At 47.6% G+C, this 72,089-nt stretch overlaps 3 protein-coding genes and 1 pseudogene across 3 annotated transcripts; 3 read left to right on the forward strand and 1 right to left on the reverse strand.

Annotated features, from left to right (window-relative positions):
• Positions 1-3,394: 3,394 nt before the first annotated feature.
• LOC136506901 (protein BZR1 homolog 1-like) lies at positions 3,395-6,351 on the reverse strand (annotated as a pseudogene).
• An 18,966-nt stretch (positions 6,352-25,317) lies between these two features.
• Positions 25,318-28,333, forward strand: LOC136508952 (uncharacterized). The gene is made up of 2 exons (XM_066503732.1): positions 25,318-25,525; positions 27,245-28,333. The coding sequence occupies exons 1-2, from the start codon at positions 25,429-25,431 to the stop codon at positions 28,087-28,089; spliced, it is 942 nt and encodes a 313-aa protein (XP_066359829.1). The 5' UTR covers positions 25,318-25,428; the 3' UTR covers positions 28,090-28,333.
• Positions 28,334-31,726: 3,393 nt separating this feature from the next.
• LOC136506902 (uncharacterized mitochondrial protein AtMg00860-like) lies at positions 31,727-32,098 on the forward strand. The gene has a single exon (XM_066501789.1). The coding sequence runs from the start codon at positions 31,727-31,729 to the stop codon at positions 32,096-32,098; it is 372 nt and encodes a 123-aa protein (XP_066357886.1).
• Positions 32,099-36,958: 4,860 nt separating this feature from the next.
• Positions 36,959-45,909, forward strand: LOC136508953 (uncharacterized). The gene is made up of 3 exons (XM_066503733.1): positions 36,959-37,120; positions 37,233-37,617; positions 44,969-45,909. Exons 2-3 carry the CDS (start codon positions 37,527-37,529, stop codon positions 45,679-45,681), a joined length of 804 nt encoding a protein of 267 aa, XP_066359830.1. The 5' UTR covers positions 36,959-37,120; positions 37,233-37,526; the 3' UTR covers positions 45,682-45,909.
• Positions 45,910-72,089: the final 26,180 nt, after the last annotated feature.

Genomic DNA, 72,089 nt, shown 5'->3' on the forward strand with positions numbered 1-72,089 from the left:
AGTTGTTAAATAAGATAAAAACAACAACCAAGGCATTGTGAGGAGAAAACTAAAGCAACATAATCCATGCAAATAAACACAAGTATGAAGGTGTGGCCGTCATTCGCAAATACGAGGCCAAAAAAAATTACCAGTGCAGAGGTATGTTTCACTGTGAAAACAAACAATTTTAAATGTGTTGATTTTATTATCACATATTAGCCAGGAATTTATCCCTTCCATGTTGACTCTAAATGGCATCTACTCAATCGTACAAGGGGTGTATCAGTTGGGTATGCAGTGGTAAAATCTAGAGCTAACAATTGGTCAATAATTTAAGAGATTGTTTTTTTTTGGAGAACAAGTCCGTTGACGTGTAATTTAAGAGACTCTGACATGGTACATAATGCATCAGAGGCACTAAGCCCTTGTTTAGTTCCACCCCAACTTCCAAAAAGTTGCTACAGTACCTGTCACATCGAATGTTTGCGGCCCGTGCATGGAGCATTAAATGTAGACGAAAAGAAAAACTAATTGCACAGTTTGGTGGGAAATTACGAGACGAACGTTTTGAGCCTAATTGGTCCATGTTTGAACACTATTTGTCAAATAAAAACGAGCGTGCTACAGTAGCCCCAAAATCCAAAATCCTCGAACTAAACAAGGGCTAAATTCCAACCGAGGCAAGTTGAGTACCAGAGATACATCATGCCGGTGGGGGAATAATCTAAATCATAGATGAACTAAAAAATTGCGAGAACCTGTTATATGAACATAGGAATGTACACAACCAATCTGTACTGCCCACGAAAACAACACATGCCGTTGCTTTATCAAATCACAAACCAAAATCATGTATCGGCAAGAATATAGAAAAAGTATAGAGAAAAAGTATCAAATCAGATAAAAAGACTGGTTAGGATGCTCACCGATTGGAAAATTACAAGAAAGCCACGACCTCCTTGTAGAATGTGGGTTCGGTAAGGGAAGACGAACCACAAGGCCTGGGAGCGCACAGAGGCAGACCTCTTCGCCGAGCAGCAGCGGATCAAGAAGTACGCCGCCATCTGCTCGGACCTATTGAAACTAAAGAGCAGATGATCCTAAATAACCTCATTAGCCTAGTACCTAGCTGAAAACAACAAGATAAAAGTCCGTCTTTCCTCCCTAAAAAATATATGTTGAAACTTATAAATTTAACAATTGGAAAATGGAGAATATGTCCAAAAAATAATTAAAAATACCCAAACTATTGCAATCGACATCTAAATGTGGTGTAAAAAACTTTTCACAGCAAAAGTAAGAGATGCAATCAACATGTATGCAACATATATTAATAGTGAAAGCATTCATGCTAGTTGCATCTTATGTTTTTGTTGTGGAAAGTTTTCAAAGCACTTTTATACATCAATAGAATGTTTTGGGCATTTTCCTAGAATTCTCTGAATGTTTTCCCATCTTACTAGGGTTTGGAGATATTTTTTATGAACTCTAGATATTTATTAGTTGGATTCTTCACATCCAAATCTTTATCTAGGATTTTTCTCCGAATTTTTAGAAGCTTAGAGACATTTTATATGGTTTAAAAGTCTTATTATGTATTTACTGGATTTTCTAACAAAAGGATAAAACGACTTTCAAAGGAGATAATTTTAACAGTTTTGCAAGTCTAGATGATATAAGATTTCTGGTCGTAGAGTTCGAGGAGAAACGTTAGACCACAACAATAGCTAAAGGGAGATCAAATAGATTTTTTTTCTCTTTTTTTTTCAAAACAACAAACCACCAAACCGATGCGAAAGCCAGCGAAGGCCCGAGAGGACTAGAGTCAGTCCCGATGGCCCACCCGTTTTGCCGTTTCCAGCGATGCTACTAGGGCCTTGTTTAGATTGGGGTTAGGAATCAGTATTTGGTACTATAGCACTTTCGTTTGTATTTGACAATTATTGTCCAATCATGGTCTAACTAGGCTCAAAAGATTCGTCTCGTAATTTACAATCAAACTGTGTAATTAGTTATTTTTTTATCTACATTTAATACTCCATGCATATGTCTAAAGATTTGATGTGATGGAGATAGAGTGAAAAAACTTGCAATCTAAACAAGGCCTAGGCCTGGTTTTTTAGGCCCAACCAAACGCGACGACCCGTGAGTGCACCTGAAGCGGCGCACGTTTCAGTTTCACTTCTAGGCTCGCGTGCTGTCTCGTCTCGTCTTCCTCATGCCACGCGCACTCGCCGTGCCCGCAGCACTCCCATCTTGCCTTTTCTGCTCTCGGCTGCATCGATATAGGGGCTTTTACATGTATGCTATTAAAATAGTTTGTAATTACACATAAGCTATTAAAAAAATTGACCACACACGAGTGCCATCGTTCTGAACTTCTTTGCTCTCCAAACTATTTCGTCGGTGTTCCGTTCGTTTTTCACCATTACATGTGGGCCTGGTCAGTATAAAGGTCCAAAATACCCCTCTCATCCCTATCCTCTCTCTCTCTCAAACTCTCTCTCTTCTCGCGCGCACGGCGTCAGGCGAAGGAAGCGGCCGCGCTGGCAGGGCGGCATGGCGCGCTCGCGCGCGCGGTTGACGAGGATGCGGTCGTGTGGCCATGGCGGCCAGAACTCGCGGGGCAGGGCGCGCAGGGTCAGGGTGGCACTGGAGGTCTCGCGGCCGACGGCCATGGCGGGCAGGGGCGCACGCGGCCATGGCGGCTGGAGCTCGTGGGGCGGGGCGCGTGGGGACAGGGCGGCGCTGGAGGTGTCGCACGGGAGCAGCAGGTCGTCGTCGTCCCCCTTGCGTACGATGCGGAGGAGCTGCTCCACGACGATCATGGCCGCCGCTGCCACATTAACGGTGTTCCGGGAGCCGTTCACACTGACAGAATACCTGCTATGCTCCTTAATGGTTCCGGAGGCGAGGTCCTGGCACTTCTGGCTATGGCGCGCTAGCGACGCGATGGCGTCCGCAACCGTGGCCTGCACACGCATCGACTGCTCCTTGAGCGCAGCAGCGAAGATGGAGCACACCCCGGAGTGGAGAAGCTTCTCCACGCTATCCTCGTCATGGCAGAGAAGCCCGAGCGCTGTGGCTGCGGCCTCCTAACCTTCGTCAGTGCCTTCCTTGAGCAGCTTGACGAGGGGCGCGACGCCGTCCTCCTCGACGATGTACTTGGCAAAGTGGGAGTTGTCGTTGGTGAGGGAGGCGAGGGTGGCGGCTGCGTCGGCCCGCACGGCGAGGCCGCCGGTGTGGAGGCACGTGATGTTGTCCTAGATCATGCCGAGCACGGGCTCGTTCTGCGCGATGTTGGGGAGCCCCCGCAGGTCGCCGTCGTCGTCATCCTACGGGGACAAGATGCGGATGAGCCAGGCGATGTCCTCGAGCGCGGAGTCGAGCAGGGCGAGGGTGCACGGGAGCCCTAACACCGGGTTGAGCGTGAAGAAGCAGCGGAGGCGGGAGTGGCCCTGGAAGCAGCGCGCGGCCATGCCCACGGCCTTGTGGAGTGCGCCCGCTCCGTGTCGGCCATGACGCGCACGGCGGGGCGCTCGTACAGCTCGGCCCGCGCCGCCTGCCGCAGGAGCTCGACGAGCTTCTTAGCGCGGGACCGTAGCTCTGTGTAGTCCGTCCGGAGGCACTGATACCCCACCTGCTGCGCCACCTGGTCCGTGAGCTGGATGGGCTTCGCCAGCATCACCTTCGCCCCCTCCCCCATCCTCGTCGCATAGCGTCAGGCGAAGGAAGCGGCCGTGCCCAATCATCCAATCGTCCGGGTTGACGAGGTTGTACGTGGGCGACGCGGGCGCCGTGGTCGCTGCGCCCACCTGGAAGCTGATCCAGCGGCCGGAGTTGACGGTGGAGCAGATGTCGGACTCGTCGCACTCAGGGATGGTGTCCGGGTGCTCGTGCGCGGCACGCGCGGGTAGGGCTGGCGAGGGCAGAGACCACGAAGAAGGGGTGGCGAAACGGGTCGGCGACGTCGGCGACGGTGGTGTCCTAGTCGGTCTTGCGGACCTTGGTGGGCAGCCACGACATCGCCGTGGGCGAGGAGAGCGACGGCGTGATGGGCGCGCTACTAGAGACGCGGAGCGACGGGAGGTTCGACAGGCCCCGGAGGAATGGGAGCAGGGAAGAGGCCGCGGCGGTGGCGGCGCTAGGTCTCGGGTTGTGGGGGTGGTAGCTGTCGCTGCTGTGGTCGAGGCGTGTCAGACACGGGAAGCTAGACAACGCCGGGCTGGCGTGGTAGGACGGCACCGGGCTTGGGAAGCTCGAGGACGACACGCTCAGCAGCTACGAGGATGAGCATGGGCTCATCATCCTTGGCAACGGCTTGCATCCCTGCCACCAAGGCGACATGAAATGCACGGTGAGCTTAGTTCAGCTCATCCAAAGCTCTGTCGACTACTGGATCTGCGCGCGGGCGTGGGCGTAGACAAAGCATCCGGCAAGATCTAGGAGAGAGATCAGGGACTAGGAATGAAGTAAAAAAGCATTGCCGAAATAAAGCTCCCTCCCTCACCTTTCGGTAGGTGGTGCCGTTGTCCTCGACGACCCAGCCCGCCTCGCGGCAGAGCGCCTTGAGCACCTCGTTGTTGTCGCAGTGCTTGGGCAGCTTGTAGTTGCCGAGCACGCGGGCCTGAGAGGGGTATTTTGGACCTTTATGCTGATTGGGCCCACATGTAACGGTGAAAAATGAATGGAACACCGACAGAATGGCTTGGAGAGCAAAGAAGTTCAGAACGATGGCACTTGTGTGCGTTCAATTTTTTTAATGGCTTGTGTGTAATTACAAACTTTTTTAATAGCATACATGTAAAAGCCTCATCAATATACCCCCGCACCCCCCCCCACACACCCCCACCCCTCGCACGCAGCCCTGGAGGTCCCCAATCTCGCGTCGCGATTATACTTGGCCATGCAGCCCGAGGCACGACGGCACGGCACGAAGCCCGTTTTTTAGCCCAACACGAGCACGGCACGGCCCGATGACATGTGGGCTGTAACACCCTGGTGTTATTCTTGCCTAATTGCACTTGCATTTCATATTCATGAGCATCATTCATCAATTCATGAGCATATGTCACTTGAAACATGGGAAACATGACTTTGAAACAAATGTATCATTTCAAGTGTTTTCATCATTTCAGTACCTTTAGTGCTTGATTATTGTATGACCAATGTGTGATATAGCTAAATCTATTGTTAAACATCTTAGCTATGCTTAGAAAGTCATTAGGAACAATGTTCAAGTTGATCATTTTGCCCAATTAAGATTTCAAATCATGGTTTGACTTGTTTTGACCCTAGGACTTTTTGGTTTGACTGTTTAAAAAGTACCACTTGGAATGTTTGCATGTCAGAGCAACCTAAAACAAAGTTGTAGCAAATTACATAAGGAACAAAAGTTATTTTGTGACCAAGTCATGAAAATGTGCACAACATGCTCAAAATGGTCCCACAAGTCAGAATTTGGGTTGATTTCAACACTTAGAAATTTCTAAGTGTAAGTTTCAGTTTTCAGTTTCTTGAACCCGACTTTGACATGATTTTACTCTCTATCCTTGGCGAATTAGGTCTTGATCATTTAAGATGAATTACAGATGGTACTTAGAGCTACAACTCTTGTGTAGATGGTATGAGCTAATACTTCACGGTTTAGTAGAAAGAACGTTGTCAAATGGCGTCGTCAGGCTCTGATCGCGGGTCTGATGATCGTCTTCGTCAGGCCGAGTGGCCGACCGCCGTCAGGCCCAGTGCGCCAAGTGGAGTCCGTACGCCGTCGCAGCCCCCGCAGGTCAGACCATCGCTGCCACGACATCGCCACGCGCCCCGCAGCTGGCCTATTTGGTTCGCCCGCGCTCCTTCGCATCGTCAGTCCCCTCTGAGCCGAGCTCGCGCTTCCGCCATTGCCGCAGGGAGAGTCGCCGCTGCTCAGCTCGCTCGCCTCCGTGTCGTTGCCGCCTCCAGTTAGCGCTCAGCTCCGTCTTCACCTCCCCTAGCTACTCCATCTCACCGTCGAGCCGGATAACCCAAGGTAGTGGCCTAATTGAGTTCCCGCCGCCACCGCAACTCGCCGGAGTTGGAGCTCACCGTGGCTAGCACGGCACAGCTTCTCTCTGCCTTCCCTACCTCTTGTTTTGTCTTCTCCGTCGCGCGCTATTGCTCGAGTGATGGTGTCACCGTCCTCGCCGGCTCCGTCTGGCCGGAACGCGGCCGCGCACCGCCGTGCGCCATGGCCGAGCCGCCGCGCTCCGTGGCTGGAGTGCTTAGGGGTCAGTAGGGAGCAAGGTTAGGGTACCAATCGACGCGGTTCTTCACGTAGGTCACGTTGGTGCCGTCGGTTTCGCCGGGGAGATCACCGTCGGCGAGCTCGATCATCGCCGCGCCGACGTGTGCCGTCTCCCCTGTTTTGTGTCATTGACACGGGGGTCCCGCGTGTCAGCCGCCGAGCCGAAGAGAGCCAGGCTTGGGCTGCGTCGTGTCGTGGGCCGTCGGGTCCCTTCGGGCCGGCCCAGCAACACTTAAGCGAATTGTTTTCCATTTATTATTTGTTATTTGAAATCAAGAATGGTTTGAAAAATGTTTGGATGATCAAACTTGTTCCAAATTTGTTGAAACAAAATTTGCTAGGTTCCTTATCACCAGATCTACTTGGGAAAAATTATGCATGTCATTTTTGAGATACTTTTCTGTAGAACTTTATTTAATCATGAATATTGCTGATAACTTGAAAAATATGTAGAAAAATATATAGGCTTCAGAAAAATATGATTTCAAGTTTGTTAATCTTCTTGTGTCATGTACTCCTTAGGAAAAATATATTTCATGCATGTGCTGTGGAAAAATTTTGAGGTGTAGTTCAAGCTTCTTTTATAACTGATTTTTGTTATTTTTGCTAGAGAGCAAACTTTGTATAAAACATGCATGTGGTAATTTTTGTACAGTCACTATATGCTATTAAGAACTTAGGAAAAATACTAATTCTGTTGTTTGACACTTTTCATAGTACAAAGTAATTTCATGCTCATTTTTATGCTATAGCTTGTCATTTTTGTGTAGGATGGTTTACTTATCCAAATGCCATGAAATTTTTATGGTAGTCTGTTTAGGGTAGTAGTATGCTACTGCAATTTTCTCAGATTTTTAGGAGCATCAGAAACATAGGTTGCTATTCAAACCTATTATTAACTAGGGTTTAAGCCAGTGTCGCTTTAAGTGTGATTAAGAAAGTCGTAAAGCTTTGGTGTATCTTTGAAGCATTTCATAAGATAGGTTAACTTAACATATTAGTAGTAGAAGAGAATGCAGTAGATGACATGTGCTTGTAGTATAGTTCTTCGATGATGTTGACTACCTTGCATTTCAACATATCCATTGCATTCATCTCCTTCGATGCACCGTTTGCATAATCACTTACACGCATTGCATCATACAGGATCGCAAACCGAGAACCCAGTCGTCATACCCGAGGAGCCCGAGGAGCAGCTCGAGGTGCAGCAGCAGGAAGTGCCAGAAGCCGACGAGGAGGACGTTGAGGAACTTCCGGAGTGCCCCGATCACCGTCCGAGCTCCTTCGAGAGAGGCAAGCCCCGGAGCATTTTTCTCCCGGTTTGCAATTAATTAATTAAATGCTTTACTTTAATTGATGCATTACGTTCAGGAGTTGTTTGCAACCGTTGCTGCATTATACCTTGTTTACCTTTGTTATACTATATCCTTGTTACCCTGGTATCCGCAGTCGAGTCAATGCTTAGCTGGCTTAGACCGGTAGAAGTCGGGTGATTTCCTGTCACCTGCGAGCTATAGGTGGTTACCTGGATCTGCTTGGATGACTATGAAGTCATAATATAACTAAGTGTTAAATGAAGTTGAGACCGGACGGAGACTTGCAGAGTTTTGAACTGTAGTGTTTCCGTCTGTGTCGATTAAGGACCGACCGTTGTTGGGCCTCAAGTCATGTTGAACGCATGCCTTACATTTAGCTGGCCGGATAAAGTACCTTCCGACCGCGAAGCTGGGAGATTTTTCGGGCCGAGTAGATTGCCCGCAACGCACTGTACCGGAGCAGGTGTGGTAGGACACGGGGGCGGGATGATAAGACCAAAGTGCAGTCGGTCGGCCCCCGGGTACATGTGGTTCCTGGCAAACTCGAGATTCCTGGAAAGTTGACTCGGTGATCAATATCTCACTTTAGCGGGTGAGTGAGGTTTGTGTAAGGAATAAATCACCAGCTGGTTAGGAATCGATTCGAATCGCCATCGCTCCTGGATAGTGAGCACTTGACTTGAGTTACTTCATCGTAGTAAATGCTATGGAACACTTGGACAGTTATAGTGAATATGACAGTATGGAAGTTGTTTAATGATCATTGGTTATCATTCTCTGCTTAATCACATGTTTACTCTAGCATAGGTGCAAACCTAGTTGACAGGTTAATAATAATTAACTTGGCAATAATGCTTTTAGACAGGTTCTTGAATTGCTAAAAATGCTTCTTTTTGCAAATGAGTCAGCTACCCTACTATAAAGCCCTTCATAATCCTTGGTGTCATTATTTTCGGTTATGTCGGGTAAGTCTGGCTGAGTACATTCTCGTACTCAGGGTTTTATTCCCACTTGTTGCAGATGGGCAGATGTACTATGGCTACTGTATCAACTGCCTGTATCCTGCGATGGGTGATGCTTAGGACCATGGGCATGGTCATTCCTTACGTCTCATCTGATGCTTTTGTTGGAGATGATCATTCGCTGGCACTATATTTGAACTCCGTGTGAGTGTGTGTGGTTTTAAGCAAATGACTTCCGCTACTTTTTATTCGAACTTGTTTTGTAATAACTATGTTTAAACTCTGATGTATCTGTTATGCAAACTTTTATGTAATATGTGATTGGTGACCGCTAAACTTAGTACGATCATGGTTGGGACATGAGTTGTTTTGAAATCCTTCGTGATTTCACGGACTACCGGGTTATACGGGCTTAAGTTTGCTAAAGCGTCTGCGCTGGCGGATGATTTTCTTACTTAATTTCGTATAATTGGTCGGTTCTGTCATAGCTGGTATCAGAGCATGGTTTAGCGTGTTACTGTTCACAAGTGTATTTAAAACAAAAAGGCATTGGAAAACGTGATTTTAAAACTATAAAGTGTGCCAGTGATCATATCCGTTATGCCCAGTTAAGGACTTTAGGTGGCTTAATTAAGTACTGACTGGGGTTCTTGCATCATATTTCTCTTTCGTCGCTCATACGGCGTGCTATTGTATGAGTGCCACTTGTTTGAGTGGTAATGAATGGATCAATTGCCTCTACGCCTCGGTAAGTGTGAGTTGTGAGAGCATGATCGGATACACCGCCGATCTAGGGTGAATGCTTATATGATACTGGAGTAATTACATGTTCTACGCATGTTTTACCAAGGTATCTCATGTGAGGGTCTTCCGTCTGTGGAGGCGATGCCATCATTAGGATGATGATTCGGGTAGTTACTACCGTTGTACACGTATCTGGGGATTCGTGTAGAGCGTGTAGATAAAATTTTACTGCTTTTATGCATTCATTGGGAATTGGGCTGAAATGAATCTTCTGCAGGTACATAACAACGCTATCGTGTAGAACGTATTAGCTACGTAAATGAGAGATCGTTGTTATGCCACCGAATTCGTCGTTAGAAATTATTTATTTCCTAAGTTTGTGAGAACGTACGACCCGTACATACATCATGTACTTGTGCATCTCATTCATCTCATGCATACCTCCCCTTATAAATTGATTATCTCATTTTGATAAAAGTTGTATCACCTAAAATATGTTTCCCCGAGGTAATAAGAGAACTTTTGCTACAGATGGCCCGCACGAAGCAGACCGCCCATAAGTCCACCGGAGGAAGAGCACCTCGACGTCCGTTGGCCCTGAGGGAGCACCGCACCACGGACACCTTCTTGAGCGAGTTTGGCATGCCGACTTTGCTTTGGAGAGTGCTCCATGATGTGGGGTACCCAGAGGGTCAGGAGCCGGTGTACTCTTGGAATGAGAGCCAGTTAGCAGATGATGGACTTGCAGTGGTGGAGATCACGGTTCCTGCTCTCGGTAATGCTCCAGATTGGGATGGTTGGCATTTGGAGTTTGAGGGTCGCACTCCAGCTGAGGGTGCAGAGGGAGCAGCCTTCCGTGTCATCAGGGACATTATGAGCAGATTTCCCAGTGAGCTTGCAGCAGCTTTAGCTGGTACTTTTCCTAGGGATGATCCCCGCGATGCCATTTGGGTTCAGCCTGAAGGAAGCGCATTGGTCAGAGGTCCAGCTGAGGGACAGGCTAGCGACAACCAGGCAATGAGTGCTATGTTCGCCGCCATCAGAGCGTATGAGGGTCTTGAGAGTACCTACTGGACTTTGACTGGCTTGCGTAGTGAGGATAAGCTCAAAGGGAAGAAGCAGAAGAAGAGACAGGCTCGAGCTATAGCTAGCTTGCAGGAGCAGTTGGCTGATATGAATCTACAGCGAGATCAGGCGGTTGAAAGAGGTGATAGAGCTATGCAGCGAGTGCATACGTTGACTCAAGCCAACAACAATGCAGATCGCATGATTGGACAGTTGGTTCAGGAAAGGAATGAAGCCTGGAACGCAAGAAACCTTCTGTTGCAGAGAGTCGATGAGCTAGAGGAATACAACGGCTACTTGCACGAGGAGTTTCACGCGCTCTACAATGGGGTTGGCCCATATGCTCCACCGAACGCCGCTGGCATGGACATCGACGACGACAACCAGGATGAGCCTGTAGTTTCACCTGGAGGCGATGGTGACGTCTCCGATCCCGACGATGGCCCCGAGGAGTAGGCTAGTAGCTTTGCGCTAGTATCTAGGTCTTGTCGCGATGACCTTTCTTTTGTTGGCATGTAATCTATCGTATGTTGCTTCGAACGTATGAGAATTGGCATGTGTTTGGAACTTGATTTTCGAATGCGATATCTGAACGCATAAAAAGTCCAGTGTATGTATACTGGCAATGTGATTGTATGGACGCGATGTTTGCCGTTTAAGTAACTCGATTAAGTGCTGTTGTTTTAATTGGAATTGCGATTGTTGTGCCTCTGTTTTTATTGTATGAATTTATTCTCTCCAGTAAATTCAGTATGGCATAATTTTTCCCTCACTCGCAATTATTACAGCTTCACTCAATCATACTTGTTGCTGAAATATGCAGATGACCAACACTCGCCGAACCACGTATGAGGCCGCTGAGCCCGGTGCCAACGGTGCAGGGACCGGTGGTGGTGGTGGTGGTGGTGGAAACCACAGCAACAACAATGAACCTCCCCATGAACCGCATTTGCCACCTCCGCCCCCGTTTACCCCCGAAATGTTCCTCGCACAGCTACTCGGGAGTCAGCGCAACACAGAACAATCTCAGAAGAACATGGAGGATCTTCTCAGAACCATCGCCAACAACGTTCAACGTGGTAACAATCAAGGTGGTGGCATGGGAGTGAACCAATATAGCAGCTTCAAAGATTTCATGGACACCAGGCCACCAGTCTTCAAGGAAGCAACAGAGCCACTTGATGCTGAGGAATGGATCAACACGATGGAAGATAAATTCCGTGTGTTGAGAATGACTGAGGTGCTAAAAACGGAGTATGCTGCACTTCAATTGCAAGGACCGGCGGGAATGTGGTGGAAGCACCATCGCACCACCTTCCCTCCAAATGCTCAGATTTCTTGGAGAGAGTTTGCTGAGGCCTTCCGCGGAGTCTATATTCCACCCGGGCTGACAGAAATGAAGTTGGGAGAGTTTCTGGCATTGAACCAGGGTACCAAGACCGTGACGCAATACCTGCATGCTTTCAACAACTTATGTCGCTATGCTCCCAACATGGTTGACACAGATGCTAAGAGAATAGCCAGTTTTAAGAGGGGTCTCAATCCAAAAATGATGAAGCATGTTGGTACCAACAACCGCGTCAGATTCAACGATTTCATCAGTGACTGTCTGAAGCAGGAGAAGAATAACAACGCCAGCACCGCAGCCAAGACACGCAAGAGAGCCTTCGAAGGTGGGCCGTCTCAAGCTAGAGCACCTATGGGAGGTCGTCCTCCTTATCGCCCATCGGCACCTGGCGCTAGATTCAGGCCACCTCAGCCAAGAAGCCAAAATTTCCGTGGACCTCAAAAGCCGTACAAGATGGCAGTACAGCCCAACAAAGCAGCCGCAACTGCGGTACAAGGCAGTTCCAAGGGAGCTGTGGGATCTGCCGGGACAGTGAGAGGACCCTGCTATAACTGCGATCAACCCGGTCATTTCTCGAGGTTTTGTCCATACCCGCCCAAGAAGAAGCAGCAGACTTATAATGCTAGAGTGCACAGTACAACAGTGGATGAAATTCCAGAGGGAGAGCCCGTCACTGCTGGTAAGTTTACTGTCAATGAAAACCCTGCAGTTGTTCTATTTGATTCCGGATCATCGCATTCTTTTATGAGTCAAGCATTTGCACAGAAATATGAACAACTATGCACAGAATTGGGTTATGGTTACCGTATAAGTTCAGCAGGGGCTGATGTTTTGACCAACCGGATGGTTCGAGGGGCAACCCTTGAATTAGGTAGCAGAAAGTTCCGAGTGAACTTGATAGTTATGCCTGGGTTAGTCTTGGATGTCATTATAGGGATGAATTGGATGAAGGATTGGGGAGCAGTCATAGATACTGGAGGTCGAGTACTTACCCTTAAGGATCCCCTGGGTGAGGGTACTTTCCAAGTACCATTACCTCGAAGAACAGACCTTATAAGTGTTACATGCGCTACGGCAGTCATTCCTATTCATCAGATTCCGGTAGTGTGTGAATTCCCGGACGTATTCCCGGATGAGCTACCTGGTCTTCCGCCAGATAGAGAGATTGAGTTCGGAATTGAGTTAGTCCCCGGAACAGCTCCGATTTCAAGGAGGCCCTATCGGATGCCTCCCGACGAGTTAGCTGAGCTAAAGAAGCAATTAGAAGATTTGTCGAAAAAGGGGTTTATTCGGCCAAGCAAGTCTGAATGGGGATGTCCAGCTTTGTTTGTGAAGAAAAAGAAAGAGGGCACGTTGAGAATGTGCGTAGATTATAGGCCACTCAATGCTGTGACCGTCAAGAATAAATATCCCTTGCCACATATTGATGTTCTGTTTGACCAATTATCCAAGGCCAAGGTGTTCTCAAAAATAGATTTGAGATCCGGTTATCATCAGATCAAGATTAGGCCACAGGATATACCAAAAACTGCATTTTCCACCAGATACGGGTTGTATGAGTATCTTGTCATGTCTTTTGGCTTGACAAATGCTCCCGCATACTTTATGTATGTTTTGATGAATACAGTTTTCATGCCAGAATTGGATAAGTTTGTGGTAGTGTTCATCGATGACATTCTGGTGTACTCCGAGAATGAGAAAGATCACGAAGAGCATCTGAGAACTGTCTTGACCAGGACTTAGAGATCATCAATTGTATGCTAAGTTTAGCAAATGCGAATTCTGGTTGAAGGAAGTTCCTTTCCTTGGTCACATTCTGTCAGAGAATGGAGTTTCAGTCGATCCAAGTAAGGTGCAAGAAGTTATGAATTGGAAAGCACCGACCACAGTTCCTGAGATTAGAAGTTTCTTAGGACTAGCGGGTTATTACCGTCGCTTTATACCAGATTTCTCAAAGATCGCCAAACCGATGACGAGTCTCCTACAGAAGGATCACAAGTTTGTGTGGACAGAGGAGTGTGAAGCAGCTTTCCACACTTTGCGGAAACTGTTGACCACTGCTCCTGTTCTAGCACAACCGGATATAGAGAAACCATTTGATGTGTTTTGCGACGCATCAAAGACTGGATTGGGTTGTGTTCTTATGCAAGAAAGGAGAGTCATAGCTTATGCATCACGTCAATTGAGAAAGCACGAGGTCAACTATCCAACACATGATCTTGAACTTGCTGCAGTTGTGCACGCCCTAAAAATTTGGAGACATTACCTACTTGGTAATGTGTGCAATATTTTCACGGATCACAAGAGTCTTAAGTATATCTTTACCCAACCAGAGCTAAACATGAGACAACGTAGATGGTTGGAATTGATCAAAGATTACAACTTGAATGTGCAATATCATCCTGGCAAAGCCAATGTAGTGGCAGATGCTTTGAGCAGAAAGTCACATTACTTGACTGTGCAGCCCTTACTTGAAGATGGATTCGATCTAATGCATCCTGCTGTGTTAAATAGTATTCAGATTAGTTGCTCTTTGGAGAGTAAGATAATAGAAGGTTAGAAAACTGACAAGGGGATATTCCACATCAAAGAGAAAATAAAGAAAAGCCGTCTCAACACTTTAAAGTGGATGAACAGGGTGTGTTGTGGTTTGACAACCGTCTTGTGGTTCCCAAGGATCGAGAGCTTAGGAATAAACTCATGGATGAAGCTCACCTGTCTAAGCTATCTATCCATCCCGGAAGTAGTAAGATGTATCAAGAACTAAGATCTCGTTATTGGTGGACCAAAATGAAGAAAGAAATTATAGCATATGTTGTCAGATGTGACACATGTTGTCGAGTGAAAGCCATTCACATGAAACCTACCGGTATGTTGCAACCCTTATCAGTCCCTAGTTGGAAGTGGGACGATATCAGTATGGATTTTATCACGGGTTTGCCCACTACTCAAAAAGGACATGATTCGATTTGGGTAATTGTGGACCGTCTTACCAAGACCGCTCATTTCTTGCCTGTCAAAACAGATTATCGACCACCTCAATATGCCGAGAAGTATATCGCAGAAATTGTGAGGTTGCATGGTATACCCAAGACCATAATATCTGATAGAGGCTCATAGTTCACGGCTCATTTTTGGGAACATTTACACAAAGGCTTAGGAACTAGTTTAATTCGCAGTACCGCTTATCATCCTCAGACAGATGGTCAGACTGAACGAGTAAATGCTATTTTGGAGGATATGTTGAGAGCCTGTGTATTGTCTTCCAAGGGATCATGGGAGTCATGGTTACCGTTAGCTGAGTTTTCTTATAATAATAGCTATCAAGAAAGCATCAAGATGGCCCCATTCGAAGCTTTATATGGCAGAAAATGTAGAACACCATTGAATTGGATCGAGCCTGGTGATAGAAGGTATTATGGCATTGACTTTGTAGAAGAAGCCGAGAAGAAAGTTCATATTATTCAGCAGAATATGAAAGCTGCCCAATCATGTCAGAAAAGCTATGCAGACAAAAGAAGGAGACCCCTTGTGTTTGAAGTTGGTGATTATGTTTATCTGAAAGTCACACCAATGAAGAAGAAAAGGTTTGGAATCCGAAGAAAGCTTGCCGCAAGATTCGTAGGACCATACAAGATCTTGGAACGAAGAGGCCTGGTAGCCTACAAGTTAGAGTTACCTGAGACAATGAGTACCGTTTTCCTAGTTTTCCATGTATCACACCTCAAGAAATGTTTGCGTGTTCCGGAGGAAAGAATAGAACCTCGAGGTATCCAACTCAAATCAGATTTGGTGTATCGTGAACAACCAGTCCGAGTGTTAGACACTAAGGAACGTGCTACTCGGAATAGTGTGGTAAAAAACATACAAGATACAGTGGGATCATCATGATGAGGGAGATGCAACTTGGGAAACAGGAGAGTATCTACAAAAAGCTTATGAAGAATTTTATAACAAATGGTTCGTAACCCAAATCTCGGGACGAGATTTTTATAAGGAGGGAGGGCTGTAACACCCTGGTGTTATTCTTGCCTAATTGCACTTGCATTTCATATTCATGAGCATCATTCATCAATTCATGAGCATATGTCACTTGAAACATGGGAAACATGACTTTGAAACAAATGTATCATTTCAAGTGTTTTCATCATTTCAGTACCTTTAGTGCTTGATTATTGTATGACCAATGTGTGATATAGCTAAATCTATTGTTAAACATCTTAGCTATGCTTAGAAAGTCATTAGGAACAATGTTCAAGTTGATCATTTTGCCCAATTAAGATTTCAAATCATGGTTTGACTTGTTTTGACCCTAGGACTTTTTGGTTTGACTGTTTAAAAAGTACCACTTGGAATGTTTGCATGTCAGAGCAACCTAAAACAAAGTTGTAGCAAATTACATAAGGAACAAAAGTTATTTTGTGACCAAGTCATGAAAATGTGCACAACATGCTCAAAATGGTCCCACAAGTCAGAATTTGGGTTGATTTCAACACTTAGAAATTTCTAAGTGTAAGTTTCAGTTTTCAGTTTCTTGAACCTGACTTTGACATGATTTTACTCTCTGTCCTTGGCGAATTAGGTCTTGATCATTTAAGATGAATTACAGATGGTACTTAGAGCTACAACTCTTGTGTAGATGGTATGAGCTAATACTTCATGGTTTAGTAGAAAGAACGTTGTCAAATGGCGTCGTCAGGCTCTGATCGCGGGTCTGATGATCGTCTTCGTCAGGCCGAGTGGCCGACCGCCGTCAGGCCCAGTGCGCCAAGTGGAGTCCGTACGCCGTCGCAGCCCCCGCAGGTCAGACCGTCGCTGCCACGACATCGCCACGCGCCCCGCAGCTGGCCTATTTGGTTCGCCCGCGCTCCTTCGCATCGTCAGTCCCCTCCGAGCCGAGCTCGCGCTTCCGCCATTGCCGCAGGGAGAGTCGCCGCTGCTCAGCTCGCTCGCCTCCGTGTCGTTGCCGCCTCCAGTTAGCGCTCAGCTCCGTCTTCACCTCCCCTAGCTACTCCATCTCACCGTCGAGCCGGATAACCCAAGGTAGTGGCCTAATTGAGTTCCCGCCGCCACCGCAACTCGCCGGAGTTAGAGCTCACCGTGGCTAGCACGGCACAGCTTCTCTCTGCCTTCCCTACCTCTTGTTTTGTCTTCTCCGTCGCGCGCTATTGCTCGAGTGATGGTGTCACCGTCCTCGCCGGCTCCGTCTGGCCGGAACGCGGCCGCGCACCGCCGTGCGCCATGGCCGAGCCGCCGCGCTCCGTGGCTAGAGTGCTTAGGGGTCAGTAGGGAGCAAGGTTAGGGTACCAATCGACGCGGTTCTTCACGTAGGTCACGTTGGTGCCGTCGGTTTCGCCGGGGAGATCACCGTCGGCGAGCTCGATCATCGCCGCGCCGACGTGTGCCGTCTCCCCTGTTTTGTGTCATTGACACGGGGGTCCCGCGTGTCAGCCGCCGAGCCGAAGAGAGCCAGGCTTGGGCTGCGTCGTGTCGTGGGCCGTCGGGTCCCTTCGGGCCGGCCCAGCAACACTTAAGCGAATTGTTTTCCATTTATTATTTGTTATTTGAAATCAAGAATGGTTTGAAAAATGTTTGGATGATCAAACTTGTTCCAAATTTGTTGAAACAAAATTTGCTAGGTTCCTTATCACCAGATCTACTTGGGAAAAATTATGCATGTCATTTTTGAGATACTTTTCTGTAGAACTTTATTTAATCATGAATATTGCTGATAACTTGAAAAATATGTAGAAAAATATATAGGCTTCAGAAAAATATGATTTCAAGTTTGTTAATCTTCTTGTGTCATGTACTCCTTAGGAAAAATATATTTCATGCATGTGCTGTGGAAAAATTTTGAGGTGTAGTTCAAGCTTCTTTTATAACTGATTTTTGTTATTTTTGCTAGAGAGCAAACTTTGTATAAAACATGCATGTGGTAATTTTTGTACAGTCACTATATGCTATTAAGAACTTAGGAAAAATACTAATTCTGTTGTTTGACACTTTTCATAGTACAAAGTAATTTCATGCTCATTTTTATGCTATAGCTTGTCATTTTTGTGTAGGATGGTTTACTTATCCAAATGCCATGAAATTTTTATGGTAGTCTGTTTAGGGTAGTAGTATGCTACTGCAATTTTCTCAGATTTTTAGGAGCATCAGAAACATAGGTTGCTATTCAAACCTATTATTAACTAGGGTTTAAGCCAGTGTCGCTTTAAGTGTGATTAAGAAAGTCGTAAAGCTTTGGTGTATCTTTGAAGCATTTCATAAGATAGGTTAACTTAACATATTAGTAGTAGAAGAGAATGCAGTAGATGACATGTGCTTGTAGTATAGTTCTTCGATGATGTTGACTACCTTGCATTTCAACATATCCATTGCATTCATCTCCTTCGATGCACCGTTTGCATAATCACTTACACGCATTGCATCATACAGGATCGCAAACCGAGAACCCAGTCGTCATACCCGAGGAGCCCGAGGAGCAGCTCGAGGTGCAGCAGCAGGAAGTGCCAGAAGCCGACGAGGAGGACGTTGAGGAACTTCCGGAGTGCCCCGATCACCGTCCGAGCTCCTTCGAGAGAGGCAAGCCCCGGAGCATTTTTCTCCCGGTTTGCAATTAATTAATTAAATGCTTTACTTTAATTGATGCATTACGTTCAGGAGTTGTTTGCAACCGTTGCTGCATTATACCTTGTTTACCTTTGTTATACTATATCCTTGTTACCCTGGTATCCGCAGTCGAGTCAATGCTTAGCTGGCTTAGACCGGTAGAAGTCGGGTGATTTCCTGTCACCTGCGAGCTATAGGTGGTTACCTGGATCTGCTTGGATGACTATGAAGTCATAATATAACTAAGTGTTAAATGAAGTTGAGACCGGACGGAGACTTGCAGAGTTTTGAACTGTAGTGTTTCCGTCTGTGTCGATTAAGGACCGACCGTTGTTGGGCCTCAAGTCATGTTGAACGCATGCCTTACATTTAGCTGGCCGGATAAAGTACCTTCCGACCGCGAAGCTGGGAGATTTTTCGGGCCGAGTAGATTGCCCGCAACGCACTGTACCGGAGCAGGTGTGGTAGGACACGGGGGCGGGATGATAAGACCAAAGTGCAGTCGGTCGGCCCCCGGGTACATGTGGTTCCTGGCAAACTCGAGATTCCTGGAAAGTTGACTCGGTGATCAATATCTCACTTTAGCGGGTGAGTGAGGTTTGTGTAAGGAATAAATCACCAGCTGGTTAGGAATCGATTCGAATCGCCATCGCTCCTGGATAGTGAGCACTTGACTTGAGTTACTTCATCGTAGTAAATGCTATGGAACACTTGGACAGTTATAGTGAATATGACAGTATGGAAGTTGTTTAATGATCATTGGTTATCATTCTCTGCTTAATCACATGTTTACTCTAGCATAGGTGCAAACCTAGTTGACAGGTTAATAATAATTAACTTGGCAATAATGCTTTTAGACAGGTTCTTGAATTGCTAAAAATGCTTCTTTTTGCAAATGAGTCAGCTACCCTACTATAAAGCCCTTCATAATCCTTGGTGTCATTATTTTCGGTTATGTCGGGTAAGTCTGGCTGAGTACATTCTCGTACTCAGGGTTTTATTCCCACTTGTTGCAGATGGGCAGATGTACTATGGCTACTGTATCAACTGCCTGTATCCTGCGATGGGTGATGCTTAGGACCATGGGCATGGTCATTCCTTACGTCTCATCTGATGCTTTTGTTGGAGATGATCATTCGCTGGCACTATATTTGAACTCCGTGTGAGTGTGTGTGGTTTTAAGCAAATGACTTCCGCTACTTTTTATTCGAACTTGTTTTGTAATAACTATGTTTAAACTCTGATGTATCTGTTATGCAAACTTTTATGTAATATGTGATTGGTGACCGCTAAACTTAGTACGATCATGGTTGGGACATGAGTTGTTTTGAAATCCTTCATGATTTCACGGACTACCGGGTTATACGGGCTTAAGTTTGCTAAAGCGTCTGCGCTGGCGGATGATTTTCTTACTTAATTTCGTATAATTGGTCGGTTCTGTCATAGCTGGTATCAGAGCATGGTTTAGCGTGTTACTGTTCACAAGTGTATTTAAAACAAAAAGGCATTGGAAAACGTGATTTTAAAACTATAAAGTGTGCCAGTGATCATATCCGTTATGCCCAGTTAAGGACTTTAGGTGGCTTAATTAAGTACTGACTGGGGTTCTTGCATCATATTTCTCTTTCGTCGCTCATACGGCGTGCTATTGTATGAGTGCCACTTGTTTGAGTGGTAATGAATGGATCAATTGCCTCTACGCCTCGGTAAGTGTGAGTTGTGAGAGCATGATCGGATACACCGCCGATCTAGGGTGAATGCTTATATGATACTGGAGTAATTACATGTTCTACGCATGTTTTACCAAGGTATCTCATGTGAGGGTCTTCCGTCTGTGGAGGCGATGCCATCATTAGGATGATGATTCGGGTAGTTACTACCGTTGTACACGTATCTGGGGATTCGTGTAGAGCGTGTAGATAAAATTTTACTGCTTTTATGCATTCATTGGGAATTGGGCTGAAATGAATCTTCTGCAGGTACATAACAACGCTATCGTGTAGAACGTATTAGCTACGTAAATGAGAGATCGTTGTTATGCCACCGAATTCGTCGTTAGAAATTATTTATTTCCTAAGTTTGTGAGAACGTACGACCCGTACATACATCATGTACTTGTGCATCTCATTCATCTCATGCATACCTCCCCTTATAAATTGATTATCTCATTTTGATAAAAGTTGTATCACCTAAAATATGTTTCCCCGAGGTAATAAGAGAACTTTTGCTACAGATGGCCCGCACGAAGCAGACCGCCCGTAAGTCCACCGGAGGAAGAGCACCTCGACGTCCGTTGGCCCTGAGGGAGCACCGCACCACGGACACCTTCTTGAGCGAGTTTGGCATGCCGACTTTGCTTTGGAGAGTGCTCCATGATGTGGGGTACCCAGAGGGTCAGGAGCCGGTGTACTCTTGGAATGAGAGCCAGTTAGCAGATGATGGACTTGCAGTGGTGGAGATCACGGTTCCTGCTCTCGGTAATGCTCCAGATTGGGATGGTTGGCATTTGGAGTTTGAGGGTCGCACTCCAGCTGAGGGTGCAGAGGGAGCAGCCTTCCGTGTCATCAGGGACATTATGAGCAGATTTCCCAGTGAGCTTGCAGCAGCTTTAGCTGGTACTTTTCCTAGGGATGATCCCCGCGATGCCATTTGGGTTCAGCCTGAAGGAAGCGCATTGGTCAGAGGTCCAGCTGAGGGACAGGCTAGCGACAACCAGGCAATGAGTGCTATGTTCGCCGCCATCAGAGCGTATGAGGGTCTTGAGAGTACCTACTGGACTTTGACTGGCTTGCGTAGTGAGGATAAGCTCAAAGGGAAGAAGCAGAAGAAGAGACAGGCTCGAGCTATAGCTAGCTTGCAGGAGCAGTTGGCTGATATGAATCTACAGCGAGATCAGGCGGTTGAAAGAGGTGATAGAGCTATGCAGCGAGTGCATACGTTGACTCAAGCCAACAACAATGCAGATCGCATGATTGGACAGTTGGTTCAGGAAAGGAATGAAGCCTGGAACGCAAGAAACCTTCTGTTGCAGAGAGTCGATGAGCTAGAGGAATACAACGGCTACTTGCACGAGGAGTTTCACGCGCTCTACAATGGGGTTGGCCCATATGCTCCACCGAACGCCGCTGGCATGGACATCGACGACGACAACCAGGATGAGCCTGTAGTTTCACCTGGAGGCGATGGTGACGTCTCCGATCCCGACGATGGCCTCGAGGAGTAGGCTAGTAGCTTTGCGCTAGTATCTAGGTCTTGTCGCGATGACCTTTCTTTTGTTGGCATGTAATCTATCGTATGTTGCTTCGAACGTATGAGAATTGGCATGTGTTTGGAACTTGATTTTCGAATGCGATATCTGAACGCATAAAAAGTCCAGTGTATGTATACTGGCAATGTGATTGTATGGACGCGATGTTTGCCGTTTAAGTAACTCGATTAAGTGCTGTTGTTTTAATTGGAATTGCGATTGTTGTGCCTCTGTTTTTATTGTATGAATTTATTCTCTCCAGTAAATTCAGTATGGCATAATTTTTCCCTCACTCGCAATTATTACAGCTTCACTCAATCATACTTGTTGCTGAAATATGCAGATGACCAACACTCGCCGAACCACGTATGAGGCCGCTGAGCCCGGTGCCAACGGTGCAGGGACCGGTGGTGGTGGTGGTGGTGGTGGAAACCACAGCAACAACAATGAACCTCCCCATGAACCGCATTTGCCACCTCCGCCCCCGTTTACCCCCGAAATGTTCCTCGCACAGCTACTCGGGAGTCAGCGCAACACAGAACAATCTCAGAAGAACATGGAGGATCTTCTCAGAACCATCGCCAACAACGTTCAACGTGGTAACAATCAAGGTGGTGGCATGGGAGTGAACCAATATAGCAGCTTCAAAGATTTCATGGACCCGAGTTGGCCCGACCCGAGGGAGCAGACCATGTCACATGGGCCCGAGTTGGCCCGACCCGAGGGAGCAGACCATGTCTGGGCCGCTGCTCAGGCCCGTGGGCCAGCATGACACGGCGCGGCCTGAGACAGCTGGCCCGGCAGCGGCCCGCCCCCCCTCCAGCCCTCCCCCTCCTGGCCTCCTCCCCTCCTGCTCCCGGCCTCTCCATGGCCCAGCGCGCTGCTCACCCCAGCCGCCCCCGCCTCCCCCCGCTCCTCATATATAAGCCGCACGCCACGGCCGCGACGGCTCTCACACCCCGAACCCTAGCTCATTTCTCGTCTCTCTCGCCTCGCGCTCGTCTCTCTCGCATCGCCTCGCTCTCAGCTCTTGCCCTCGTGGTCTCGCCTCCATCCTCCCCAACTCCGGTGAGGTGACCTCGACGCCTCCCCCTCCTCATATATAAGGGCACGTCGCGGCTGCGGCAACTCTCACATCCCAAACCCTTGCTCATTTTCTTGCCTCGCCTTGCTCTCGGCTCTCATGGTCTCCGTCCTCCTCGACTCCGGTGAGGTGACCTCGACAATCCACCTACCGTCGGCGAGCAGCTCTCTACTCCTCCTACCTGATCCCCTCCCTGTTCTCTCTCCGCCTCTCCCTTCTCCCTCTCCCTATCTCCCCTCTAAATCTCATTGATTATGTGAGTTGGTTGTCTCTATTTGTCCCTCCTCCGCCGTCCGCCGTCGTTGCTGACTGAGTGTCGTCTTCTCTGGCACCGGGCTCTGGTTGCGCAGGTAAAACCCTAATCGTAACCCTAACCCTAACCCTAACCCTAACCATGTTCTAATTTCTTCTTTTTCTTTCAATGTATGCTTCTAATTTCTTCTTCCATTGTTTCGCAGGTCGGTAGCCGATGCATCGTCTTCTAGCTGTGGCTTAGAGCGAGCTAGGCGGCCACCCGCACCGTCGAGGAACAGGGCTAGAGAGGCAGCCATAGCCGACGAGGATGTCCTCATGTCGGTTGGCCTAGCCCCAGAGGGTGAGAACGACGACAACACTCGAGCCGACGCTGCTGCGTTGTTCGATATCGATCTTGGGGACGGCTCTGTTGCTCCGACTCCGATTGATGTGGACACGGACGGTGGTGAAGGGTCGATGGCGACTGCGAACTCCAACGGCTCTACTCCTTCGTTTGCTGGTACAGGTAACACTAGTAAGCACAAATCGCCTGTGTGGGCTGATTTTGAGGAGATCTATGAGATTATTAATGGTTCTAGAATTTGCATCAAGGCTGTTTGTAGGATGTGCAAATCTACCTTGTCTGCAAGATCTAGTGTTGGCACTGGTCACTTAAAAAGGCACCAAAAATCATGTAGGATTAAAACTGATCAACGTGCTAGGGTTCAATCTAGGCTTTCATACAATCCTGATGGTTCTGTTTATAACTGGGATTATAAACCTGAAGTTGTTAGATCTAAATTATGTCTTTTGATTGCTAAGCTTGATCTGCCTTTAGGAATTGGTGAGACTGATGCTTGGGAAGAATACATTGTTAGAGCTCATAATCCTAGGTTTGTTAAGGTCTCTAGACAGACCACTACTAGAGATCTTGGCAAACTTTTTAATAAACGACGTAATATAATTAAGAATTGTGTGTTGTCTGGTGCTTCTTCTGTTGGTCTGACATCAGACATTTGGTCTGGTAATGCAAAAGAAGACTATATCAGTGTTGTTGCTCACTATGTGTCTGCTGACTGGGAGTTGCAGAAAAAGGTAATTGGTCTCCGCTTGATTGAGGTAAAACATACTGGTGAGAATATTGTAGAAAAAGTTGCTTGTGTGAGAGGTATATTTAATGTTCTTACCATAATGCATTTATTCTTGATTCTAAAGGTAAAATGAGAGGTTTATTTAATGTTCTTACCATAATGCAATAAAAAACTGGTTTTGACTACAGTTCTTATTATGGTATTGTGAAAACTAAAATTTTTAAGTTGTTTAACAAGTATGAAGAAAAGTTTGGTGCAACTAGGTCTCAAAGGAGGGTTGCACAATCTACAAGCATCACAGGTAAGAGGAAGCATGCATGGGGAAGAATTTTGGAGGCCCTGGAGCATCTAGTGTTGTTGAACCTTCCCCTGCCTCTGCTCCTGGTCCTTCTTTATCTACTTCTGCTGCTGCTTGTGAGCTATCTGCTTATCTGAACAGTGACAATGTCACTATATATGAGGATGACTTTGATCTACTTCTCTGGTGGCGTGACCATAAGCTAACATATCCAGTGCTTTCTATCATGGATAGAGACATTATGTCAGTTCCTGTTTCAACAGTGTCTTTAGAATCTTGTTTCAGCTTGACAGGAAGAATACTTGAGGAGCGGCGCCATCGACTATTGCCTGAACATGTGGAGATGCTTGCTTGCATAAAAGATTGGGAGCTGGGTGAAAGAAGACTGCAGCATGATGTTGACAACTAAGAACTGGTAGACTCCTTCGAGCATCTCTATTTTGATGAAGATGCATCTATTTCTGGGGCTCCTTCTACTAGCACATCTGCATCTGTGGCTTCTACATCTAGTGGTTCTTGAGTTGAGAGTTGAGATTGAGACAGTGAGAGTGTGAGACTTGAGAGGTGAGTTGAGACTTGATTATGATATGTATCTGTGATGTATCATGTAAACCTTTGAACATGTTTAAGACTTATAAGAGCTGTGCTGCACTCTTTTTTTCTTTCTGAAGTTTCTCACAAGGGTGAGTTTATCCAAAAAGATTTTTAATGAGACAGCATTGCACACAGCTCAGTTATCCTTTTAATTTTCTCTTGTTCTCTGTGTATATGATTTTGGTTTTGGTTTGAAGTTCTTCTGGGAAAAAATACTTCAAATTTAAGTACTTCTTGTTGGGATGATTTTTTTATATGTTTTGAAACTACGGGCCTCGAGCTGACACGGCTGGGTGATTTGGCCGTTCCTAGCAGACCGACCCGGCACGAATTTAGACCCACCGAGCCGTGCTTGGGCTGACATAAGGCCCACAGCCGCACGGCACGAGAGGCCGGCCCGACATCCTGCGGCCCGTATGGATTCGTAGCCTCGCGTCGCGAGGTACTGTTGTTGTTACAGGGATAGGTACATAGATTCCGGCTGCTCGCCATTGGGGCTGCCTCCGCCCGGTGCCGTCCGTCTCTTCGGCGAGCTGCGGGCGGGGCGCACCTCGTCCTCCTCACGATGGGGGGCTGGAACCGGTCGCGGTACGTGACGGGGCACCGTGACCGCTCCGCCGGCGCTTCGCGTCCTCCTTGGCCTCCGCCTCCGCCTGATTACGGTACGGACGGATTCCTCCCTCTCTCTGTCTGAACCCGATGTTCCGATTTGGGTTGTATAGTCCGTAGTCTCTTAGGTTGCGATCGGATTAAAACTCGTTCGATGTCTAGATCTACTCCTCGATTCTTTGTTGGTCAGATGATTTGGATACTGATTGAAGCTTGCAATCAGAGTTATTGCCTGTCACTGTAGGCTTGCTTTCTCATGTGTACGGATTGTTCTTTCCATTGCGCATTGAAATGTCAGATAAAATGCTATCTTTGCGTGACTATCACATCTGTTGGATTGGAGGTAGAGGCATTCCTTTTTGGGGAATAGGAATTGATTGGGAGGGCACTGCAATTGCAAGATAGCGGTGTTGTACAGGTGGGGATTCAGATAATCTGTTCCAGGAACAGTTCAGTCTGTACAGTGCATATAGAATTTTGAAGATGCATGGGAGTGCTAGTCTCTGCTGTTATATATCAGGTCGACTTCAAAAATACTTAATGCCCGTTGCGCGCCATGGATTCAACGGTTGGGATCTTCCGAATCCATGGCTCTCTTGGTGCCTTTCGCGCCATCTTTGATTTGTATACTTTGTCATTTTGCGCACTTTGTCGTAACGCCTAGTCGATTGCCCTGCTCTGATTAAGTAACCGATGTCCATTGGAATACTGGATATGCCTGCCAATGGAATTATTTGCTACTATTCGTCCCATTCATTGTGTCTATATTTTTTTTCTCAAGCAATCTGACCTCAAAGTTTTGTGATCTCCTGGAAGACACATGTTCACTTTCTTCATACTAATTATATTATTAAATACATGACACGATGAGTCCAGTTGTGTAGGAGATATAGACTTGCCTTTAGAAGCAATGCTGCCATTTTAGGATCAAACTCTTTTGGCAAGAATTATGAACGCTCCCTTTATTTAGCATGCCATGTGTGTAGTGTAATTGTCTAATGTTTCCTGCACACCTTTGATTCATATGAATGAAAAGGAAATGAAAGACCATTCATACAATTAATGGGTTCATATCCTATCTCGAGTGTTGTATGAGGGCATATCATTGTGAGCTTGGCTTATGAAATAAAAACTTTACAGCTATGGGCTCAGAAGCTAGTAATCCTAGAATGTTGGGTTATATGTATAAGCTAAGTTATAGCCTTTAGGGATATGATTTTGGTTTTAAGGTTAGCGTTTTCTTTATCATTCTCGATAACCACAGGATTCATAGTAGCTACTTTGGATTGAGATTAAATATGAGTAAAACAAAAGATTGACCACAAATAACGTAGTATTATGTTGCCACGTAACAAACACAGGAGCTACTCTGGAGGGCATATCTGCCTAGAAGGCACCTTGAATGACCACACAATAGATTCTAAATTTATCTTTTGTTTTGGATGGATTCAGATGTTCTCCTCTGTGGTCGTAAACACGGAGGATTGTAACAAGCTTTATCTCTGGGGTATTCAGCTTCTACACGGTTACTGAACTAATTTGAAAATTTTGATAAAAAAAGGCATTTTCTCTTCCAGGTTACTTGAACTAATCCTAAAATTTCAGTCTGATATCTTCCAAATCTGCACAGTGGAGCTATAAGAGAATTCTATTTATGTTTTCTTTTTCTTCCACTCTACTGAATCTGAATGCAATAATTTAGGGTATCTTTTGCCTTTCCGTGTTACCGTGCTGCTACCATTAATTCTTATACTCATTTTTCATATGTGCAGAAGACGGTCACTACCCAGTCCCATTATGGGAAAGGGAATTCTGCCGCCACATTGGCGACATTACTTGGGAGAGGTTCTGTGAAAACAAGCAATATGTTGGACCATTCGATAAACATGAGCCCTGGGATGATTCAGAGGCATTTGATTGTTTCCAGAACGCAAAGGCAAGGTTCTGGGCGAACTATCATGGCAAGCCTTCTGACATTCCTTTGCTGGACGACCCTGATTTGTACATCGACAAGGTCGATCACCAATGCAAACTCGACCCAGAGTTGGTTGCTGAGCTGGATAGTGTAGGGTTACCATTTGAGGATGATAATTCCGCCCCGGCCACAGGATGGGCCAACGCCGGGGCAGGCAACAAGTGCACCCAGAATGGATCTGGAAACTGGGATGTCTTCATAGAAAAGCCGGCTGAAGTCAATAAGTGGGACTATGAGGCCAATCTTGCACCCAACACGACTTGGGGAGGCCAGGCCAATGTAGTAACACCTGAGGCTGTTTGGGGAGGCCAATCTTCCAATAAATGGGGCAATAATAGCAACACCAGCTGGGGCGCTCCTTTGGAGAAGCCGAGCTGGCGTGACTGTAGCAAGAACCACTACACACCCAACAACTGGAACAACAACTTTCATGGCGGACCATCCAACAACAGGTACTGGCAGCCGGAGGATCCGAGCTACACTTCTGGGTTTGGAAGGAAACGGAACGGCACTGGCGGCGGTGGTGGGTACTTCAAGCAGAGGAACCAGGCCGAGGGCCAGCAGCAGAGGAGCGGCAGCTGGCAGCAAGACCAAAGAGGAAGGAACAGGCAGTGGCGTCCGGTGCACAGCAGAGCTCCCTAAAATGGTCCGGACTCTTGATCTCATGGAGAGAATTGCAGGTGTCTTCTTTTGAGCAGTCTGCTGGCAAAGTGGTGCCTGTAAATAGATGCTTGTTTGTTTGAGTTGTATGCTTCCGCTGCTGCTCTTCCGCAGCTGCGGCCTCAGTTTACTTCTGGAGTTCTTGGGTAATGTTAGTATTATGTTATACTGTTAATTAATGTGGGAGCATGACAGTTCGGTGCAAAGATAGTCCATTACTAACTCTGTTTGTCTTTTCAGGGCGCCCTCAATTGGTGACTCATAAGCTAGCTTTAAGTATTTTTTTCATATTTTAATAGAAGAGAGAGAAAAGCTAACTCTTGGTTAAGAGCTAGGCTCATGCACACATTCCAAGATCATGTGACTAAGAGCTAGGTTTATGCACACATTCCAAGATCATATGATAATATCATGTGAGGCTATCTATGTTATGAGCTATTGAAGAAGTTGACTTAGAGCTAACAACCAACTTATACCATTGCGGGTGTAGAACTTGCTGGTGTAGCGGACCATGCATGCCTCCGGTTGCCACTCGCCACCTGTCCACAAAGCCTATTTAGCACCTCTTTAGAAAACGACTTGGATTTTGATTTTATTGAGGAAGCAGTTTTTTTTTTGGTAGAGCTGAAATTCTTTAAAAGTCATTTATCCGAATGGCTGCTTCTATTTTCTTTTCTGGAATGGGTGAAAGAAGTGGCAAAACTGCTTCTTCTATTTTCTTTTCTGGAATGGATGAAAGAAATCAAACTTTTATAGTGGGTGTACGGTTGATTTATATGGTCTATTTCAATTTGTAATATGGTTGTTTGAAATGTAAAAAGATTATTATGAGACAAAAATGAAAATTAATTCATAATTAATGTTTTTCTTGTAGTTCAAAACTAGAAGAATATCCCACGTGTTCTACGGAAATGACAGATGAAACAATACTATTTTTATGGTCGGGTGCACGTATTCCAGGCGCCGCCGGGCCTGTGACGTCCGCCGCGACGCGGAGCGCGCGGTGGGCGCGCACGAGGATGCGCTGGGCGCGATCACCGCTAGTGGCTGTTTTGGAAATTAGCGATAGCTTTCTATTATTAGTTCCTAAATTAAATATGTTGCTCCGGTTGGTTGAGGCCGGTGGCCTTATATCCATGTAACAGACTTTTGGTTGAGGTTAAGAAAGATATTACCAATCTAATCTTCCTCCCCTCTCTTCTCAACCAAGCCTGCGGCAGAGAGCTTCCTCGCCGGAGAAGACGGATCGAGGCTACGAGCTACGTAGCCGAGGTCCCGCTACCCGAGGGTTTAACACCCTTGACAACCTGGTATCACGATCCCGGCGATCCTCGCCTTCTCGACCCACATCACCGCTAGCCGCCGCCACTCCTACAACACCTCCAGCCGCCGTGCCACCATCATCTGCATCGTCGTCTATCGCATCGTGTCCAGCCGACATGGGTGACGCCAATGACCTCAAGGCCACCGTGGAATCCCTCACCAACGCCATGAAGATGCTGCAGGCCACGGTCGAGGCCGCATGTCGTCCTCGGGCTACAAGCCGGGCTCCGGCGAGCACCACAATGATCGACCGCCGAAATTCCAGAAGATGGATTTTCCCCGGTACGATGGCAAGACCGATCCCCTCATCTTCATCAATCGCTGCGAGTCCTACTTCCACCAGCAGCGGATCATGGAGGAAGAGAAGGTCTGGATGGCCTCCTACAATCTCGAGGACGGGGCGCAGATGTGGTACATTCAGGTCCAAATGGACGAGGGCACTCCGTCGTGGCGCCGATTCAAGGAATTGCTCCACCTGCACTACGGGCCCCCTCTCCGTGCTGCTCCCCTCTTCGAGCTGGCGGATTGCCGTCGCACGAGCACTGTCACGGAGTATCAGGATCGTTTCCAGGCGCTTCTTCCCCGCGCCGGTCCCCTAGGAGAGGCTCAAAGGGTGCAGCGGTTCACGGGCGAACTCCTTCCACCGCTCAGCCTCGACGTTCAGGTCCACAATCCGCAATCCCTGGCGGCTGCTATGAGCCTGGCGCGTCAGTTTGAGCTCCGGGAGCAGTACGCGCCGGCGGCCGCCAAGGCCGCGGCCCGTGGCCTGCTACCGGCCCCTGCGCCGCGCCTGGCCCTCCCTGCGCCTCCGATCGCCAAGGCGGACGCGACTGTGGCCGCGGCGGACGCTCGCCCGCTGGTAAAACGTCTGTCCCTGCCGGAGCAGGAGGAGTGCCGTCGGCAGGGCCTTTGCTTCAACTGCAACGAGCGGTACATGCGCGGGCACAAACGCTTCTGCAAGCGGATCTTCTTCATCAACGGCGTCGACATCGCCACCACCGACGACGCCACGGCTGAGGACGCGCCGGACGCGGAGGCCCTGGTTTTCTCATTGCACGCGGTCGCTGGGGTCCCCATCTGCAACACCATCCAGCTCTAGGTGTTCCTGGTCGCTGCATCCTTCATTGCGCTCATCGACACCGGCTCCACCCACAGTTTCATCGGAGAGGCGGCTGCTCGGCGCACGGGCCTAGCCATCGAGCCGCGCCCTAGGCTCACGGCGACCGTGGCAAACAGCGAGCGCGTATCCTGCCCCGGTGTGATCCGCCAAGCTCCGATCATCATAGATAGCCTGGAGTTCTGCGTCGACCTCTTCGTGATGCCCCTAGCCGGGTACGACGTGGTACTCGGCACGCACTGGATGGCCACGTTAGGGCCCATCGTCTGGGACCTCACTGCTCGGACCATGGCGTTCCAGCAGTAGGGGCACACCGTCTACTAGCGTGGCATGGCACCACCATCCGCTCCGGGCCTCCACGCCGCCACGACCGATGACTCCCTCCTCGAGGGGCTACTCGGCTCCTTCGCCGATGTCTTCGCCGAACCGAAGGGGTTGCCTCCAGCGCGCACACGTGACCACCACATCGTCCTCAAGGCCGATGCAACACCGGTGGCTGTGCGGCCGTATAGGTACCCTGTGGCCCATAAAGATGAACTGGAGCGGCAGTGCGCAGCCATGATCGAGCAGAGAATCGTCCGCCGCAGCGACTCGGCGTTTTCCTCCCCCGTCCTTCTTGTCAAAAAGCTGGACGGGTCGTGGCGGTTCTGCGTCGACTACCACGCGCTGAATGCGCTCACGGTGAAGGACGCGTTCCCGATTCTGGTTGTTGACAAGCTGCTCGACGAGCTCCACGGCGCACGGTTCTTCTCCAAGCTGGATTTGTGTTCAGGGTACCATCAGGTGCGCATGAGGCGGGAGGATATCCACAAGACGGCGTTCCGCACCCACGACGGCCTCTATGAGTTCTTGGTCATGCCGTTCGGGCTGTGCAATGCCTCGGCAACGTTCCAGGCTCTCATGAATGATGTACTCCGCCCATTCCTACGTCGCTTTGTGCTTGTTTTCTTTGACGACATCTTGATACACAGCAAGTCTTGGGCGGATCATCTTCGTCATCTACGCGCTGTCCTCACCGAGCTGCGCTACCAACGCCTCTTCGTCAAGCGCTCCAAGTGCGCATTCAGCATCACCTCCGTCTCCTACCTCAGCCACATCATATCGGAGGCAGGTGTTGCCATGGATCCGGCCAAGGTGCAGGCCATACACGACTGACCGGTTCCTCGCTCAGCGCGAGTGATGCGCGGCTTCCTCGGCTTGGTGGGCTACTACCGCAAGTTTGTCCACAATTACGGCTCGATCGCAGCGCCGCTTACAACCCTCCTCAAGAAGGATGGCTTCTCCTGGAACGACGAGGCGGCCGTGGCTTTCGGTGCGCTCAAGGCCGCAGTCACCACGACCCCCATCCTCGCCATGCCAGACTTCTCCAAGATGTTCATCGTCGAGTGCGACGCCTCGTCCCATGGTTTTGGGGCGGTGCTCATTCAAGATGGCCACCCAATCGCCTTCTTCAGACGTCCCGTGGCACTCCGCCACCGCGCCCTTGCCGTGTATGAACGGGAGCTCATCGGGCTGGTCCACGCCATACGCCACTGGAGGCCGTACCTCTAGGGCCGCCATTTCCTCATCAAGATGGACCACTATAGCTTGAAGTACTTGCTGGACCAACGACTGGCCACCATCCCACAACACCATTGGGTGGGCAAGCTACTGGGCTTCGACTTCGCCATCGACTACAAGCCAGGTGCGACGAACGCCGTGGCTGACGCGCTGTCCTGGCGTGACACAGAGGAGGGGGCGCTCCTCGCGCTTTCAGCTCCGCGCTTTGACTTCATTGACCGCCTCCGCCAAGCATAGCAAACCGACCCGGCCCTCATCGCTCTTCGCGAGGACATCAGCGTCGGCTCCCGCAGGGTGCCCTGGTCGGTCGTGGACGGCATGACCCAGTTTGCCAGCCGGCTGTACATACCGCCAACCTCTCCTTTGCTCCAGGAGATCATGGTGGCTGTACACGAGGACGGACATGAAGGGGTTCAGCGCACGCTGCACTGCCTGCGGTGCGACTTTCATTTTCCTAACATGAAGCAGCTTGTCTAGGACTTGGTGCGCGTGTGCATCGTCTGCCAGCGGTTCAAGTTCGAGCACTTGCATCCGGCTGGACTCTTGCTTCCCCTACCGGTGCCTCAGGGGGTTTGGACTGATATCGCCCTCGACTTCGTGGATGCGCTTCCGCGCGTCCGTGGCAAGTCCGTCATACTGACCGTGGTGGACAGGTTCAGTAAGTATTGCCATTTCATTCCACTGGTGCATCCGTACTCCGCCGAGTCCGTCGCCCAAGCATTCTTCACCGAGATAGTACAACTACACGGCATGCCCCAGTCCATGGTCTCGGACAGGGACCCGGTCTTCACGTCGACATTCTGGTGCGAGCTCATGCGCCTGATGGGTACCAAGCTGCACATGACGACGGTGTTCCATCCTCAGTCCGATGGACAATCGGAGTCGGCCAACCGCATCATCATCATGTACCTGCGGCGCCTCACCGCGGATAGGCCATGGCAGTGGCTACGTTGGCTGCCCTAGGCAGATTTCGTCTTGAACACCGCCTACCAGACGTCGCTGTGGGACACGCCCTTCCGTGTCGTCTACGGGCGCGATCCACCGTCCCTCTGGTCGTATGAACCGAGAGACACGAGGGTAGCTGCGGTCGCAAAGAGCATGGAGGAGAGCGACGAGTTCCTGACCGACATCCACTACCGGCTGGAACAAAGCTCAAGCGCTGCAGAAGCTGCACTATGACAAGGTGCACCGCCACGTCGAGTACCGGGTGGGTGATTGGGCGCTCCTCCGTCTCCGGCAGCGTGCGGCGGCCTCACTTTCCCAGGCGGTCATCAACAAGCTCAAACCGCACTTCTTCGGGCCGTACCGCGTCACCGAGCTGATCAACGACGTCGCTGTCCGCCTCGCCTTGCCGCCCCAGGCTCACATTCACGATGTGTTCCACGTGGGACTGCTCAAGAAGTTCTAAGGGTCGGCGCCAGATACTCCTCCACCCGTACCGCCTCTGCATCATGGCGCCGTTGCCCCTGAGCCAGAACGTGCTGTCAGGTTCTGGCTGGCTCGCGGGGTGCACCAGGTTCTTGTCCAGTGGAAGGGCGCGTCGACAGCGTCCGTGACCTGAGAGGACGTCGAGCCGTTCCGCTCTAAGTACCCGGCGTTCCAGCTCAAGGACGAGCTGCTCCTCGAGGGGGGAGAGATGTCATGGTCGGGCGCACATATTCCAGGCGCCGCTGGGCCTGTTACGTCCGCCGCGACGTGGAGCGCGCAGAGCGCGTGGTGGGCGCGCACGAGGATGCGCTAGGCGCGATCACCGCTAGCGGCTGTTTTGGAAATTAGAGATAGCTTTCTATTAGTAGTTCCTAAATTAAAGGAGTATGTTGCTCCGGTTGGTTGAGGCCGGTGGCTTTATATCCATGTAACAGACTTTTGGTTGAGGTTAAGAAAGATATTACCAATCTAATCTTCCTCCCCTCTCTTCTCAACCAAGCCTGCGGCAGAGAGCTTCCTCGCCGGAGAAGACGGATCGAGGCTACGAGCTACGTAGCCGAGGTCCCACTACCCTAGGGTTTAACACCCTTGACAACTATTCATATATACTTATATAAACAAATAAATATCATAATACATATTAGTGGATGATATAGCACTCTACGTGGACAAATAAATATCATAATACATATTAGTGGATGATATAGCACTCTACGTGGACAAATAAATATAAGTTAGAATGATGTGGTTTGGTGATGTGAATAGTTTTAATGAAGACATGACTCCATGTGCTAGTGAATACTGAAGTAGACTGCTTGCATGACAAGATAGAATAGTAGTGGAGATTATAAAAATATAAAATTCTAAAATAATACCCTATGCATTGTTGCAGGACTTTCTTAGATATAAAATGGTTGTTTATCACTATTTGCATGAGTTATACTGTCAAAACTAGTTAAGCTAATGGAAAAAATAAATAACACATTTAAATATTAAATCAAATTATAGAAGAATGTACGACCAAATTAATAGTACAATGTGGATGCTCGGCCCCATTCGCTTAGCTTATCAGTCGTACTTTTTCAGCGAAGGAACAATGTTTTTCTCTCACAATAAATCACCGAACAATATTTTTTAGCCTGACTTTTCAGCAAAGCGAATAGGTATTTGAAAGAATGAAAATAGTAATTGCATTTCGTGGAAGGTGTTGTAGCACTTATTAGAGGTAATGACATGACACTTAGTGGAGTATGAAACATGGATAGTTTGGGTGTGGAGATTGAAAAGATAGTGGGATTGTTTTTATAAGAGATATAGATATAAATAGATATAAAGAAATACAGAATATAGATATAGATGAGGCACTTAGTGGAGTATGACATGTGGATAGTTTGCGTGCAGAGATTGAAAGACAGAGAGGTTTGCTTTTATAAGAGATATAGATGTGGCTATAGATATAGATATAGACATAGATCCAGATGAAAAAATAAGATTAACTAATGGTTAAAAGTAAATAAGGTAAAAGAAAACATGTCCGATGAATAAGATTTTGGATATGACAAAGAGTAAATACATGAGGTAAAAGCGATAGTGAGCGTGGGTGGTGATAATTTCTGTGTAAATAATGTGAACTTGATGGGGCTTTTATAGAAAACATGGCCGTAGTTCTCCGCTGTATCCACCATGTTTGTTTCATAATCACGCCACTCTTGAGACATGATGGGTTGACGAAGAGAAGAGAAACAGAGGATAGGAAGAGCAATGTGAACGAGGAGGAAGATTGAGTTGCGGCCTATATATGCATGTTTGGCCTTAACAGCAAGTTCTGGCGTCATTTTTTGCTGCCAACCCCAGTTTGGACTTGGACGCAGTAGCACCAGATAATTAGAGGGCATGCGAAAAAAAAAATGAAAGGCCAATTGAGTGGAGGGCAATGGCCATTTTCAGTCTGATGCTATCTAAAAGAAATAGACGGTATCAAGATGAAAAAAAAAGGATTGGAACAATATTGTCAGTAGTCTTCTGAACTACTTCCTTCGTCTAAAAAAGAATGGAAATCTTGCTTCGAGGAGTTAGTAGCGGGGTTTTGGTTCCCAGCACACCATAAAAGTAGCTGTTTTTTAAAAGCAGCTTGGTTCTACCTGTTTAGTTGGCTTTCAATTTTTTTAACAGCAGAGACATTTTTTCAGAAGCTAAATCAAATACAGCCTAACTTGACCCACCTATCAATTTTGATCTTGAAAGTTTGAGACATGATGGGTTGGAGAAGAGAAGAGAAATGGAAGACAAGAAGAGCAATATGAACGAGAAGGAAGATGAGTTGCACTAGTAGAGAAATGACTTTTGGTTCGCACCCTTTAGTCTCGGTTGTGTTGGGATTCAGGACTAATGTGAGCATTAGTCCTGGGTCTAAATTTTACATACACCAAAGACCCTTTTTATCCCAGTTGGTAACACCAACTAGGACTAAAAGTCATCATTTAGTCTCGGATGATGTTAGCAACCCGGACTAAAAGTCCTCCTACCTCTAGTCCCGGTTGGTAACACCAACTAAGATTAAAGGGTGATCTTTTAGTCCCGGTTGGTAACACCAACACGGACTAAAAGTCTCCCACCCGAGACTAAAGGTTCCCCTCGGGTGAATTCAAAAGGAGAGCGCTTAGTATTTTGTCACATGTGGTGTGTAGTTGAGTTGCTAAGGAAGAGCTTTAGTTCCGATTGCGTGACGTCCTGGATCCGTAATCCTGGTTGGAAAACCGAGACTAAAAGCTAGTTTTCAACCAGGATTGAATTCGACCTGTGTACTTAGTGTGTGTGTGTATATATATATATATATATATATATATATATATATATATATATATATATGTGTGTGTGTGTGTGTCCTAGCATCAAATTTTCTTGCCAACACCAATTCAGACGGAGTGACAAGAGGACACGTAAAAAAATTCAACCTGTGTACTTAGTGTTGTAGCCTCTAGGGTTTAGGATTTAGGGATTTAATATTGGGACCGAACATGCATACACACATGCGTGCGCGCATATTCGGTCCCACCATCAAAATTTCTTGCCAACATCAATTCAGACGGAGTGACAAGAGGACACGAAAAAAAATAGAAGGCCAAGTGAGTGGAGGGCAGTATGTATATTTCAATAAATATGACAGTATTTTGAAAAAAAAAACTTTCTCTATCCAAAAATATACATGTCATACGTCTAGAGTCAAAGACCAAATATTTTAAAAAAGATTAATCTTTATGATGTGTAATAAGAATCATTATATTAAACATAGAATATATTTTATAATAAACTTATTTGGATATTGAAGTATTTAATACTAATTTTATAATAAACTTATTCGTCTTCTCCCTCCCCAATGGCCCAATCCCCCGCCGCTGCCCGCGCTAGGGTTTTACCGCCAATCTCTCACTCGCATCCGGGCGCCCGATCGGGGTGGTGGTGGTGGAGGCGGGGGACAGGACGCAGTCGCAAATGCGGCTCAACCACGCGGCGGCGGAGGGCGAAGCCGGCCTCCCGCCGCGGGCCCTCCTCGGCGGGGCGTCTCGGCTCCACGCCGTCGACCAGGTCCGTCCGTTCCCGCGTCCTCTGGCTCGCTTCCGACTTTCTCCGGAATCTCATCTCGCAGGGCACCGACCGACCCTTGGCCGATCGCCGCACGTTTCCGCTCCGGTTTCAGTTTCGGGCTCTCGTTGTCGTCTTCCTCGTGCCTCACGCGCTCGCCGCGCAGGCACCGCACCACTCCGCTTGCCTTTTCTGCACTCGCCTGCGCCGATATACTCACCCTCCACCTCCAGGATAGGCTCTGGCATTCCCGGAGCCCCCAGTATCGCACCGCGAGGTTGTGTTCTGTGTGCGCTAAGCGGCGGATTCCGGTTGCTCGCCATTCGGGTGGCTCCGTCTGGTGCTGCCCAGCGCTCCGGCGAACAGTTCGTGGAGTTGGGGCGGGGTGCTCCTCCTCTTACTCCTCACGATGGCGGCCTCGAACCTGTCGAGGGACGTGGATGGCCACGGTGACAACTCCGGCGGCACTTCGCTTCCTCCTCTGCCTCGGCCTGATAACGGTACGGACGGATTCCTCTCCCTCTGAACCCGATGTTCCGATTTGGGTGTTATCATCGGTAATCTGTTGGGTTGCGATCGGATTTGAACTTACTTGATATCTAGATCTAGTCCTTGTTCTTTGCTTGTCAGATGATTTGGATACCGATTCAAGCTCAGGATCAGAGTTATTACTGGTTAAATAAACTTGCCTGTTGCTGTAGGCTTTTCTCATGTATATGAACTGTTCTTTCCTCTCCACGATGAGATGCCAGCAATGTTATCTTTGCATGATTATCACATCTATTGGGGATATCCATTTCTTTTTTGGGGGAATAGGAATTGGGAGGGCACTGCAATTGCGAGATAGCAGTGTTGTACTTTTACAGGTGGGGGTTCAAATCATCTATTCGGACACAGTCCTGTCTGCAACTCTGCACAGTGCACAGTATTTTGAGGATGCATAGAACTGCTAGTATCCGTTATGTGCCACGTTCAATTTCAAATATTGAAATGCTTGTTGCGCGCCATGGATTCAATGGCTGGGATCTTCTGGATCCATGGCTCACTTCGTGCCTTTCACGCCATCTTTGATTTATATACTTTGTCGTGTTGTGCACTTTGTCGTAACGCCTAGTTGCTTGTTCCATCCTGAGTAATAAGTAACCGATGTCCGTTGACATATCGAATACGACTCAATGGAATTACTGACTACAATTGGTCCCACGCATGCTGTCTGTACCTTTTTTCTTCAGGCAACAATATGACCTCAAAGTTATGATATGCTGTAAGACACATTTTTCACTTTTTTCTTACTAATTATATTATCATTAAATGAACGACACGATGGTTCATCTTGTGTAGGAGGTAGATACTTACCTTTACAAGCAATGTTGCCATTTCTGGATCAAACTCTTGTGTCAAGAATTGTGAGTGTTTCCCCATATTTAGCACGTGACGTGTATAACTGTCTGATGTTTCCTGCACACCCTTGATCCTCATTCATATGAATGAAGAGTAAGTATCCATAAAATTGATGAGTTTATATCCTAATCTGGAGTGTTGTAAGAGGGCATAGCACCTTGCAGCTATAGGCTCAGAAGCTAGTAATCCTAGGATGTTGGGTTATGTGGATAAGCTAAGTTTTACCCTTTACGGAAATGGTTTTGGTTTTAAGGTTATGGTTTTCTTTATCATTCTGGATAACCACAGGATTTGTGTGAATTTTGGGAAACGTATTGTTCCTTGCCCACTATGATTTTATCTATCTTTTTCCGAGCTATTAGGATAGGCACCCAACTTTAGGTGTTGGAACCAAAATAAAGTTACAGCACAACATCATAGCACCAGAACATCGACATAGTGGGAAATTGTTCTTCTAACGGAGCAAGCACGTGAAAGATAGAACCTTCGACTTGTTTCTTGCCATCATACCCTTTTTCTTTTCTTTTCTTGATCTTCTTCCTTTGAACTGCATTTCGATTTTCCAGTTTCAGTGTTGGAAACTTCTCATTGCCATTAATTTCTTACATCATGGCTGCCTGGGTGGGTTTCATTAGCTATTTCAGTAATATGTGTAATTGTCCACTTTTGTTTCTAAAATATTGGAAGAGTTTGTTGTAGTTGTTTATTTATCATTTTTTAGAACAAAATGGTCTGCACCATTTCTCAACTGAAATAAGCATTACTGGTGCAGAGGTCAGCATATCTTGGAAACAACAATCCCTTCTGGTAATTAGAGAGCGGCACACGGCCAACATGTAAAGCTAGCGCCGCCAATGAAATTATAATGACAGGACATCATCTTTTTGTTTTCTCAGATATTAATGTAACAAGCACAAGAGCTTGTTTGGCTACTTATCTGTCTAGACGACACCTTGAGTGACCGTGTCATGTGGGGCCTCCCCTATACACGCCGTAGGCGCGCGAGGGACCAGAGGCGCGCAGCTGAGCGCGCGGCTATCAGGGCCACGCCCGAACTTCTGGAGGAAGGAAAGGGAAATAGTGGCTAAGATAGGAAATAGAATTAGTTGGGATATTAGAGGAGATCCTTAATTATAGGAGATAGTTTCCTTATATTTTGCAAAACAGGCTATTAAGCCTTGTATCCGGCTGTAGCCGAGGAATCAATCAAGAATTCTACCGTGAACTTTCTCTCCTCTCCCTACCGCACTCAAGCCTTCGGAAGAGGGGCAAAACCTCACCGGAGAAGACGGACCAAGGCTACGATCTACGTAGCCGAGGGCCTCCTACCCTCGATACTCAGGCCCTTGACAACCTGGTATCACGGTCACGTCGATCCACCACCTCCAGTTCATCGGCAGGTTCATCTGCTGCAGCCGCCGACCCTCCAGCCACCATCGCCCCCACTGCCACACCTCCATCGCCCACCTCCGCTGAATCCCGCTCCTCTGCCATGGCTGAGCCAACGATCGCTGACCTCGCCAAGATGATAGAGGGCCTCACGGGCAAGATCGGCTCCCTCCAGTCCGACCTGGACGCGCTGAAGAAGGAGAAGGCGTCGTCCTCGGGTGCCTCCGCGCCGGGTGCTGGGCCCGACGGCCAGCATCACACCGATCGGCCTCCCCGGTTCCAGAAACTCGACTTTCCCCGCTATGATGGCAAGTCTGATCCTCTCGTCTTCGTCAATCGATGCGAGTCCTACTTCCACCAACAGCGGATAATGGAGGAAGAAAAGGTGTGGATGGCCTCCTACAACTTGGAGGACAATGCCCAACTGTGGTATATGCAAGTGCAGCAGGATGAAGGGGTGCCGACGTGGCGCCGTTTTAAGGACCTGCTCAACCTCCGCTACGGACCGCCGCTGCGCTCGGCGCCGCTGTTCGAGCTCTCGCAGTGTCGGCGCACCGGCACGGTCGAGGAGTACCAGGACCGGTTTCAGGCGCTCCTCCCGCGCGCGGGGCCACTGGAAGAGGCGCAGAGGGTTCAGCTCTTCACCGGGGGGCTGCTTCCTCCGATCAGCAACCAGGTCCGCCTCCACAATCCCCAGACGCTACCGGTCGCCATGAGCTTGGCGCGCGAGGTGGAGGTCATGGAGCAGGAACGGCTGGCGGCTGCCCTAGCAGTTCAGCCGGGCAGAGGAGGCACACGCGTCCAGCAAGGTCCAGGGCCTCTGCCCCTGGCGCTCCCAGCCCCCCCGGTTCGGCCGACGCTTCCTGCCCCAGTCATAGGAGCAGCGCCTGCGCGTCCAGCCGGCCAGCCGATTAAGCGGCTGTCTACAGAAGAACAAGCAGAACGTCGCCGCCTGGGCCTCTGCTACAACTGCGATGAGAAGTACACACGGGGCCATAATAGGGTCTGCCGCCGCATCTTCTTCGTCGACGGCGTCACGATCACTGAAGAGGAGGAGGCGGCCGCTGCAGTTGCTAATCAGGTTGCCGAGGCTCCTGTCTTTTCCTTGCAGGCCGTGGCAGGGGTGCCGGTCTGCGACACCATGCAGGTGCCGGTCGATGTGGGCGCGGTCTCACTGGTGGCTCTCCTGGACACAGGATCCACCCACAATTTCATTGGCGAAGAGGCAGCGCGCCGCTCCGGACTGGAAGTGCAGCAACGTCCACGTCTGACGGCGACTGTGGCGAACGGGGAGCGCATCCGCTGCCCCGGCGTTATCCGGCAGGCACCGATCTCCGTCGCCGGCGAACACTTCCTGGTGGATCTCTATGTCATGCCTCTCGCCGGCTATGACTTGGTTCTGGGCACGCAGTGGCTCATTACCTTGGGACCGATTGTCTGGGACTTCACCGTCAGGACCATGTCCTTCACTCGGCAAGGCCGGGCGATTTGCTGGACGGATGTGGCGAAGGTGCGCGCACCGCGCCTCACGGCGACCGCTGGGGACAGTCCCCTCCTCGACGGCCTCCTCGACGCGTTCAGCGACGTCTTTGCTGCACCAACAGGACTGCCACCGCAGCGTACCCGCGACCATGCCATTACGTTACAGCCAGGCGCCGCTCCTGTGGCTGTGCGCCCTTACCGGTACCCGGCAGCCCACAAGGATGAGCTGGAGCGGCAATGCGGGGAGATGATGGGCCAGGGCATTGTCCGCCGGAGCGACTCGGCGTTCTCGTCGCCGGTCATCCTCATCAAGAAGCCGGACGACTCCTGGAGGTTCTGCGTCGACTACAGAGCGCTCAACGCGCTCACCATCAAGGACGCCTTTCCGATCCCAGTCGTCGACGAGCTTCTGGACGAGCTCAACGGCGCCCGCTTCTTCACCAAGTTGGATCTGCGGTCAGGCTATCATCAGGTGCGCATGAGGCCGGAGGACGTCCACAAGACGGCTTTTCGCACACATGACGGCCTCTACGAGTTCCTCGTCATGCCTTTCGGCCTCTGCAACGCACCGGCCACGTTCCAGGCGCTCATGAACGACGTGCTGCGGCCCTTTCTTCGGCGGTTTGTACTTGTGTTTTTTGACGACATTCTGATCTACAGTTCCTCTTGGGCCGACCACCTGCGCCATGTTCGTGCTGTGCTCTCGGTACTGCAGCAGCACCAACTCTTCGTCAAGCAGTCCAAGTGCGCGTTCGCGGTGGCATCAGTGGCGTACCTGGGCCATGTGATCTCCGCTGACGGTGTGGCTATGGACCCCGCCAAGGTGGAGGCGGTTCGGGACTGGCCACAGCCACGGTCGGTGCGCGCGGTCAGAGGCTTCTTGGGGCTGGCGGGCTACTACCGCAAGTTCGTCCACGACTACGGCGTCATCGCAGCACCTTTGACGGCGCTGCTCAAGAAGGAGGGCTTCTCCTGGACGGACGAGGCCACGGCGGCGTTCCAAGCGCTCAAGGCCGCTGTCACGTCGGCGCCTGTGCTCGCGCTCCCGGACTTCACCAAGCCGTTCATAGTGGAGTGCGATGCCTCGACGCACGGATTTGGCGCCGTGCTGCTGCAAGAGAACCACCCCATCGCCTACTTCAGCAGGCCGGTGGCGCCTCGACATCGCTCCCTCGCAGCATATGAACGCGAGCTCATCGGCCTGGTGCACGCTGTACGCCACTGGCGGCCGTACCTGTGGGGGCGCCGGTTTACAGTCCGCACGGATCATTACAGTTTGAAGTTCCTCCTCGATCAGCGGCTTGCGACCATCCCCCAACATCACTGGGTGGGCAAGCTGTTGGGCTTTGACTTCGGCGTCGAGTACAAGCCGGGCGCCCAGAACGCGGTGGCCGACGCTTTGTCTCGCCGCGACACGCCGGAGGGCAAGGTGCTCGCCATATCGGCACCCCGCTTCGACTACATCGACCGGCTGCGCCAGGAGCAGGCCATCCACCCGGCGGCGGCGGCCCTGAAGGCGGAGGTCCTCGCCGGCTCGCGCTCTGCTCCCTGGGCCATTACTGACGGCCTGCTCACATTCGATGGCCGCATCTACGTTCCGCCGTCGTCGCCGCTGCTTCGAGAGCTGCTGGCCGCAGTCCATGAGGACGGCCACGAAGGGGTACAGCGCACCCTTCATCGTCTTCGCCGGGACGTCCACTTTCCCGACATGCGCCGCGTGGTGCAGGACTTTGTGCGGGCGTGCTCCACTTGCCAGCGCAACAAGTCGGAGCATCTCCTGCCGGCTGGGTTGCTGCTGCCTCTGCCGATCCCAACAGCGGTGTGGACGGACATCGGTCTTGATTTCATAGAAGCTCTCCCGAAGGTTCGAGGCAAATCCGTCATCTTGACGGTGGTGGACCGTTTCAGCAAGTATGCGCACTTCATCCCATTGGCGCACCCATACTCCGCTGAAACTGTGGCACAGGCTTTCTTCTCCGACATTGTGCGCCTTCATGGCATGCCACAGTCCATCGTCTCGGACCGCGATGTGGTGTTCACTTCGACATTTTGGCAAGAATTGATGAGGCTCATGGGCGCCAAGCTGCATATGACGTCGGCTTTCCATCCCCAGTCTGATGGTCAGGCCGAGGCAGCCAACAAGGTGATCACCATGTACCTTCGTTGCATCACCGGCGATCGCCCACGGGACTGGCTCAGGTGGCTGCCTTGGGCGGAGTACATGTACAACACGGCGTACCAATCCTCGCTCCGTGACACCCCGTTCAGGGTGGTGTATGGCCGGCACCCTCCATCCATCCGTTCTTATGAAGAGGGTGACACCCGGGTGGCAGCTGTGGCCAAGACAATGGCTGAGCGCGAGGCCTTTCTGGAGGATGTACGCCACCGCTTGGAGCACGCTCAGGCCATCCAGAAGCGGTTCTACGACAACAAACACCGTGCAGTGACCTATGACGTCGGGGACTGGGTTCTGTTGCGCCTCCGCAACCGGCCAGTGGCTTCTATGTCCTTGGCGCCAAAGGGGAAGATGCAGCCCAGGTTCTTTGGGCCCTATCAGGTCACTGAGGTCATCAACGACGCGGCTGTTCGTCTGGCCCTCCCACCCCAAGCCAAGATACATGATGTGTTCCATGTGGGGCTCCTGAAGAAATGGGTGGGCACGCCTCCAACCTCCACTCCAGCGCTGCCTGAGCTGCTGCATGGTGCAGTAGTGCCCGAACCAGAGCGCGTGGTACGCTCTCGCCTCGCCCGGGGCATCAAACAAGTGCTGGTGCGCTGGAAGGGACAGCCGGCGTCTGCTGCTACATGGGAAGATTGGGAGGAGTTCACAGCCAAGCATCCCTCATTCCAGCTCGAGGACGAGCTGCAAGTCGAGGGGGGGAGAGATGTCATGTGGGGCCTCCCCTATACACGCCGTAGGCGCGCGAGGGACCAGAGGCGCGCAGCTGAGCGCGCGGCTATCAGGGCCACGCCCGAACTTCTGGAGGAAGGAAAGGGAAATAGTGGCTAAGATAGGAAATAGAATTAGTTGGGATATTAGAGGAGATCCTTAATTATAGGAGATAGTTTCCTTATATTTTGCAAAACAGGCTATTAAGCCTTGTATCCGGCTGTAGCCGAGGAATCAATCAAGAATTCTACCGTGAACTTTCTCTCCTCTCCCTACCGCACTCAAGCCTTCGGAAGAGGGGCAAAACCTCACCGGAGAAGACGGACCAAGGCTACGATCTACGTAGCCGAGGGCCTCCTACCCTCGATACTCAGGCCCTTGACAGACCGCATAATAGCTTCTAAATGCATCTTTCTTTATGGATCAGTTCAAATATTCGCTGCAGTCATAAACATGGATGATTGTAACAATTTTTATCTCTGGGCTATTTTGTTTACTGAACTAATTTTAAAATTTCAGTCTGGTATCTTCCAAATTCGCATGGTGGAATACTAATCAATATAGCTATAAGACAATTATATTTATGTTCTTCCAGATTGCTGAATGCAATACATCAGGGAATCTTTTGTCTTTCCTGCATTGCCATGCTGCTACCATGAATTATGATACCCATTTTTTTATATGCACAGGAGACAATGTCCGCCCAGTCCCATTGTGGGAAAGAGAATTCTGCCGTAAGGCTTACGACATTCCCTGGGAGACCTTCTGCGAAAACAAGCGATTTATTGGATTATACAGAAACGTCATGGACTGGGATGATTCAGAAGCGTTCAAGAATTTCGAGGAGGCAAAGGAAAGGTTCAGGGCAAAATATTTTGGCGAAGGTGGACCAAACAACAGTAACAATAACTTCCATGGAGGTGGATCATCTAGCAATTGGCACCAGCAGGGGGTGGATCCAGGCCACACGTCATCCGGGACTGGAAGGATGCTGATTGGCGGTGGCACGATGTGGATGAGTAGCACCTTCACTGGCGGTGCCATGAAGTGGAATGGTGATGGTGGCAGAGGCAATGGCATTGGCAGGAACTGGAATGTTGGCAGTGGTGGTGGTGGCGGCAGCGGCAATGGCAATGGCAATGGCAGTGGCAGGAACCGGAATGGTGGCGGTGGAGGCGGTGGCAGTAGCAGCAATTGGAATTGTTTTGGCCGTGGCAATCAGAGGAAGCAGCACGAGGGGCAACACCAGCTGAGGAACGGCGGTGGCATCCAGAGGAACCAGGAGGAGGGGCGGCACCAGATGAGGAGCGGCGGCTGGCAACAGCAGGGCCAGGGGAGGATGAAGATGGAGTGGCGTCTGGTGCAGCACAACAGGGCTCCTAAAGATGACCCTGCCGCTTGATCTCGCAGGTGGTTTGTTTGTGCAGCCTGTGTTGGGCTGGGCTGCTGCTGGCAGAAGTGGTGCCCGTTAATACAGAGGAGCTGCTGCTGGCAAAGCGGTGCCTGTAAATAGATGATTGTTTGTTTGAGTTGTATGCTGCAGCTGCGGCCGTAGTTTACTTCTGGTGTAATGTCATTATGTTATAATGTTAATTAATGTGGGAGCATAACAGTTCGGTGCAAAAAATAGTCCATTACTCTGTTCATCTTTTCAGTGTAGTGTAGAACGCGCCGGCGTACGGTCCGGCTGTTGGGACCACGCCGATCCGCACACAAATCTTGAAGCCGCGACATCAGGAGAGGAAAACCAATTTAGCGAGGCTCCAGCTCCTTAGAAAACAACTTCGGCTTTTGACCATTGGTAGTGCTGAACTCGTTTAAAGAACATGTGGCAAAATTGCTTCAATTTTCTCTTCTGGAATGGGTGAAAGAAGTGGCAAAACTTCTGTTTTCTTTTGTGGAAGTCAAAGTTTAAGGTGGGTGTGCATACGATTTATATCAGTTGTAATATAGTTGTTTGAATTGAACAAAGATTATTATGAGATAAAAATGAAAATTAATCCATAATTAATGGTTCCCCTGTAATTAAAAATGAGAGGAAAAATGATTAACCGATGATTAAGATTAAATAAGAGTAAAAGAAAACATTGACCGATGATTAAGATTACATACGCAGAATTAAATACATGGGGAAAAAACGATAGTGAAAGAGGCCTGAGGGTGCTAAGGGTGGTGATAATTTCCATGTAAATAATAACGGTAATGCTTGGCCACGGGCGTCCGTCCCATCCGGACGCTGCGCCTCACTTCGCTCGCTGCTTTGGCCTTCTCCCACCACGTGCCCCACCCTGTGCCGTTCGCTCGCTCACTCCTTGCTCCCGCCCGTCGCGCGCCCCACCCGCACCTCACTCATCGCTTCAGTCGTGCGCCGCGCCCTCACCCGGCCGATCCAAGGCCGGTGCTTTTGGTGGTGGTGGTGCACCGCCGCTTGCTGCCGGATCCCACCCCGATGACCGGAATTGACCAGCCCCGGCCTTACCCTCCCCTATGTTGCAAATGTATTATTCAAGTGTTCAGATGTTTCAGAGGTATGTTGTAATTGTTACATATATAGATGTTGCAAAAGTAGATGCGGATGTTGCAAATGTTGCATATTTTGCAAGTGTTTTCAAAGGTATGTTGCAAGCGTTTGTTCAAAATATTGTAGACGTATGTTATAGCAAGTGTTTTATCTAGATGTTGTATATGTTTCACACACATGTTGCAAGTGTTTTATCTGGATGTTGCATGTGTTTCACACACATGTTGCAAGTGTTTTATCTAGATATTGCATATGTTTCACACATATGCTGCAACAGTATGTTTCATCTGTGGTCAGACGTATGTTGTTGCAAGTGTTTCAGGGGGCACTGTGAGTGATGGGCACACAGCCCGAGCGCCGAGGGATGGGGTGCCGCGAGCTAGGGCTGCGGGATGGTGTGCGGCGAGCTAGTGCTGGCGGACAGGGGCATAGCGAGCTAGGGGCGGGCTCCTAGGTCCCTCCCACGTGGAGAGAGAGGAGGGGTTCAAGGGAAAGGAGCGGGGCGCGACGCCGGGGGCAAGGTGTGCATGCGAGGTGGACAGGGGCAGGTCGCGTGGCTGTCCGAACACGAGGAGCGACGGACACAACATCGAGGGTGGGGTGCATGTGCGAGTCGGATCGAGGCGGACTGAGGTGGGCTGCACGGGTGTCCGGACGTCCGGGCGCTAGCCACCCCCAAATAATAATGCAAACTAAACTTGAGGGGCACTCTATTTTTCTAATACTTTTATCTTCTGGTAGTCGTCTCTCTATCTCCCTTCTCTTTTACTCGGTCCGATCCCTTCCTCTCCACCTTTGAACTAAGAACCACAAACCCTAGTTCCAATGACGACGGAGGAGATAGCGCCGACCAAATCATTCAATGGACACTAGGTGGTGGTGTAGGATGGGATAGGACGGTGATAAAGCTAGGGTTTGGGACCAAGGAGAAAAGAGAATGGAGAACAATCGACCGTGAAGTACGAGCATTTGTAGAAAACACACCCACTCACACAGTAGCAACCATGTTTTGGTTTACAACGACACCACACAGTTGGGTAGTACCAAACTAGGGCCTGTTTGGTGCCCAGCGACCACACGCCACGTGAGCTGTGGCTCCACCACTAAAGCTATGGTGTCATGGCGATGAAAGTGGCTGCCACACCTGTGGTGAAAATCAATGCACAAAGGACATGACAGTCTCTGTGGGCTTCCCCATCTTACGGACAATCCATTCTCACTCGGCTTGCCTTTCTGCACTCGGCTGCGTCGATATACTCCTGCTCCGGGATAGGCACAGGCAGTCCCACAGCCCCCATTCTCACACCGTGAGGTCGTGTTCTATGAGCGGCATATTCCATTTGTTCGCCATTGGGGTGGCTCAGCCTGGTGCCACTGCTGTTCGGTGCTCTGGTGAACTGTTCATGGAGTTGGGGCGGTGTGCTCCTCCTCTTCCTCCTCACGATGGTAGCCTGGAATCTATTGAGGGACATGAATAGTGACCCTGAGCACTCCGGTGGCACTTCGCATCCTTCTCTTCCTCGGCCTGATAATGGCCCGAAACTGACTCTCTTCGAACTTTCTCTAGAATCTCATCACACAAGGCACCGACCCTTGGTCGATCACCGCATGTTTCCGCTCTCAATTTCAATTTCAGGCTCGGGTGTTGTCTTCCTCTTGCCTCACGCGCTCGCCGCGCAGGCAGCACTCCGCTTTCCTTTATGCACTCGGCTGCGTCGATATACTCCCCCTCCAGGATAGGCACTCATAGACCTAGAGTCCCCAGTCTCGCACCGCGAGGTTGTGTTCTATGAGGGGCAGAATCCAGTTGCATTGTGTTTATTTGGATGTTGCACATGTTATAAGTGTTTTATCTGCATGTTATATATGTTTCACACACATGTTGCAAGTGTTTTATATAGATGTTGCATATGTTTCACACATAAGTTGCAACAGTATGTTTCATTTGTATCAGATGTATGTTGCATCTATTTCATGTTGCAAGGGTTTCACGGGGCACGGTGAGTGATAGGTGAAAGCATCTAGGCCCTTTGTTGGGTTTCAGTGATTAATGACGACACGAGATTACTATGACTAACGTGTGTTTTGTAGAGGTAATTTGAATTAGGTCATGGTAATGGAAATTGATTGGGCAATCATGGTTGTCATGCCCCTATCAATGAAAATCATTTCGATTTTTAAAGGATAGATGACAAGGTTAAGGACGGACTAGTTCTAAGTATCGTTTGGTGTTATAGAGACACTTAGAGTAGTTTAGGACTTTGTTTTTCCTTTGGCCATACTATTAAGGGCGGTATGAACTAGTAGCTCGACTTAGGTGAGTCTACTGGATTAGGTGTGGTGCACACGTGTCAAACTTGAAAGGATCAAGATGCCCAAGAGGGGGGGGGGTGAATTAGGCTAATTCTAAATTTTCTTGCAATAATCAAATCCTACGGATAGCCCAATTAACCCCTTGTGCCTAGAAAAGTGTTTCTATCAAATCCACGCACAAAAGACTTGCAACCTATGTTCCAAACTTACTCTAGCATAGCAATTCTATGAATGTAAAGACAAGTATTGAATTGCTCAAAGTAAATACTTAAAGTAAATGCTCAAAGTAAATGGAGAGAGGAATGCGGCGATGTTTTGCTGAGGTATCGAAGAGTCGCCACTCTCCACTAGTCCTCGTTGGAGCACCTGCGCAAGGGTGTAGCTCCCCCTTGATCCGCGCAAGGATCAAGTGCTCTCTACGGGTTGATTCTTCGACACTCCATCACGGCGAATCACCCAAAGCTGCTCACAACTTGAGTTGGGTCACCCACAAGCTCCGCTGGGTGATCACCAAGCTCCCAACCACCACCAAGCCGTCTAGGTGATGGCGATCACCAAGAGTAACAAGCACGAACTCTCACTTGACCACGCGAAGCCTAATGAGAAGATGGATGCACACTTGTCTACTCTTGATTCACTAATGAGGTTTCACTCTTGGATTCTCAAATCACAAACACCTCACTATGACCTTGCTCTTCTTGGCACTCACAAACGTGTTTCTTAGCTGTTGGAATGAGCAAAAGTAACTCCACTCACGAGTGGAGCTTCTATTTATAAGACAGCCTGAAAAATGAACCGTTATGAGCTTCTACGGGGTGACCGGATGCTCCGATCGTTTTGACCGGACGCTCCGGTCAGTTCAACCCGCGCAACAGTTTTCACGTGATGATCGGACGCTATCAGGGTCCGGTCAGTACTGACCGGACGCGTCCGGTCGCTCTGGGATGCTTACTATAATCGACCGGACGCTGGATACTCAGGGTCCGGTCACCACTGATCGAACGCGTCCGGTCACACTTTCACAAGTCTGGACCCTTACTGGAGTTGACCGAACGCTGGCCCTCAGCGTCCGGTCACATTGACCTTCCAGCATTTGGTCACACCAGACTTGTTCTCCTCGGTCAAATGAACTAACCGGACCCTGCGGCCAGCGTCCGGTCAGTATTTGACCCTCCATTCACTTCCAACTTTTGAACATATGTGAATGAAGTTTGCTACAAAGGATCTTAGGCATTCATAGGAGCTACCTAGAGCTAGTTTTAACAAGTGTGCACCACACCTAACTCACTAGACTCAACTAGGTCAAGCTACCCGTTCATACCCCCCTTAATAGTATGGCCAAAGGAAAAACAAAGTCCTAAACTACTCTAAGTGTCTCTCCAACTTCAATTGACACTTAAAACTAGTTATCCTTAACCTTGTCGTTCATTCTTCGAAAACCGAAACGATTTCCATCGTAGGGGCATGACAACCTCGATTGCCCAATCGATCTCCATTACCATGACCTAACTTAATTGCCTCTGCAAAACACACGTTAGTCATAGTAATCTTGTATTGACATTAATCACTGAAATCCAACTAGGGGCCTAGATGCTTTCAATCTCCCCCTTTTTGGTGATTGATGACAATACCACCTCGAGTATGTTATGGAGTGAGGTTTTTGAAGGGCTTGGTTCATATATGCTTTTGTCGATAAGAACAAAAGAGTTAGGCAAGCTTATACGACCCAAGCCAACAACACAATGTACTCAAAGGATATGAATTAAGCATGAGTACGAGTAACAAAGCTCATTTGCTTCAAAGGATAAACGTAGAAGCAAAAGCAAATGAGCATCACAAATGATATGACATATAGATAATGCAAAGTAGAAATCACACATGTCAAATATCACAATCACGTAGATAGCACTATCACATATATATAATAGTATGCATGAAAGTAAACACACGAATGCATAAGTAATAGTGTATCACACAAATTAAACTCTAAATGTATATAATAATCTAATACTATATAACTAGCTCTCCCTAAATGTAGCTCCCCCTGAGACTACATACTTGAACTCCCTCTCCCCCTTTGGCGTTAAACACCAAAACCTAGGGGTCGGTCGGCGGGGCTGCAGCGGATGAGCCGGGCGCTGAAGAACGTGGGGCAAGCTGGAACTGGGCACCATCATCATCTGACCCTGAGCTCTAAACTGACTGACCCTCTATGGCAGGAAGTGTCATTGAAGCGGTCTGGGTCTGAGCTAGGGCTGGTGCTACCTATGAAGCTACAAGTATGTCTATCGTAGGATCGGACGAGGCGACAGACAAGGGGAGCCTCTGAGTAGTCACTGCGACTGGAGCTGCTGTAGATGGACCGGCGGTATGCATATGAGGCGGAGTAGGCATGCCGGTCAACTCGCTAAAGGATGCTCCAAGACTCCTGGAGACTGATGTCTCAAGCACAAATAGCGAGGAAGACTGCTCTGGTGTGAAGCCCGTCTGAAGTGGAGTGAACTGCGGGGCTACCACGGGTGAGGCTAACCACTGGGACACCTATACAAGAGGTGAAGCAAACTAAGCTGGAGGCTGTCCCTGACTCTGGAGCCCACTGGGCTATACTGCTAGAGTCGTTGAAGTGGTAGGAGGCTGTGCAAGCTAGGGCGAAGGCTATGGCAGTGGGACCCCAATGGCTGTCACTACATGCTGCATGAATCCCATGAGCTGCTGCTGCATAAGTAACTGTTGGTGCTGAAGGAGCTGCTGCTGCCGCTGGAACTCATCCTGACAAGCCTGAAACTGTGCGAAGTTGGCAGCTGTCTCCTGTGCCTATCGTGTCTGATCCTGCTGCATCCGCTCAAGAATAGCAATGAGAGCGGGGTCTGTCTACGAAGCAGGTGGAGCAGAACTAGAGCTACCGGCCTCTGCATCGTGTCTGCGTGGTGGCATCTGAGGTATAGGCTGGTAGTCATCGTCAGAGCTGTCACTGTACTCGCTCACCTCCTGCTATGCCTCTAGCTCCTCCTCAGTGGCTGCAATCCCTCTAATGATCTCATCCTGCTGAGCTGCGGACTCTGGCACGTCGGGACGACGGCTAGGCTGTCTGGGTGCCTGAGGAGTGGTGTGTCTGATCCTCTATGATAGGTTGTAAGCTGGGAACTCTGTGGTGGCACCTGTATACTCATCCATCATGCCAGGGGGCTTATCAAGCACTACTCTACGGATGAGGAACATGATCTAGTGAGCATAGGGAAGCTGCCTGCGACCCTTGAATCCCTCAGCTATAGTATCCTCCATCTCTGAAAGCAGGAGATCCCAGATATCAAATACTGTCTGCTGCATGATGGCATTGAGAAGCCAGAGCTATAAGCGAGTCAGGCCCTCCCTGTATCCCAACCTGGGAAGCAGTGTCCTCCTGATGATGGCCTCTAGCACTCACGCTGTAGGAGTCAGGTCACTAGGGTTCCTGCTCGACCCCTCACCAAAGGGCTCCTTGAAGCAATGGCGCACTAAATCTGTAGGGGGCACCAGCCCTCCATGAGGATGCCTAGGAGGTCCTTGCTGTCCATAACAAACCTCATGCATCTTGATAGGCTGCTCCTGTAGCCTCAGTATCTCTCTGGCCCTGCCACTCATCACTCTGTAGTCTTTGCCTCTGAAAGCAAAGTGAATAAACCTATGATGTGGATCGATGAAGAGTGAAGCATAAAACTGACGAACCCAAGATGGTACATATATCCCTGTCCATCCAATCAAATCTGTCAGTCCTAGCAAATATGACAAGTATGGCCAAATGCTCTCTCCGGCTGCTACCACAATAGACTCTATCTAACAGACTCTCTAAGATATAAACACTACCCCACTATTGAGATAAGCATTGTAGAAATCCTCCTACAGTGGCATGTAGAAACCCTCAGCTGCTCTCTCATCCCTCCTCGGAGGAAACCAAACCTCAAACTCAACAAAACGCAGCTGCTGAACCTGCTTGGCGGTAGCGGCCCTCAAGTCGAGGTGTACCATTAGAGGTGGACCCTATGGTCTAGGTGGAGGACGTGATCCCCTTCGCTGTGTTGGCGGCCTCGGTGAGACTGGTACACGGGTTCATCTAGAGCGGCGAAGCTAGGGTGCCGGCTCTGTCTCCTCGGCCTCCTAGGTCTGCTGAGGCTCTGCTGGTGGGGGCTGCTGCTGTGCTAATGGACCCTCCTCAATGGCAACCCATCGTCCTACAAATGTGGCAGTCCTAGCTGGACTACCGTGACGACACTCAACCTCCTCAATCGCAGCTCTGACTGCTAGTGAAATTGGCTGATCTGCAATGACAACTCCGTTGCGGGCACCACCTCTCTCGGCACGCTCTACGACCTCTGCAACAGCTGCTGCTCTCACTGTCTCTGCATCAGGGTACTTCTGCTTCTTGGATATCACCTGCTTGGTTGACTTGCCCTTAGATCCAGCTGGCTGGCGAGGCAGGGGCCTCCAATCATCATCACCTGGGCCACCACCAACGTTCTTGGTGCGAGCCATCTGAACTAACAAGATGGTGAACTGCCACTGATGAAGATCAACTGTCAAACTGCCGCTTTCGAGGCTTGGCCTTGATCCTTACTCGCGAGCTTGGCTCCGAGTTGACTGCCAACTGCCAGAAGAGCCACAACGGAACCGACTCGCTGCACGATAGAATAGATGGATATACAAATAAATACCATATGTCTAATAGATGCGAAACCCTAATAGAGAAAGCAATGTAGATGCGAATTTGAATCGAATGGCTTTCTACCTGACGATCAGCGATCCGAGAAAAGATAAGATGTCGCGCGGGGAATCTCGGAACCGGCTAGGGTTAGGTCAAAAACCCAATCAAGGAGTAGGGCTAGGGCACACGGCATGATGACCAGCAGCCTCGGCAACAGCGTCCAAGAACTTAGCGGGCTCAGCTTAGGCGGCGAGGTGGTGAGAGGGCCAGACGAGCATGGGCTGTGCAGGCGCGGTGGCGCGCGAGAAGGCTCGGGCGCAGTGGCGCGGCGAGGCTGGAGCACGGCGGCGTGGGCGCGAGGTGGCCGGCGCAGGGTCGCGGTGCGGAGGGCACGATGCTACGGGCTAGGCTGCAGCGGCGAGTTGGCAGTGGCGCAGGCTAAGGCTCGGAGGATAGGTCACGGCGGGATAATGAAAGAGGATGCGGTGGTACGGTTAAATATCCCCCAAACACGATAGAAAAGGAAATGGAGAAAGGAGTCCTGAAGCCACGCGAGATCCACTGACCGAACGCTCCGGTGGTAGCGACCTGACGCTACCATCCAGCGTCCGGTCGATTCCAGAGAGGTCCAAATCCTCTGGAATCAGGACCGGACGCGTCCGGTGGACCATGACCGGACACAGGCAGGGTCCGGTCAGTACAACTTGTCCTTCCTTCGATCGATCGGACGCTGAACCCTTCCTGACCAGACGCATAGACGCAGCGTCCGGTCACTCCTTCACCAGCAGTTCACCTCCTATGAACTAACTGGACGCTGGACAACAGCGTCCGATGCAGCGTCCGATGCACCTTTTCTAGCAAATCTTCAAACTTCCTTCACGCTGCCTGTTCCCAATCAAGTCCCAACTTGAATAAGATCCAAATAAACACCAATTGGGACTGATGTAAGTGACCTCTCTCAAACCCTCATATTTTTCAAAATATTTTGCCTTAGGCTATAATTCTTTTTAAGAAAATAGGCAACAAGAGGGCAAATGGAACAAAACGACAAAACAACATTCATGCATATGCACTACTTGTAAGTAAATCTAGTTGCTTGTCAAGTTTGATCCAAGGTTAAGCTTCTTCACACGCTTTTGGGCGGTTATCTTAACCATGTTAGACAAGCCCTATATGCATTGCCACAAATTAAACATGTTGTATATTACAATGAATGCAAGGGACAACACACGCTCAATTTTTAGTGAAGTTACTAAAATCAAGTACATTGAGCTCATTCCACAATCTACAAAATGTAGCCTCATCTAGCGGTTTAGTGAAGATATCCGCTAATTGATCTTCGGATCTTACACCTTCTAGTGATATATCATTTTTAGTCACATGATCTCTTAGAAAGTGATGGCGGATATCTATATGCTTGGTGCGAGAGTGTTGAACCAGATTATTTGCAAGTTTTACCGCACTTTCATTGTCGCACAAAAGAGGTACTTTCTCTAGAACTACTCCATAGTCTAGCAAAGTTTGTTTCATGTATAATATTTATGCACAACAAGCACCCGCGGCAATGTATTCCGCTTCGGCGGTGGACAAAGCCACACTATTTTGTTTCTTGGAGGACCAAGACACAAGTGATCTACCAAGCAAATGGCACCCTCCGGATGTGCTCTTTCTATCAACTTTGCATCCGGCGTAATCCGAATCGGAATAGCCAATTAATTCAAATAAAGCTCTTTTGGGATACCAAAGACCAATGCTTGGTGTGTGCTTAAGATACCTAAGGATTCTTTTTACGACAATTAAATGTGTTTCCTTAGGACTAGCTTGAAATCTAGCACACATACACACACTAAACATGATGTCGGGCCTAGATGCGGTTAAATATAACAAGCTACCAATCATAGAACGGTAGAGAGTTTGATCAACCGGGTTACCTCCCTCATCTAGGTCGAGGTGTCCATTTGTATGCATTGGTGTCTTGATTGGCTTACATTCATCCATCTTGAATCTCTTGAGAAGATCTTTTGTGTATTTCTCTTAAGAGATGAAGATGCCTTCTTTCATTTGCTTGACTTGAAAACCAAGAAAGAATGTAAGCTCACCAATCATTGACATCTCAAACTCCTTCGACATCAATTCACCAAATTCTTTGCATGAGTCTTCATTTGATGATCCAAAGATGATATCATCAACATATACTTGACAAATGAAGATATGCCCATCAAGCTTCTTGGTGAATAGTGTGGTGTCGACCTTCCCAATGGTGAAGCCCTTCTCAATAAGGAAGTCCCGAAGGCGCTCATACCAAGCTCTTGGGGCTTGCTTAAGCCCATATAGTGCCTTGGACAACCTATAAACATAATTAGGATATCTAGGGTCTTCAAACCCGAGAGGTTGATCAACATAGACTAGTTCATTTATAAAGCCATTTAAAAATGCACTTTTCACATCCATTTGATATAGTTTCATTTCATGATATGATGCATATGCAAGAAGGATACGGATGGCTTCTAATCTTGCAACCGGTGCAAAGGTCTCTCCAAAATCCAAACCTTCAACTTGAGAGAACCCCTTTGCAACTAGTCTTGCCTTGTTCCTCACAACAACACCTTGATCATCTTGCTTGTTGTGGAACACCCACTTCGTTCCTATGACTCTTGCACCTTTTGGTCGCTCTTCAAGAGTCCAAACTTCATTGCGAGTGAAGTTGTTCAACTCTTCATGCATGGCATTGATCCAATCCAGATCTTTAAGAGCTTCTTCTACCTTGGTAGGCTCATAGCAAGAGACAAAAGAGTGATGAGCAATAAATGAAGTAAGTTTTTGAGATCGAGTCATCACACCCTTTGATGGACTCCCTATGATGAGATCTTGTGGATGATCTTGTAGGAGAGGTGTGTTTCTTCTATTGACCACTTGAGGAGGAGGTTGTGGAGCATCAATATCTTGTGCTTGTACCACCATTTGCTCATGAGAGATATGAGTATCTTCATTTTCCACTCTCCCATCTTTTTCACCATCTTGTGGTACATTTGATGAAGAAGGTTGGTTAATGACTTGTACATCATCTTCATCATCTTTTGGCTTGATGTCTCCCATCGGAATGTTCTTCATAGCCTCCCTCAATGGTTCATCACCTACATCATCAAGATTCTCATGTGCTCCTTGGGAGCCATTAGATTCATCAAATTCCACATCATATGTTTCTTCAACCAAGCCGGTGGCATGATTAAATACTCTATATGCTTTGAACTTCAATGAGTAACCAACAAGAAACCCTATATCACAACGTCTTTGAAACTTCCCTAGGTGTTGCTGCTTCTTGTAGATGTAGCACTTGCAACCAAACACCCTAAAGAAGGAGACGTCCGGCTTCTTCCCATTGAGCAACTCATACGGTGTCTTGACAAGGAACTTTTGAAGAAATAGGCGGTTGGATGCATAACATGCGGTGTTGATTGCTTCCACCCATAGAGCTTCGAGGGTGTTGTACTTATCTAGCATTGTCCTTGCAAGAGTGATCAAAGTTCGGTTCTTTCTCTCAACTACACCATTTTGTTGAGGAGTATAGGTTGCGGAGACTTCATGTTTGATTCCAACTTCATCACAATAGGATTCAATATTTGTGTTGTCAAACTCTTTGCCATTGTCACTTCTTATCTTCTTGAGCTTTACTTCAAATTCATTTTGAGCTCTCTTGGCAAACTTCTTGAAACAAGATGCAACTTCGGATTTGTCATGAAGGAAGAACACCCATGTATACCTTGAATAGTCATCCACGATCACAAGACAATAGAGATTTCCTCCTAAACTCTTATATGTTGTTGGTCCAAATAAATCCATGTGTAGGAGTTCTAGCACTCTTGTGGTTGACATGAAAGCTTTGGTTGGATGAGTGTTTGCAACTTGCTTGCCGGCTTGACATGCACTACAAAGCTTGTCCTTCTCAAACTTCACATCTTTCAACCCTCTCACCAAATCATTCTTCATAAGCTTCTTGAGTGAGCTCATCCCAACATGAGCAAGTCTTCTATGCCATAGCCACCCAAGTGTTGTTTTGGTGAATAGGCAAGTCTTTAAGTTTGCATCTTCAGAGGTGAAGTCAACTAGATATAAGTTGTTGTATCTAAATCCATTGAATATCACTTGTTTGTCATCTACTTTGGATACAACAACCTCCTTCTTGGTGAATAAGCATTGGAAGCCAAGATCACACAATTGCCCAACGGATAGCAAGTTGAAACTCAATGAGGCAACATAGAGCACATTGGAGATGGAATGATCATTTGATATTGCCACTTTGCCCAATCCTTTAACCTTGCCCTTTGAATTATCTCCAAATGTTATTTTCTCTTGTCCATCTACCTCTTCATCTAGTGAGGTGAACATACGAGGATTACCGGTCATATGTTGAGTGCAACCACTATCAATAACCCAATGACTTCCACCGGTCTTGTAGTTCACCTACACACAAGAGATTCAAGCTTTAGGGATCCAAACTTGTTGAGGGCGCTTCACCTTCTCAACAAGTGACTTAGCCACCCAAATCTTCTTAGGCCTACTCTTGTTGGGGGTCCTAAGAACATGACTTTCATCTTTCCACTAGAATCTTTTCTAAGCATGTAGTGAGCATTGAAAGCAAAGGGTCTAGCATGCTTGGGCAAGGGTTGTGGTGGTGGAGTTTGACACTCATGAGCAAAGTGGCCTTCTTGTCCACACTCAAAACATCTCTTTGGCTTTAGCTTTGGCATTGATTGTTGGTGTTGAGCTTGAGCCTTCTTCTTCTCTACACTTGCCATATATCCAATGCCACTTCTATCTATCTTCATGACGGTATTCATGAGTAGCTCACTTTGGAGATGCTTGCCTCTAGCAAACTTGCTCAATCCCACCTTGAGATGCTCTTTCTCCATCTTGAGCTTCTTGTTCTCTTCCTTGAGAATATCATGGTTCTTCTCTTCCTTGAGTTTCTTGTTTTCTTCTTTGAGCTTCTCATTCTCAAGGATCAACTCTTTGTCATGATCAAGAGTTTCTAGCACAATGGTGTTGTGACTTTTCATCTCTTTAAGATCTTTCATGAGCTTCTCATGGTCACTCTTGAGCTTGACATACTCATCATAGTCATTGCACTCAACCACTTGCTTGCCTTTGCTACTAGATCCATGCTCAATGCTCTCATCAATTAAATCATCACATGAGGTAGCTATATTAATCTTAACAACATGGTTAGTAGCAACATGTGGCTCATTTGGTAAGAATTCTTGTGCAATAACAAGGGTACCATAATTGATCTTTAGAGTTGTATATTCATCTTTTAGCTTGTTGTGACTAATGATAAACTCATTGTGCACCCACTCAAGTTTATCATGTTTATCTTTAAGCTCTTTCTTAGAAGATTTGAGCTCCTTGAGTTTGGATGATATAGAGTCATTTGTTTCTTTGAGCTCATCATTAGCCTTTTCCAATGTATCACACTTAGCTAAGAGTGAATCATTTTTAGCATCAAGTTTTTCATTTGTAGCTCTACTCTTTCTAATGATCTTAGTGTATTTTCTTATTATTTTGACAAGATCATCATATGTGGGTGAATCATCATCGCTATCACTATCATCATCACTAGCTTGCTCATCATCACTACTATCATCACTCTTAGTTACCTTGCATTCACCCTTGGCCATAAGGCATAGGTGTGTAGAGGATGATGGCGATGGTGGCGGTGAGGATGCAAGATCAATAGCAATGGCGGCCACCTTCTCTTGTCACTCTCATCATCGGATGATCCACTTGATGAATCAATGTCCGTGAGCCAATCACCGACAATATAGGCCTTGCCACTCTTCTTCTTCTTGTAGAAGTCTCTCTTTTTGCCATCTCTCTTTTTGTATGGCTTGTTCTTTTTCTTTTCATCTTCATCACTTGAATCATCTTTCTTGCCCTTGTTTTTGAACTTGTCTTTCTTGGGCTTTGTGCATTGATGAGCTAGGTGGCCAAGTTCGCCACAATTGTAGCAATCCATCTCGGAGATTGGCTTTCTTCTTGAGCTAGTGAAGAACTTCTTCTTCTTGCCATCAAACTTGATGCCACTCTTGTTTAGCTTCTTTAGCATCTTGGCGGTCTTCTTCACCATGAGAGCAAGACTTTCTTCATCATCTTCATCACTTGAGCTCTCATACTCAAGTCTTGCCTTGCCCTTATCTTGGCTAGCTTTGAATGCTAAGTCCTTCTCTTTCTTTTTTGTAGAGGATGAGCCATCTTGTGGTGTGATGTGCATGTACATCTCATGAGCATTGATCTTTCCCAAGATTTGTGTCAGTGTAGCGGCAGAAAGATCACCTTGATGTAGCACGATCACAATGTGCCCATATTTGTCAATGGGGAGGACACTCAAGATCTTTCTCACAACGTCGGATGGTGACATTTGAGTAAGTCTAAGCCCATTGACTTCCTCTACAAGAACATTTAAACGAGAATATATTTCATTAGCACTTTCTTTGGGAAGCATCTCAAAAGAATTTAGCTTTTTAATCACAAGATGATAGTGTTCCTCACGCTCACTCTTGGTTCCCTCATGGAGCGCACAAACGTCCGACCATAGTGCATGGGTGTCTTTGTGGTTCCTTACATGATTGAACACATCTTTGCAAAGGCCTCTAAAGATGGTGTTGCGAGCCTTTGCATTCCATTTTTCATAGTTTACTTTATCACCTTGAAGTTGTGCGGCATTCTTAGGTGTTGGGAACCCTTGAGAGGCGGCTCTAAGAATTCCAACATCTAGAGCTTCTAGGTAAGCCTCCATGCGAATTTTCCAATATAGAAAATCATCCCCCTCGAAGATAGGAGGAGGTCCATCCCCATGAGACATCTTGCTCTAAGCAGTTAGGCTTAAAAACGTGAGCACGAGGCTCTGATACCAATTGAAAGGATCAAGATGCCCAAGAGGGGGGTGAATTAGGCTAATTCTAATTTTTCTTGCAATAATCAAATCCTACGGATAGCCCAATTAACCCCTTGTGCCTAGAAAAGTGTTTCTATCAAATCCACGCACAAAAGACTTGTAACCTATGTTCCAAACTTACTCTAGCATAGCAATTCTATGAATGTAAAGACAAGTATTGAATTGCTCAAAGTAAATACTTAAAGTAAATGCTCAAAGTAAATGGAGAGAGGAACACGGCGATGTTTTGCCGAGGTATCGGAGAGTCACCACTCTCCACTAGTCCTCGTTGGAGCACCCGCGCAAAGGTGTAGCTCCCCCTTGATCTGCGCAAGGATCAAGTGCTCTCTATGGGTTGATTCTTCGACACTCCGTTATGGCGAATCACCCAAAGCCGCTCACAACTTGAGTTGGGTCACCCACAAGCTCCGCCGGGTGATCACCAAGCTCCCAACCACCACCAAGCCATCTAGGTGATGGTGATCACCAAGAGTAACAAGCACGAACTCTCACTTGACCACGCGAAGCCTAATGAGAAGATGGATACACACTTGTCTACTCTTGATTCACTAATGAGGTTTCACTCTTGGATTCTCAAATCACAAACACCTCACTAAGACCTTGCTCTTCTTGGCACTCACAAATGTGTTTCTTAGCTGTTGGAATGAGCAAAAGTAACTCCACTCACGAGTGGAGCTTCTATTTATAAGGCAGCCTGAAAAACGAACCATTATGAGCTTTAGTGGGGTGACCGGACGCTCCGATCGTTTTGACCGGATGCTCTGGTCAGTTCAACCCGTGCAACAGTTTTCACGTGATGACCGGGTGCTGTCAGGGTCCGGTCAGTATTGATCGGATGTGTCTGGTCGCTCTGGGATGCTTACTATAATCGACCGGACGCTGGATACTCAGGGTCCGGTCACCACTGACTGGATGCGTCTGGTCACACTTTCACAAGTCTGGACCCTTACTAGAGTTGACCGGACGCTGGCCCTCAGCGTCCGGTCACATTGACCTTCTAGCGTCCGGTCACACCAGACTTGTTCTCCTCGGTCAAATGAACTGACCGGACCCTGCGGCCAGCGTTCGGTCGCACCGGAGCCAGCGTCCAGTCAGTATTTGACCCTCCATTCACTTCCAACTTTCGAACATATGTGAATGAAGTTTGCTCCAAAGGATCTTAGGCATTCATAGGAGCTACCTAGAGCTAGTTTTAACAAGTGTGCACCACACCTAACTCACTAGACTCAACTAGGTCAAGCTACCCGTTCATACCCCCCCTTAATAGTACGGCCAAAGGAAAAACAAAGTCCTAAACTACTCTAAGTGTCTCTCCAACTTCAATTGACACTTAGAACTAGTTATCCTTAACCTTGTCGTTCATCCTTCAAAAACCGAAACGATTTCCATCGTAGGGGCATGACAACCTCGATTGCCCAATCGATCTCCATTACCATGACCTAACTTAATTGCCTCTACAAAACACACGTTAGTCATAGTAATCTTGTATTGACATTAATCACTGAAATCCAACTAGGGGCCTAGATGCTTTCAAAACTTAGCACTAGGTAGCTTAGAAATAGCCCTAAGATCAATAGAGGTTAACTTCATTCTCGAAGGATTTCAAATTAGAATTGGTTAGGTGAGCTCTAGCTAGCCTGACACCTTTGTTGCTTAATTAGTATTTTTGGAAGGTGCTAGAGAACATAAATAGAGGGGTGTAGTCTTAGCTAGACCGATAGTTTTAATTCCGCACTTGTTTTGGTTAGCCGACATGATTAATTTTAGAAAGGACTATATACCCCCCTTTAGTCCACCATCTTGACCTTACAAGTGGTATCAGAGCTAGGTCTCTCATTTATGGTCTTCACCGACCCGAGAGGATGGCGACTTATGGGCTAGATATTGATTGTCCACACATTTTTGATGGCACACACTTTACACGATGGAAAAATTGGATGATATGTAATTTTAAGTTTATTTGCCCTCAAATATGGTGGATGGTAGATATAGGCTTTTCTCATGTGTTGGATGAAGATAATCTAACTCAAGCACAAGAGAAATACTTAGATCTCAACATCCAAGCTACTAACATCATGGATAGATCTTTGCATGATTGCATATTTGGAGATATCATTGACATGAAGACCTCCCATGAGATTTGGAGTTATCTCAATGAGAAATATGGGATGGTCTCCGATGATGATGATGAGCCCAAGAAGGAGGCGCATGAGTGTGTTGAGCTTGACCACAATTTGGTGATTGTGGAAGATTGCTCCACCTCAAGGTCAAGTGATGATGATAATGATCATATCACAAGATCACTTGACAAGATTGATGGTGATGCTACAAGTGATGCCAATGATGATGCTACTCCATGCACACTTGATGGTGATAATGATGGATCATGCTCGGGATATGAGAGTGATGTTTCTTCAAGCTCTCCAACTACATCACATTGCTTCATGTTACAAGGTGACACTAAGGTATCTAATGTAAATGTGATTGATCTTGATTCATGAGGAGCTTCTAGATAGATATGGTTGCATGATCAAAGCTTTAGAAAAAGAGATGGCTAAAATCGAGAAATTGAAAATTGAAAACTCTTTTCTAAAGAACACATGTGAACAACAAAAGCATATACTTTATGTTACTACTTGTTCACATGAGGAGTTAAAATTGGCTCATGAGGAACTTAGTGTTGCTCATGATAACTTGGTACAAGACCATGTTTTTCTCACTAAGGAGATTTCCAATGAAAAAACTAAAACTAGTGAGAGCTCATCACATGGGTTAATTGATCAAACACATATTGTTGCTAACCCTTGTGATATAGGCAAGAAGCATGTATCCATCTCTAGTGATGATTTATTAGAAATGCCATGTTCTTCACAATTAGATGCTTGTTCTACTTCTATGTCTTGTGAGACTAACCTTTTGAAGGAGAACAATGAGCTCAAAAATGAAGTGAAGAATTTGAGCAACAAGTTAGAGAGGTGCTACAACTCAAAAGTCACCTTTGAGCATATGTTGAAGACTCAAAGAAACTATGGTGACAAGTGTGGCCTTGGCTTCAAGAAGAAGATGACAAAGGGCGAAATAAAGAGAGAAAGAAAGATGAAGAAGATACAACAAAGAAAGCTCCCTTATACCATGTGCTATCGGTGTCACGAAGTGGGACACCTTGTAAATGGTTGCCCTAACATTAAGAAGCTCATGAAGATAAAAGAAGAAGAGAGGCTCAAGCATGTGAAGTGCTTCAAGTGCCGCACTTGGAGTCACCTTACCTCAATGTGCCCAACCAAGCAATTGGTGAAGCAACTAGAACAACCTCAACCAAAGCCACAAGTTGAGCAAGAGAAGACACCCTAAGAGCAAATCAAGATCAACCATGAAGATAGTGATTTGATGATAAAGAAGAAGAAAACTAAAAGGGGTGGAAAAACAAGAAAAAGAGCATTGTGTCCAAGGATGAATCAAGATGCAAAGCAAATGAGCAAGAACAAAGAAGAGAAAATGGAGAAGATTGCTCACATGAGATGCTATAGTTGTGACACATTGGGCCACCTAGCTTCGGGTTGTCCAAACAAGCTTGAGAAGAAGGCTCAAGCAAATAAGAAGAAGCAAGACAAGGAGAAGCACAACATGAGCAAGGAAGAAAAGGCTCAAGCAAAGAGAAAGTGCTACTCATGCCGGGAAAGGGGACACATGGCACATTTATGTTCCCTAGGTAACACCTCTAAGCCTATTTCAATTAATGATGATTCTATACTTAGGAAGGGTGGTAATGGTACCTCTATGGTTGCTATTGCAAAACATCCCACTATTCATACTAAGGCTATGCCTAAATATGTTGCACCTAACTTGAGAGGACCCAAAGTTGTTTGGGTACCATCAAAAAGTGGATGATTATTTGTAGGTACCATCGGTATTGGAGGCTTGGTTCAAATGATATTCATCTTGTTGATCATGTAGTTGAGCCAAGTATTGCTAAGTGATGATCATTATTCTAATGCCATGACAAATTGAGTGAAGTCCAAATGTGCTATAACATACAAGTGTCAAATTCAAGTTGTTGATGATTCATTAGATATATTTGATGGTTTGCAAATAATTGAGTTGAAGCTTGCAAGTGGGATGATCATGAGCTAACCAAGGTATATCTGTTGTTGATTATTTCATTTGGGTGCATATGAGTTGATTGAATTGGACAAATATGCAAAGTTACTTGCTATAAGTTGATTGAATGGATAATTGATTAGTAATCAAGTTTGAACTGATTTATGTTGGGTAAATTCATGAGATGACTTTTAGTAAGTGGTTTGAATGGATATGTCTTATGGAAGTATTCAAACAAGTTAGTTTCACGTTTGATTCATATTTGATGAAGTACAGCTCAATTGTTGAAATCTGTCATATATTGCAAAATCTGAGCTAGCTGTGATCTTAGCCATATTTGAGTGATCAAAACTTATTTGATTGGCATAAAAATTGGTGTACATTCTCTAGACTTATGGTATAAGATGGTGTACAAATTTCATGAGAATTGGATAAGAGATGCTTCAGTTTTGGAGTGAATCTTATCAGCTATAGTGCAGCAGTTTTCAGCATGTAGCAGTGGTGGAAGAATTAAAATCTGGTAGCAATCTAGAAGTCAAATGAAGCTCAAATTTTTACAGCTTCTAGATAACTTAGTTAATCACATCTCCACCAAATTTCATGGTATTTGGATTTATACTTTGGGACATATGCATTTTTCTTTGAAGAGTACAAAATCTGCTAGAAAAGTGACAAATGTTGGATTGATCTAGAGTCACTTTGATTGAAAGGTCCTCAAGTTGGAAACATGTTTATAAGTAATTGAGGCATCTAAGTTTGGTTTTGAGTTAATCTAGAAGCATGACAATCAAAGAGTACAAGACCATTTGATTATGGAGTGTACTTTGCACACTTTTGGTACTCAAGATGAAGATCAAGATCAAACTTAAGTTGAAGATGAAGTTTAAGTTCTAGATATGATTGGAGATCATTTGGTAGAAAGAAAATGACTTAAACATATAGAAAGAAAAAAACTTAAAGAAGGAATCAAGGTTACTCATCAAGTTAAGTCCTTCACTTGGATTAATCAATCAAGTTATTTCAAGTGAGTGTCAAGAATGGTTCTTGGAGAGAGGTTACTTCTCCCTAGTGTAGGGGATTGCCACCTATGTGTAGGTAAACCAAGTGTGGTACTTAAAGGCTAACATGAAAGCAGTGATCCGAGGAACATTTGAGATGCTTAGTTGAAGCAATCAAAAGGGTTGATCAAGAAAAGCAAGCAACACCCAAAAGAGAGCTAATCATATTATTTTAAGTGGTATTCCAAATAGTTCTCTCATGCAAGCATTGATCAAAAGATGAAGCAAGCCAACCACAACAAGAAAGTGCACTTGATCATAAGTGGTATTCATTTCACATGGGTGAAGAATGGAATTCAAAATAGTATCTATCGGTCTTCACCAAGCTTATAATTGGACTTCACATTGCTATTGGAGTAATGAATTGAAATCTATATGACTATCCTCTACTCCAACATAGCAAAGGTATCATTATAATGTGCATGATTATTTCATCCCTTACTAGTATGCGGTTAGTGCATATAGTACATACTTTATATGATCATGCATAACAAATGAAATATTTAAATTCATAGCCTACCACTATTGCTTGAATGATTACTTGATCTAGTGGTTAGTATATGAATTTGTTCATGAGATAGTGAACCCAAGTACTTGATTTAATTTGGATTGCTAACAAGTAACAAATACAACATTAGCAAGATAACCCTTGCAAGAGGTGTGAAGAAGCTTGTCATTGGTTTAAACCGGACTTGAAAGCTTAGGCAAATCAATTTAGTTCAAGTCAACATTAGAAGCTCATGATAATGATAAGAGTACAAGCACAAGACAACAATGCAAATGGATATCTAGATTGTTTGTTTTAAGTGGTATCTAGACTCAAGTATTTCATAAAGAATTTATAAATGATGTCTAGATCAACTCACAACTGATATCCTATAAGTGGTACTCATAAAGATAACAAAGGTTCAAGAAATGGTTTTTATTGATAAATTCAACAAGTGGTTCCATACTAAAAGATTCTTTCAAGTGGTATCACATCTACACGTGGTATCAATCATGCAAGACAATGGTTCCACAAGTGATCCTCAACTTTAAGTGATCATCAAATGAAGAATGCATCCCTCACCTACAAGAGCTCAAGTGTATCAAATGGCTGACCCATGCTATCACATAGGGGGAGGTGTCACACAAATTGATATCAAGATCAAAGATCCTATGTGTGGTATCTCAAGAAGCCCTACACAAGATACAAGTGGTACAAGTTACAAGTGGTATCTACAAGTGGTGTCATTTCAACAATCAAGTGATGTCTATAAAAAATGCAAGATTCAAGTCTCAACCATCTACCCCAAATGCATACCTTTTCATCAATGAGAAGTACACCTTTCATGGAAATTGATGACAAAGGGGGAGAGATTGTACAAAGATATGAAAGCCTTGAGATTAAGATTGTACAAGAGATATAAGATAAGATATGAAAGCTTTGGGAGAGATTGAGATAAAGAAGTAGAGGTTGGACATGGACATGGACAAAGAGGGAGCAACATTGAAGAAAAGAGATGGATTAAAATTCTTGGACAAGAGAAGCATACAAATAAGGGGAGCAAGCTCATGAACTTTGATTGATTGTATTTGATATGTGCATATTCATGTGCTTGCTTGCATTGCATAAGTTCTTAAATTCAATATGCATGCTTGTGTGAGGTATACTAGTTGTAGAATTTGATTGATGAAATAAAAACTAGCATGCATAGGATGATAGCTAGACTCTTGGTATGCTTTTCAAGTAATGCTAGTACCTTAGTTTTAATGTTGATCTCACGAGGTATCTAGTGATTTTATTTCCAAGTGATATCTAGCTAACCATGGTGCTAAGGATGAACTTAAAGGTGCAACTCTGATTGGTATCATGCTTCAAAGGTTTACTCTATACACCTTAGCATCATTTGGTAGTAATTACTCTCCCACAATTTCAATCTATGCATATGAATGAGCTTCAAACCAAACACTATAGCACATATGTAGGGTGAGCTAATACTACCATTTTGGGTTTGTGGTACTTGTCCAATATCATTTTCACATGGTAAAATTGCTTGGGCAAACAACATGAATCCAAAAGAGCTTAATTTCCATATCTTTGTGGAGTTGTCATCAATTACCAAAAAGGGGGAGATTGAAAGGTCCTTGTGTGGTTTTGGTAATTGAGTGACAACCCTAGATGGACTAATTGTGTTTATGTGAGATACATAGGTGATTAGTCCATAGGTCTATGTGTGTGAGCAACATATGCTATGAAGGTGAAAATGGCTTGGAGATGTTGCAAAGCTCATACATGTGATGATGAAGGAGCTCATTGCACATGAGACATGGCATTGAGTCATGTGATCATGGTGGAGAGGATCAAGACAAGACTTGGCTTGATGGACCGATTGCAAGCATGAAGGGCAAGTCGGAGGCTTTGGAGCGATGGACCACGTAGCGGTGAAGCTTGAGCAAGACTTGGCACCGATAGACGAAGGCAACGGTGAAAAGCAAGTGAAGTCAAGATCGATGAACCAATATGATCATGTGATGATATGAAGTGGATCATATCATTGTTGATCGTGTTGGTGCATGTGTTGCATCGACATTGGAGGAGATGGAATGGAATGCGCAAGGCAAAGGTATAACCTAGGGCATTTCATTTCACCGGTCATAGGTGTGTAGAGAAGTTGATGACCGAGTTTAGGATAGATGGCCTTACTATCAAGAGGGGCAAACTTGTTTGCATATCGGTCATCTAGTGCCACTCGAGTGATCTAACTTTGCATCGTCGCTAGGATTGAGTGGCGTGGCAAGTTGAGTGGTGTCGGTGTTTCGAACAAACACCAACTAGTGAATTTATAATTGTTGCGTGTTAGGCTCGAATGGTGTACTAAAGGACACAAGGTTTATACTGGTATGGGCCGAACATCCCTACGTCCAGTCTGCTGCTGCTCATGTTATTAGTATCGAAAAAGGTTCGTAGTAGGGGGTACAAATGGTCGAGAGAGGGATAGGTCCCAAGTCTCTAATGGAAAGGTCGAAAGGACACCAAGAGCATAGTCACTGCTTGGCTATGTCTTGTGTGTTAAAATGATTCGTTCGTCGCTCTAGTGGGGCACCCTACCCTCCCTTTTATAGACCAAGGGGGGAGCAGGGGTTATAGATGGAAGAAAGAGGAAAAAAACCAAAGGTAGAGAAGATCCTTCAAGGGAGCTGGGTCTTCCTTTCCCCTTGTGCTTGTCCTGCTAACATGACATTCCATGTTAGGGATAGCATGTTTTGTTGATCTTGATAGGACCGGGCCCTGGCTTCATCTTAGCGAGTGGTCATGTCCCATCCTCCCCCCGTGGATGGTGCGGTGTGTCAGGGCATCGAGCCATGACTCTACGGGGAGTAGATGGGGAAATGGCTATATGCCTGTTACTATAGATGATGTGAGCTCTTCCTTGGATTGTAGCGGTTGTCATATGCCTGTGTTAGTATCCACGCCCAAGGGCTGATGGCAGTGCCTACAACACTGTAGGATAAAAGTCAGCGCCTACAACACTATTTGTGCTCTGTTAGGTCAAAAAGGGCTTAAAGCGCCTGTCCCATCATAGCCTCATGGTACCTTCCTGCAGGCGTGTAGGGCATGGTCCTTGGTACTGTAGTTGACTCGAATGTCCCATTGTACCATGTGCTCATCATCATAAAGGAGCAGGGTGCAGGCATCGGGTGAGGCGGAGCCAGCCTTCAGCCATTGAGCGAGGTGGAGCCAGCCCTTGGGGGTCAGGTGAGGCAAAGCTAGCCCTTAGCCATTGAGCGAGGTGGAGTCTAGCCCTTAGGGGTCGGGCAAGGCAGAGTCTAGCCCTCGGGGGTTGGGCGAGGTAGAACCAAACTTCCGTCATTCGGGTAAGAAGCATAGTAGCATTCTTGTCTGACCAAGAGCATCAACGTTCGATGGCTATTAGTTCCACCTCTTTGGGTACCCTGGTATTAGGTCCCTGATAGTAGCCCCCGAGCCCTTGGGTGATTCGGACAGAATTGCCCGAGGGGTATTTTGACATGCCAGAGGGTGCGCGTGAGCGCACCCGTCGGGTGTAGCCCCCGAGCCCTCGAATGATTCGGATAGAATCGCTCGAGGGGTAATTTTGGACCCTGAGCAAGTAAGGCTATGAGTTTTGGTTTTTATCAACTGGACAGTTTCAAGGGAACCCTAGCATCCTGTTCGTGGGGATTTCGCCCAGGGTTAGCCTGGCTGGGACTCGATTATGGATCGAGGCTCCCTTGATGCACGTGTACCTAGGTTCTAGCCGCTCATGGGCCCATCCCTCATTGGGATGGCCACTGAAACTATTGGCCCATCCCTCGAACTCCTAGGCCTAGGTGGGCTAGAGAAATGCTTTTTGACTCGTGTCCCCTCTTGTGGGAAAAGAGTCCCGGTCTGTTTGGGAAGCCAAAACATCCGGCGTGATTTTGGTGGGAAAGGATAGGGATCATGGGCGCGTATCCCGCAATGTGATGTGGCGGTGTATCATGGTAGGCTCAGAGGCCTAGGTGGGTGGTTGCACTTCTCACATCCGTCGCCCCTATAAAACCGAGGGTTTCACCCCCAGGGTTCCGTACTTTGCCTCCTCACCTTCGCATCGATAGCCTCCGCTGTCAAGCACCTGAGCCTCCCACACTCACATCGTAGCTGCCGTCAAGCTTGCATCCACATCGCAGCCGCTGTCCCGCTCATATCCACATCATAGCCGTCGTCAAGCTCGTATCCGCATCGCAGCTGCCATTAAGCTCGCATCCACCCTCCTCCTAATCATTTTAATGGAGCCATGGTGTAGATCCAACATCACCCTCAGTGCTTGGAGGGCCTCATTTGCCATGGCCTTCTTTGCCCGCTGACTGCTACCGAGGAGTGGCGGCTACCCAGCAACGAGATGAGCCATCACTGCCCGAAGGGTATGTCGTGTCCTTCGCTCACTTCCATGAGTGGGGATTCGCCATACCTATTCATAAGTTCCTTCGGGGGTTGTTGGATTACTACCAGGTGGAGTTGCAGCACCTTACTCCCAATGGGGTCCAGCACATTGCGGCGTTCGTCACCCTGTGTGAGGGATTCTTGGGGATTAGTCCCCACTTCAACCTTTGGCGGTACCTCTTGGCCATCAACCTATCGAAGAAGCGGGTTGGGAAGCAAGAGCTGAGCATGCTAATGGGATGTGCTAGCATTCATCTCTGCAACAACCGGGTGAACGAATACCCATCAATGATTCTGTCGACCTCCAACAAGGGGTGGAATTCGCATTGGTTTTACGTCAAGGATGATGTTGCTACCCCCTTGCCAGTGTTCTCCGTGTGCATCATCAAAGAGGTCCTGGGGTCATGGAAGTGGGGTGTCCTGGACAAAGACAAAAAGTGGATCAAGGACCATCTTGCCGCCCTCCAAATTCTAAAGGAGAGGGGCATGAAGGGATCAGGGATCATCGGTGCCTACCATATGCGGAGGGTGGCGCCATTGATAAGCCACGCACTCCCCCTGTATCTAATGGGGCTTGGAGCATCGCTCGAAGGGACGACGCTTGTCGATGAAGCGCTCCCTCCCTCTGAAGTGGCGCAGCACATCAAGGAGGCGATGGAGCCTTCAAAGGACAACACCGATATTGTCCTTGATTTCATGTGTCCGGTGTGGGGGCATCCCCTAATGCGGCCAGAACCAGGGTTCCTCGACTTTGTAAGTTCTGTTTTCCCATGCCTCCTTTTCACTTGAATTCCTGGCCCCTTGATGCTAACCTTGGGATAGCGGGACCAGCTATATGGACTCATCCTCGGGGATAGCCTAGCTCCACTGTCGAAGGACCGGATCCTGGCGACAGCGAATCGCACCATGACCGAGTGGGATAGGAAGATGAGGGAGCTCAAGAAGAAGAAGAAGCAAAGGTAGCAGTAAGCATGGGAGCGAGCAGAGGAGACAAGCAGTGACAACGATGAGGAGGAGGAGGAGGAGTTTGATGAGGTAGTAGCTGATGTGGAGTGGGATGTCCTGGAGAGCGAGGATTCACTGATAGGCACCCGCTTGTCCACGCAGGGACCCTTCATGTTCCATGTGGGGGAAGTGAGTCCGTGAGGCTAGCGGAGATAGGCCAAACCATCAGCCTATCCTCAGAACCGGTGGGAGCGGGCAAATTAGCCACCTCGCCTGGGGTGTCGGTGGAGGACCGGTGGATGGGGGGAGGCGGATCTACCA

Source organism: Miscanthus floridulus, chromosome 15, assembly GCF_019320115.1.
Source record: "Miscanthus floridulus cultivar M001 chromosome 15, ASM1932011v1, whole genome shotgun sequence".
In the NCBI taxonomy this organism is placed as follows: domain Eukaryota; kingdom Viridiplantae; phylum Streptophyta; class Magnoliopsida; order Poales; family Poaceae; genus Miscanthus; species Miscanthus floridulus.

Coding starts and splice junctions, on each gene's coding strand:
- LOC136508953 (XM_066503733.1), top strand. CDS start 37,527: ATGGCGGCCTCGAACCTGTCGAGGGACGTGGATGGCCACGGTGACAAC. Junction 37,618..44,968: donor TCTGCCTCGGCCTGATAACG/GTACGGACGGAT, acceptor TTATATGCACAG/GAGACAATGTCCGCCCAGTC.
- LOC136506902 (XM_066501789.1), top strand. CDS start 31,727: ATGCGCGGCTTCCTCGGCTTGGTGGGCTACTACCGCAAGTTTGTCCAC.
- LOC136508952 (XM_066503732.1), top strand. CDS start 25,429: ATGGGGGGCTGGAACCGGTCGCGGTACGTGACGGGGCACCGTGACCGC. Junction 25,526..27,244: donor TCCGCCTCCGCCTGATTACG/GTACGGACGGAT, acceptor TCATATGTGCAG/AAGACGGTCACTACCCAGTC.